At 41.3% G+C, this 72,089-nt stretch overlaps 1 protein-coding gene across 3 annotated transcripts; it reads right to left on the bottom strand.

Annotated features, from left to right (window-relative positions):
• Positions 1–3,607: 3,607 nt before the first annotated feature.
• On the bottom strand, positions 3,608–41,787 carry nedd9 (neural precursor cell expressed, developmentally down-regulated 9). 3 transcript variants are annotated; one of them, XM_060943209.1, is made up of 7 exons: positions 41,609–41,787; positions 23,490–23,876; positions 13,159–13,257; positions 12,917–13,048; positions 7,299–8,327; positions 6,485–6,574; positions 3,608–5,031 (listed from the first exon to the last, which is right to left on the bottom strand). In XM_060943209.1, the coding sequence occupies exons 1-7, from the start codon at positions 41,618–41,620 to the stop codon at positions 4,480–4,482; spliced, it is 2,301 nt and encodes a 766-aa protein (XP_060799192.1). In that variant the 5' UTR covers positions 41,621–41,787; the 3' UTR covers positions 3,608–4,479. The 3 variants fall into 3 exon arrangements, with proteins under 3 accessions (XP_060799192.1, XP_060799190.1, XP_060799191.1); XM_060943207.1 differs by having other exon boundaries at positions 23,490–23,879; XM_060943208.1 differs by lacking the exon at positions 41,609–41,787 and adding an exon at positions 24,010–24,853.
• Between the last annotated feature and the right edge of the window lie 30,302 nt (positions 41,788–72,089).

The following is a 72,089-nucleotide window of genomic DNA, read 5'->3' on the forward strand; positions in this document are numbered from 1 at the left end:
TCCAAAAAAGTTGGGACAAAGTACAAATTGTAAATAAAAATGGAATGCAATAATTTACAAATCTCAAAAACTGATATTGTATTCACAATAGAACATAGACAACATATCAAATGTCGAAAGTGAGACATTTTGAAATTTCATGCCAAATATTGGCTCATTTGAAATTTCATGACAGCAACACATCTCAAAGTTGGGACGGGGCAATAAGAGGCTGGAAAAGTTAAAGGTACAAAAAAGGAACAGCTGGAGGACCAAATTGCAACTCATTAGGTCAATTGGCAATAGGTCATTAACATGACTGGGTATAAAAAGAGCATCTTGGAGTGGCAGCAGCTCTCAGAAGTAAAGATGGGAAGAGGATCACCAATCCCCCTAATTCTGCGCCGACAAATAGTGGAGCAATATCAGAAAGGAGTTCGACAGTGTAAAATTGCAAAGAGTTTGAACATATCATCATCTACAGTGCATAATATAATCAAAAGATTCAGAGAATCTGGAAGAATCTCTGTGTGTAAGGGTCAAGGCCGGAAAACCATACTGGGTGCCCGTGATCTTCGGGCCCTTAGACGGCACTGCATCACATACAGTAGGGTGCATCAGTTGCCCCCTAAAAATGAAAAGTTCCTCCGATCATGATGCATTTTTGTTTTTATGTTCCTTTTGGTAAGAAAACACACTGGGTGAAATATTTTGACAAAATTCAAAAGTTTAATGGTGGCACCAGGAGCTCAAAGTTTTGGAAAAAGCTGCTATTTTATGACTTTTATGACAAAATTTTGATCACTTTTCATGAAACATTATGGCACCTTATAGAGTATACCAAATATCTTAGATGCACATTTTTAGTACATATTCTAAACACATTATCAAGCACAGTTTGAGTTTTAGCTGTTCATTGAATTTTAGCTGTTCAACTACTTTTAAACAATACAAATGTATTATGAATCACATTAATGCTTCTCAATCCCTTGCAAAGGTTCTTAACATGATCTCTGGGTCACAAGAAATCAATAAATGGAGTCCAACATTGTGATTCAAACCTTACGGGAAAACATAAAATAAGCGTTTTTTGGCAAAAAATGAACCTCATGGTGCCACCATTAGACTTTTGAATATGGTCAAAAAATTTTACAGGATGTCTTTATTGGTGAAAAGGAACACCCAAACAAAAATGCATCAGATTTTATAAAAGTGAGGGCAACTGATGCACCCTAACATACAGGCATGCTTCTGTATTGGAAATCACAAAATGGGCTCAGGAATATTTCCAGAGAACATTATCTGTGAACACAATTCACCATGCCATCTGCCGTTGCCAGCTAAAACTCTATAGTTCAAAGAAGAAGCCGTATCTAAACATGATCCAGAAGTGCAGACATCTTCTCTGGGCCAAGGCTCATTTAAAATGGACTGTGGCAAAGTGGAAAACTGTTCTGTGGTCAGACGAATCAAAATTTGAAGTTCTTTATGGAAATCAGGGATGCCATGTCATTCGGACTAAAGAGGAGAAGGACGACCCAAGTTGTTATCAGCGCTCAGTTCAGAAGCCTGCATCTCTGATGGTATGGGGTTGCATTAGTGCGTGTGGCATGGGCAGCTTACACATCTGGAAAGACACCATCAATGCTGAAAGGTATATCCAGGTTCTAGAGCAACATATGCTCCCATCCAGACGACGTCTCTTTCAGGGAAAACCTTGCATTTTCCAACATGACAATGCCAAACCACATACTGCATCAATTACAGCATCATGGCTGCGTAGAAGAAGGGTCCGGGTACTGAACTGGCCAGCCTGCAGTCCAGATCTTTCACCCACAGAAAACATTTGGCACATCATAAAATGGAAGATACGACAAAAAAGACCTAAGACAGTTGAGCAACTAGAATCCTACATTAGACAAGAATGGGTTAACATTCCTATCCCTAAACTTGAGCAACTTGTCTCCTCAGTCCCCAGACGTTTACAGACTGTTGTAAAGAGAAAAGGGGATGTCTCACAGTGGGAAACATGGCCTTGTCCCAACTTTTTTGAGATGTGGTGTTGTCATGAAATTTAAAATCACCTAATTTTTCTCTTTAAATGATACATTTTCTCAGTTTAAACATTTGATATGTCATCTATGTTCTATTCTGAATAAAATATGGAATTTTGAAACTTCCACATCATCGCATTCCGTTTTTATTTACAATTTGTACTTTGTCCCAACTTTTTTGGAATCAGGGTTGTACATGGTAAGTTATTGATTTTGTTTGGCATTAATTTAATAGTCTGAATTTTGTGCCTGATTCAATTTTGTTGTTCAAATAATTCATGAAATTGTCACTACTACATGCTGCTGGTGTACATGTTTCTGTAGTGATCTTATTCCTAGTTAATTTTGCTGTAGAAGTAAATAAAAACCTAGGATTATATTTGTTAGCTTCTGTTAAGGTTGAGATGTATGCTGATCTAACAGTGCTGAGAGTCTTTCTGTCACTCAAGAAGCTTGCCTTCCATTATATAAAGTTTAAACTGTAAAGGTGTCCACCCTTTCCCATTCCTTTGCAAGCCAAGGAAATTTTTGTGTGACACGTGATGCAGTCACCTAGAAAACAGGGCTGTTTGTTATCTGAGGAGATCCTAAGACAATGATGCTGTTATGCTTCTGTACCTTTACAGATTCCTATATCACATGTTGAGGTTAGATACAGCTGAAGACCATAATCACAGTCAAAACCATGTGTAGGCCATATTGAAACTGCTCAAGTTGTACTGTACAAAGAAGCGCATGCAAATGGTTGAAGTGCTTGGGTCAGCACTTTGTTTTTGAGTTTGTACGCTGTAAACAATTTCACACAGGAAGCTCACTTTTTGCAGTGCACTACTCTCTTTAAAGCAAATGCATGCAGATCTAAAGGTTGCATATGCAGGCCTATTTCTGTTGTTCCTTATTTGACTATAAACCCTTTCATTAGCACATCTACTAATGTGATACAACAAGCACAAACATCTTATAGAACGACTCTGTCAGGATTACATCTGACTGGTCTACAGGTCCTGTCTCTACGTGCTACGCGTTTCTCTTTTGCCTTAGAAACTTGCTTGTATTGAATATTTGCAGCCAGAGTGTGAAAAAAGTCATAGAATTAACCCATTTACAAGATAAAAATGTTGCTGCATATCAGCAATTGTGGCTGAGCTTCCCCCTCGAAAATGCCCAGTGTCTCCTGCTGGACTGGACTTCATCCAAGTATAAAACATCTAAATATGAACACTATTACACAGTAGTATACAGTATTACAGCTGTACAGTAGGTTAGGTTCATTGGTTGGTTCATTTAAGACATATACTGAGTTTGGTTGTTGTGTTGTTGTTCTCCGCTCAACACTAGAGGGTTTAATAATTCTCAATGCATTAAAAACTAGACAAATGCCAAAACTCATGCCTAGGTTTAGAACCAGCAACTGGTTTCTCTCGCTTCTTTTCTCATTCAGGTTGAGGCTCTCTCACTCATTACTTTGTAGGTATTTAGAAATAGTTTTAAACAACTATAAAACCCCTTTTTTGTTGTTAAATTTTACCAAAACTCTGTTTGGACAAGTTAATGACTGACAGGAAATAAAGCAATGGAAGGCACCAGTTTAATTAAACATGTGTGTGTGTGTGTGTGTGTGAGAGAGAGAGAGAAATGGAGGCACTAGCAAGTGTCAGTATTTTTCTGTTTACTTGTACAGCTTTTTAGTAAATTAAATTAACAATGAGCAGAAATATAAAAGTCTTTCATAAAGTTATGACACTATGTGGTCAAATCTAGACACAGACTGGGTTCAGCCAGCTTAACCCCTTAAAGGCTCATTGTAAAGCATACTGTTTAGTTACTATTGCAAATATTCAGTAACTCCAGTAACACTAATAGGAAATGTCATTATGAGAGTGAGGGGTGTCGTTCTGCACCTGCCTGTGGGTTGTAGGGGTTAAACCTGTTGAAAGTACTTGCTTTATTTGAAGTTGACCCACAATGCATGAATAACTGCCAATGTCTTTTTAGCTTTTGTAACCAAGAAACAATAAAATGAAGAGTCATTTGGTAAATGAGGTTTTTTTTTTTTTTACTTTCACACTCATGTCTACAAAACGCTGCAAATTTCAAGAAATGTAAAGAACTACTTTTCCAGTAGCAGGTGCAGCTTTAATCTACTGGTAATAAGAGCAAATTTGTGGGGTGCTCATGGGAACCCCCCGAATGTTACCATTACTGCTTTAGAAAGCAACTTTATATTTCATATTCATAGCATTCTTCTTATATAAAACAAATCTAAACAAAATAGAGCCAAATTATTTACACCGGATACTGGAACAATATTTACAAAGCCAGCATTTGTCAATGTGTGGTATATATAATATAATATAATATAATATAATATAATATAATATAATATAATATAATATAATATAATATAATATAAAGTCTTTCTTACAACACGCACACACTGAACAGATCACAATGCTGCCATTTGTAAGAGCTGCGTTTTAAACTGCTGTGCATGATGCGACAGGTCCGTGACTCGGTCCACCATCTCCTGTACCACCGGCGTGTTGGGATAATGCAGGGCTGCCATTTTGGTGGCACCCACCACTGTTTTGAGAAGCTCGCAAAGTACGTTGCTCGAGTCCATCACTCGATTGCCCACTTCAGGCACAGTAGCCTGCCTCGACAGAGTGTCTCCAATAAATACAAGCTTATGAGCACTGAGGATGACGAATTTAGCGTGAGCGACAAAGATCCGCGGAGGCTGGCCGGCTGCCACACAGCTAAAGAATGCATCCACGGCGTTTAGGAGAGTCACGAAGTGCTGCTCACACTGTTCTCCGTAGAAGGCCAGCAGCTGCCGGTCCCGTCCACATAACTGAGCTCCACTTCCAGCAGAGGATGTGGAGGAGGAATCTGACGGGGAGGAGGAGCCTGTGGAGTGCTGATGTGAGATCCACTGTGTGATGTCACTGTCAACAGGTTTGATCGCCTCCTGCTCCAGCTGCTTAAACTGATTCAGCTATGAGAGTGAGAAGAAGAGCAGAAAGTAAAGAGCTGGGCATGCTGTCCAGTCTTAAATAAGAATGAAGATAATGTAAAGCGAGTCGGAGTTGTTTTTATAGTTTACAAAAGCTTTAAAATGATAGTTTTTCCTTTGTATTTTTCACTGGACTTATTAAAGCACATCACAACACTTTAAAGTTATGAAATAATATTTAGTCATAAGGTGATGAAACAGCAGTTTACAAAGAACTTTAAGATTTAATTATAAATTTTAAAATACATATGTAAAAGTAACCATATACAGGGTGTTTCAAAAAATTATATCATTTCACAATCCAATAACTTTGCCAATTCTCGTTCAACTGACCTCAAATTTTAACAGCATGTGTGGTAACAGGTCAAAATTTCATGTTCAATGTTTTTTGTTTTCATCTTTTTTAGGTATAGAAATGCCATTCGGGGCGGCACGGTGGTGTAGTGGTTAGCGCTGTCGCCTCACAGCAAAAAGGTCCGGGTTCGAACCCCGTGGCCAGCGAGGGCCTTTCTGTGCGGAGTTTGCATGTTCTCCCCATGTCCGCGTGGGTTTCCTCCGGGTGCTCCGGTTTCCCCCACAGTCCAAAGACATGCAGGTTAGGTTAACTGGTGACTCTAAATTGACCGTAGGTGTGAATGTGAGTGTGAATGGTTGTCTGTGTCTATGTGTCAGCCCTGTGATGACCTGGCGACTTGTCCAGGGTGTACCCCGCCTTTCACCCGTAGTCAGCTGGGATAGGATCCAGCTTGCCTGCGACCCTGTAGAACAGGATAAAGCGACTAGAGATAATGAGATGAGATGAGAAATGCCATTCACTGGAAAAGAAACGGCATTTTGTGTTAGAGTACGCTCGAACACAGTCGAACAAGACTGTGCAGCGTGCATTTATGAGAGAATTCTCTAAAAATGCACCAACTGCAATGCAGATTTGGACACGGCACAAAAAGTTCAAAGAGGGAGGCTGTCTGTGTCTCAGGCAGCGTGCATATTGAAAATTTGTGAAATTGTTCATGGAATCCCCATACCTTTGAATTTCTCATTCAAATTTTGAGGAATAAATCTTATATTGCTCAACATTAAGCCTGTTCAGTTTCATTTGCCTAGACTATGTAGTTTCTGGGATATTTACATCTCAAATAATATCAAATTTTCTGAAATACCCTGTATTACACTGTTTTCCCAGATGATTCCAGATGTTTAACATCTGCAGCTGTGATGTTCTCACACTCATGCTCAATTTGTAATCTCAAAAATCCCAGCTTATATTAGCTGAACTTATGTACATCTCATATTCTATTATCAATGTTCTTAACCAAATTAGAGAAAAAGAGTCATATCAATATTTCCAAACAAAAAATATCACTTGCATGACCATGAGAATAGTCTAAGATCAGTGTAATACAACTTAGGGTTAACATTTCCACCCAAAATGTACCTGTTCCTGTCCCAGTTTGACCTTGCTCTGGTTCATGATATTCTCCTTTTCTAAGAGCTCCTTCTGCTGACGCTCAAATTCTTCTTTACCCTTAAAAAAAAAAAAAAAGGTGTCATGTTTAATTATACAACATACTGCCTGCAAGAAAACTATCAATGCAAACAGAGAGCGTTTATGCCTTCTGTAGTTTGGACAAAGTAAAGTGTATTTAAAGTACATTGGAGTTCGTAAGTTAGAAACCAGCAAGAGTTTATAAACCATTTTGTTTGACATGAGGAGGATGCATGCTTATAATTTTATGAGCTAATAAATGTATCAGTTTACATGTCTACATTGCATTTTATTTATTTAACCTTACTAAATTCCTGACTCATTAATATAACGCAAATTTAAAAGGAATGTCACCTGTGATCTATCCTCACATTTAGAAATCATACTTAAGTGTTTACTTTGTAGCCCAAAGTAACATCATTATGAAATGCTGATGCAAGTGCTGCTCTGCCTGATCACTGCCTTGCAAAGTGTCAAATAGTCACAGAACTTCACCATACCATATTGTAGCAGTCAGTGTACCGAAGGCTTTTATGATTTATATGCTTTAGTTACTAAATAGACAGGGATAGAGTCTGACTGGTGGCATGCAATTTAAGTACTAAACTATAAAATACCTGTTCAGCATTTTTTTTCCTGATTACATTATATTTTCATACATCAGATTTGTTCCCTTTCTTTTGCTGGTGGAGAGTGAGAAGGTGCTGCAATGGTAGCAAAGCTTACTATAAGTAAATCTGATTACATTTTCTGTTGTTCTCACCTGCAAATGGACGTAATCATAATCCTCCATCCAGCTTTTCACGCACTGTTCACTGTCCTGAACCACAGGGAATGGTTTGGTTTGGCCACTGTAGCTCTCCTCTTCTATTGGGTTGCAAGTAAAAGGGTGAACAACACCCTCTATAGGTGCCCTGCGGAACAGTAGCTCTGCACTGCCTCCTACTGTGGACACCAACTGCTTGGCATCATCAGTAAGAGTGTGTGCCACCATAACAAAGCGGTCCAGTTCGTCACATTTATTCTGTTGCTTGCCAGTTGCACGTGCCCAACTACTGTTTTCCAGGCTCTGCTGCAGGATCTGCTGTGAGTCCTCCAGCCTTTGCAACTGCTTTCTCAATTTAGAGTGCAGTACTGGGTCCGATAGTGTGGTTGCATTTGCTGCAGCGCCTTTACCGAAAGCAAGGAAATCAGCAAGAGTGCTACGAACACGTTCCATAGTACAGCGCGCTTCATTAGCATAGTACTCCATGAAGCCACAAGTTCTCCAGTTGGGCGAGGAGGTCAGGGTCTGGAGAGAAGAGAGGGAGGACTCCAGGCCCTGCTGCAGGTGGCTGAGCTTCTGTAAGGCACAATCTAAGTCCAGCAGGAGACGGCCCTCTGCTGGAGAGCTAGCTGAAGATGAAGAAGTGGACATGCTACTCCCTGTGCTGGAAAAAGATAAGCGGTTCATGCCTTCAGTCACATCAGCCAATGAACGAGATTCAGGGGGCAGGACATCATAGATACCCTTGTTGCGATCACGCTCCCTACACTGCGTTTGCTGCTGGATCCCACGTGGGACATCGTATAAATCGTGGGATGCTCCAGAATTAAGCTGGCTTGCTGGAATGTCATAGACGGCACTGCTGCAGTTACCTGGAGGGAAGTCATAGTTTGACTGGGTGGATTTAGACAGGGACATAGGTGGAACATCATATACACCCTCTGGCTTCTTTTTGTGAGGCTGGGGAAAGTCATAACTGCCCTCATCTTGAGTGGAGCTACTTTTACAAGGTGGTACAGAATAAACCTGCAGGAATGAGAAAAACATGAAGTTCACCATTACAAACCTACACAAACAACATGCAGAGAAAAACCATGGACACAATATCTCCTAAGCATCTAAAATTATTTCATGACTGTTGATTGTTATGTACATTCCTGTATTTTTGCTCTCTCACAAAAACAAATGTGGAAATTGTTTGGCTGTTAAAAGCCCTGTGTGGAGGCATGGGTGTGAAAGAGTGTGCTGACAGATGAATAGGGTACACCTGTGGATGATTAATGAAGGAGTGTTTTTCAGTGAGCACCTTGGGAAAGAAAGGGGAGAGACTGCATCAATATAGAGCTGATCTGCACAAGAGCAGAAAACATGTGTGTGTGTTTTCCCATACATGTTTAAGTTGATGAGAGAATTGCTGAAAAGTGCTTGGGCTAAATACTGTGGAGGTTGTGGACCTTGTGGTACTGAAGCAGTTTGTCATCCAATTGTCTGAAGGAACAATAGAGTGGGTCCGGTGTCAATGGCCAGTGAATTTAGAGGTGGTGTATTCAGGGGCATGCAGTGCTTCCCTCTCCCCCTATATATCTCTATCCCCACACAGGTTGGCTGCCCAGAGAGTGTAGCAGCAAGGCCTGGCCAGGTGTGCTGACATTAGGGGGAGTCCAGGCATTTCTATGACCAGTTAGCCTGGGCCCGCCCATCCTAAGTGTGACGCAACATGAGGGCCTGTTGCAAGCTTAGTCTGGCAAGGCAAGCTATCTCCAGCTCTTCCAAGCGCCCGAAAAATCGGGAGCCAATCAACTTTGAGCATCTCCAACGGCCCTGGGTAGAGGCATGTTCAAGGCAGTGATGTAGTAGAACTGCAACCGGAAGCCATAGATTGTTTACAGAATCTACGCCGGAAGCGCTTCATTCACTAGAAACATTACGAACATGGAGCAGTGGCAAGGCTTTGACACAGCGGTAGATGCTGTATTGAAAGCATTCAACGGGAAGTTCTCATTGAAAACGGAGCAAAGAGCAGCCCTGGAGGTATTTATCTTCTTCCTGTTACTCAAGCAGTTTCCGTCGCGTCACATACGTCAGAGGAAAGAGTGATGTGATTGGTTTAAGCTTCGTCACAGCCTTTTCTGGCTTCGACCAGTAGCAAACTGAGGCATTTCAGGGAGGCGGGTCAACCACGCGCTTTGGGAAACGGTTGGGCTTAATATCTTTGCCAGACCAAATGCTCGCAGAGCTTTGAAGTCGCGTTAGCCAGACTAATGACCAGTACCACGTGATGAAATTAGAAGATCCCGGACACAACTACAGGACATATACAAGACCTATTGAATATCTGTCCAAGGAGTACATATCATGGATTTGGGCTGCAATCAAATGTCAATCCACCAAAACCTGATCCAAGGCACACTGAACAGAGTTCAATGGGTGAAGGTGAGATGTGTACAATGAGAAATTCATAAATATCTACTAGTGCCAATCATGATAAATTTCTAGGGATAAAAGCATAGTGTGGAGGTGGCTGTTAGCCCTTGCCTCACTGAGCCATTAATTTTGGGGACAAATTTGCCAAATTTTCAGGTATTATTAAGGGGAATGCCTGTGGAGGAGTCCAGCATTAGCATAAAATGATGTGGACCAACCAGGACCATCAGCAGCTCCTTCATGACAGGAGGAACCGGGGAGTGGGGAGGACCCCACCACCCTGGGGATTCCCTCAGGGATTTCCCTTTGGAGCAATAATGAGAAGTCACTCTGAAACAAGCCTTCAACCAAGCAAGAGGAATTGATGGTCAGTTTGGTCAGCCAGGGGTCACACTAACCCACCCATATTTTGTCATTATCAACGATACACTTTACTGAATGATGTAGGACACTCAAACAAAGGAGGAAAATACCTGGTGCTAAAGAGAACTATCAGATTCCTATGCCTGGGTATTTAGGACAAGATGAGAGACCGAACTCTTTAAAGACCCATTTCTACTGGCCGGGTATTCATGCCAATGTACGCAGGTGGTACGTGGCATGACGTCTGCATCTAATATGTTGTCTGAGAAAACTGGGAGAAGAGGCCTTCACAAAGTAAAAATAAAATTCAGTATGGTCTTGACCTGAGAGTAAAACTTCATACATTGGGTGAACTAACAGAGGAGAATTAGCTACAGGCATGGGAATGTCAGTTTTGACTCTAACACTGTGCAGCTTAGCTTGAGATTTTAAGTGCCCATTTTACTACCCATGTGGAGTTCCAAATTACTTGCAAAGTGGCAACGTCCCTTTGAGATCACACAGTAAGTAGGGGAAGTCAACTAAGGGATCAGGTGAACAGACAGGGGTTCCTAAACCTCCTAAAACGAAGGAGAGATGTCTGTCCCTGTGTCAATCTGTCTTACATCCTACAGTACACCACATAGAGACTACCCCAGGAGTGAATGTATCCAGCCAGGGAGGAGCTCCAGGTCATGATTGATATTGGAGTAATCAAGAGGTCCCACAGTAACTGGTTCAGCATGTCATCCTGTTCCCCTAGGTGGACAGGTCAATCCATTTTTTGATGCACAAAAAAACAGCTTGATTTTATTCAACAGTAGATTAAACTAAGGGATAAGGGCATATTCTCTTGACATCCAATGAGAAAACAGCCTTTCCCACTCTGTTTCTTTTCCAATAATATCTCACCCTTCCTTTTGGTTTGTTTGGAGTCCTGGTCATGTTTCAGTGACTCTTGGGCAGAATCCTATGCTCACATGCCATCTATACTAGTCTGGTTAACACCAGACCATATCACAAGTGAAATATGGTCTGGAATCCGCCTATTGAATTTCTCGTAGGGGAGGTGTGGTTTACGATTGTCAACGGCCGTTTATTGGATGTTGCGAATGTCTATCATTTGGCGTATACGTAGCCCATGGCCAATCATGGCAGTTGTACCCGGTGACGTAGTTAGAGCGACGAAGAAGACGAAGAGGCGAAGAAGAGAAGGAAAGAGAAAGCAAAACAAAAATAGGAAAACAATGGCACCGAACGATTACTGCCGTTTGTGCAAGACAAATATGAGAGAAGCTGGTTTGGTTAGTTTGGTTCGTATTGCTCGCCGCCATGTTAAATGTGATCCGTAAACAGTCCCAAATAAACTACAAGCTTCCGTTTGTCGAGTAGTACGCGTCACCGTCTTTCCACCCCTCCCCACTCTCTGATTGGCTCCCTAACTCAGGCGAGCCTTTAGACCATAGTTTCCATGCTGTCTTTTCAGATCGGAACGATTGTGCAAAGCAGCATGGGATTTCCCAGGCTATATCTATACTGCTGCCGATCTAGATGACTATTATTTATAGTAATGACTGCTAGTGACACGTACAACATTTGAGGGATGTCCTCGAGAAGACAAGACTCACAGCAAACCCAAGGAAGTATGCAGTTGGATGGGTGGAAGTATGGTATCGAGGCTTCTACTTGGGTCATGGGCAGGTAAGTGCCCAAATTGATAAGACAACAGTAACTGTGGCCTGCCCAATAGGTATTGCCCAATAGGTAATGCAGGTGAGGCACTTTCTGGGGCTGGCTGTCTATTATCGCAGATGTGCAACCAACTATTTGGATGCCACCAGACCTCTGACTGACCTCGTTAAAAGGGACTGCTCGATCTGGTCAATGTACCAATGTGCTTTTACTCAGGTGGAAGATACACTTTGTAGCAGCCCACTGTTGCATTTTCCTGACTTCTCTCTCTCTCTCTCTCTCTCTCTCTCTCTTTTGTATTGCACACTGATGGACAAAGGGCCTGGGGCCATGTTGTGCCAGGTGGTGGATGGGGAGGAGCACCTAGTGCTGTACATCAGCCCCAAGCTCTCAGTGCATGAAAGCAGGTAGAGAACAATAGAGGAGGAGTGCCTGGCCTATCTATTAAGACAGGCCTTCACTCTCTGTTCAGACCACAGCCCAGTCCAATGGCTCCACCACATTAGGGGTGTCAACACATAGATCACCTGTTATCAGCCCTTCATTATCCCCTAGGATGTCACAGCCTGATCTGAGTGTGAAGCAGAGGGTTTTAATATGCATGTCCATACAATGAGGACACAGATTTAGAAATATCAAGAGCAAAAGCTCTAAGCCATTTCAGCCAGGCTTGAAATCTGCCTTGTAGAGCAAGTCATGCCTTCACAAACCCTTAATGAAATGGGTCTCAAATAGCAGGTTCCCAGCATATCTTAATTTATTGCAAACAAACTCACAGCACTAAGGCTGTGCTGTACTAAGAAGAGCACTGAATATAAGAAAGCAGTTATTTGAGTCTTTAACGTCTCTCACTATAGCACACATGGTCTGACTACATCACTACTGGCAGGCAAAGCTTTCATTTAACAACCAAGGGAAAATAATAAAAAGCACATTATTTATTTTTTCCTACTGTTGGCTCTGCAATTTAGGGAAAAGTGTCCTTCTCCTTACAGCAGTAGAAAACAAAGAAAACATACTGGTAAGATTACTGCGCCACAGTGAATTCATTGACTTTTTAAATACTTTTCTACCGAGTTGATTTTAAATGGAGAACATTTGAAAGCATTAAAACATTTCCCATTATTGAATAAAGGGTTCACTCGATTACAACATACCCCTTGTGTTGGCGGTGGTATGTCATACACTCCCTGATTCCTTGTGTCCTGTGTAGGAGGAATGTCATAAAGACCCTGAATTCGAGGACTTCCATGCATTCCTTTTTTTTTCCCAGCTGGAATGTCATAAACCTGTAAAGACAAGACAGAAGCACAATACTGATACAGACTTCGTTCATGATAATCAGTGTAGGGACTCATGCTATTCTGTACGGTATATCAGTGGGAGAGCTAAGACTTACCCCTTGAGTTCGCATGGGAGGCACATCATAAAGGTCTTGAGAGTTGCTGGGTGCAGGGTTATAGGTGTATGTCTGTCCAACTCGTGTCGGGGTCGTCACCTTCGCAACACATGGAGAAAAACAATATCTGTGTATTTCTATTACGATACAAGTCTGATGCCAACTAGACTGACATTCTGCAAGTCCTTAAATGAATGAATGAAGCTAATAGAAAAGGTATCCCCAATGCCCTTTCACTCCACCCCTCACTTCAGAAATAATTATTAAAAAACAAACAAACAAACAAAAAAAAAAACAAAACCACACACAACATGGTGGAAGGCTGTAAGCTCCCAGTGCAGCCAGATAATCCTTATGCTAGCAAAAAACATGTTGGATGACTCTTCATGCCATGTTGTGAGTTAAATCCAGAAAATGTGTTTCCATTTCAGTTTTGTGAAATATCAATTTGTCTGCAGCGCGGCATGGTGGTGTAGTGGTTAGCACTGTCGCCTCACAGCAAAAAAGTCCTGGGTTCGAGCCCAGTGGCTGACGAGGGCCTTTCTGTGTGAAGTTTGCATGTTCTCCCCGTGTCTGCGTGGGTTTCCTCCAGGTGCTCTGGTTTCCCCCACAGTCCAAAGACATGCAGGTTAGGCTAACTGGTGGCTCTAAATTGACCGTGAGTGTGAATGGTTGTTTGTCTCTATGCGTCAGCCCTGGAATGACCTGGCGACTTGTCCAGGGTGTACCCTGCCTCTCACCCATAGTCAGCTGGGATACGCTCCAGCTTGCCTGCGACCCTGTAGAACAGGATAAGCGGCTACAGATGATGGATGGATTCATCTGAAAAAAACCCTCATACAAGCGTATAAAACTTTTTGCAATATTTGAGAGTTTTTTTTCGAAATTCACAAGTTTCCATTATTCATTTTTATTTTGTAATTTCATAGAGCATATTAAACAGGTTAATGGAAACCAGCCTACTGGCTAACTCCAGCATTACAGTTTCATCCATCCAACAGACAGAAGTGAAAAGAAATTGATAAAGTGATAAAATGGCAAATCAAATGAGAATGATGCTCTGAAAAGTGTAAGGGTGTATGACAATAAACATATCACACGGTTTACAAAGGACAAACAACAAAAAGTGAAAAAAAAAAACAATGCTAAACTTTACTGTAAAGTTACCTGGTGTGCAAATTAAGTACAACCCCGATTCCAAAAAAGTTGGGACAAAGTACAAATTGTAAATAAAAACGGAATGCAATAATTTACAAATCTCAAAAACTGATATTGTATTCACAATAGAACATAGACAACATATCAAATGTCAAAAATGAGACATTTTGAAATTTCATGCCAAATATTGGCTCATTTGAAATTTCATGACAGCAACACATCTCAAAAAAGTTGGGACAGGGGCAATAAGAGGCTGGAAAAGTTAAAGGTACAAAAAAGGAACAGTTGGAGGACCAAATTGCAACTCATTAGGTCAATTGGCAATAGGTCATTAACATGACTGGGTATAAAAAGAGCATCTTGGAGTGGCAGCAGCTCTCAGAAGTAAAGATGGGAAGAGGATCACCAATCCCCCTAATTCTGCGCCGACAAATAGTGGAGCAATATCAGAAAGGAGTTCGACAGTGTAAAATTGCAAAGAGTTTGAACATATCATCATCTACAGTGCATAATATCATCAAAAGATTCAGAGAATCTGGAAAAATCTGTGTGTAAGGGTCAAGGCCGGAAAACCATACTGGGTGCCCGTGATCTTCGGGCCCTTAGACGGCACTGCATCACATACAGGCATGCTTCTGTATTGGAAATCACAAAATGGGCTCAGGAATATTTCCAGAGAACCTTTATCTGTGAACACAATTCACCGTGCCATCCGCCGTTGCCAGCTAAAACTCTATAGTTCAAAGAAGTAGCCGTATCTAAACATGATCCAGAAGTGCAGACATCTTCTCTGGGCCAAGGCTCATTTAAAATGGACTGTGGCAAAGTGGAAAACTGTTCTGTGGTCAGACGAATCAAAATTTGAAGTTCTTTATGGAAATCAGGGACGTTGTGTCATTCGGACTAAAGAAGAGAAGGACGACCCAAGTTGTTATCAGCGCTCAGTTCAGAAGCCTGCATCTCTGATGGTATGGGGTTGCATTAGTGCGTGTGGCATGGGCAGCTTACACATCTGGAAAGACACCATCAATGCTGAAAGGTATATCCAGGTTCTAGAGCAACATATGCTCCCATCCAGACGATGTCTCTTTCAGGGAAGACCTTGCATTTTCCAACATGACAATGCCAAACCACATATTGCATCAATTACAGCATCATGGCTGCATAGAAGAAGGGTCCGGGTACTGAACTGGCCAGCCTGCAGTCCAGATCTTTCACCCATAGAAAACATTTGGCGCATCATAAAACGGAAGATACGACAAAAAAAGACCTAAGACAGTTGAGCAACTAGAATCCTACATTAGACAAGAATGGGTTAACATTCCTATCCCTAAACTTGAGCAACTTGTCTCCTCAGTCCCCAGACGTTTACAGACTGTTGTAAAGAGAAAAGGGGATGTCTCACAGTGGTAAACATGGCCTTGTCCCAACTTTTTTGAGATGTGGTGTTGTCATGAAATTTAAAATCACCTAATTTTTCTCTTTAAATGATACATTTTCTCAGTTTAAACATTTGATATGCCATATATGTTCTATTCTGAATAAAATATGGAATTTTGAAACTTCCACATCATTGCATTCCGTTTTTATTTACAATTTGTACTTTGTCCCAACTTTTTTGGATTTGGGGTTGTACATTTATTTATTGCACATACAAAAAAATATTGTTTCTTCCTGATGAGAGTGGTGTAAATTCTTCATTTAGGGGATGACTCCACTGTGTTTGGTTCTGATTGGTTGACCAATCAGACAAACGGAGGAATGTTTGGAATTCCCTCACCCCATGTCTTTCCACTAACACACCACATACCAGGATTACCACACTGGAACGCTGAGTTCATTTAAAGGACTCAAAAATATGAACCACATGTATGACTTTCAGGGCTGAAAGAACAGGATGAATCATAGCACTATTATAAAGGGGGCTGAAAACAATCATGAAGCAATGACACACAGACAAGCATATTTTCACACACACATGCAGCAGCAGAGGAGACTGCATCCAGATGGTATTAATAACCATGATCGTTACACACTGGCTTTAACTGTGTGTGTTTAGGTGCACATCAATAGCATTCCTACATATAAACCATCACTGCGGAATGATGAGGTCGACAGAGACCACCAAAGCATCGGGCCTGTTCCTTCCATTCCTTTCTCTTAAATCACTTTTACCACGAGACAAAATAAAATCAGGAAACAAACTCCATGCATACCTACACCAAAGATGATTGGTTTTAGAGACAATGCATGAATGGAAATTGATTGATTGGATGCATTGCGTGGATGGATGGATGGATAAAATTATTGGACAGATTTTTCACTTTATCACAGGCAAATATAAAGAAATGCACACAAAAGACATTGGAGTTGAATGCCTGTGGTCTGAACATGCTACTTGTGAAAGCTGCACAAGTTTGTGCCGGATGTGCATTTAGTTGCTGCCATGAATATTTTAAAAGCATTGGCCCCCCCCAATTCTTTCCTTGCACTGAAGTTCCTCTGTTGACCCTCTCTTAGCACCTCTCTGCCTTTTCTCATCAGGGTGTGTAAGTATTGTGCAGGCTGACTGCTGCTCTGGGGTGATTACGGAGCCTTGAGCTCATGATGGATAGACAGGACAGAGTAAACGTTCCCTCCCCACTAAGGGGACTGTCCCCCAGCAGGAAGGACGTCAGAGGTGACGTGACTTTTTCTAGGGCAGAAACACTGAAATGCCCAAAACAATTCAGGATTATTACATTTCAGGGTCAGGTGTAAGCTTATCCAGGCTAATAATGTGGATCAGTGGTGATTTCATAATACCGTGACCTGTGAACAAACATAAATATAACTCTCAAGAGGTTTATTAATGGTGTTTCAGAGTAACGATAATGGAGCTTGTGCTCAGATTAGACACACACTCATATCCAGAGGGAGTACAGGATTACTACTACTGCATTACTCATGTTATATTGTGACTACGTCTTTGTGTGATTCTGGGGCAGGGAGCTGATTCAGGAAGTGGTTCTTTCACATTTACTCTGCTCTGGAGTTCAATAAAATACAATCTGACTCTCTGTCACTGAACTCAATATGGTTGATAACAGCAGCTCCATCATTATAAAATACTTCATTGCTGCTGTCAGGTCATTGATCTGCCTTTACCACCTCACTATGACCGCAATACGAGGCTGTATAAAATTAAATTATTACGACTTGGTTAATATAATTAAATACTCGAATAATCTGTAGAAATTAAGAATGACTTTTATGGCAAATGGAACAATGTTGATTTCTTGTTTAGACTCATTTGAAGGCATCTACTGGATTTCCCTCAACATAAATCTAGTAGCTCCATCATAAATCTTATTTAATGTTTTTATTCAAGGGCTTGTATCTTGTCAACACTCAACACCTATCCACAACTAAACCATAAATACCAACAGATAAGAAGAACGCTTTGCTATATCACATCATTATTTTATGTGATTACTGAATATAATTCTCCTCATTCTGCCTCTTTATCAGAACAGACATTATTGTTGTGCTGTGGTTGCCATCGGCATGATGTTTCAATCTGACCCCATCCTTGTACCTGCTCTATTTCAAGGACAGTTAGAACAGATCAGGTCTATTAATAGGCCAGTCCCATTAATTCAAGCAATTAAGTGCCAAATCTTCAGAGACCTCAGATGTCTCAGCCATAAAACCAAAACGTGTAAAGTCCTTATGCTAAATTAAGTTCGCGGAAGGAAACGTATAATTAAATGCCCTGCTCTATGAATAAAGCTCTTGTGGAACTGCTTCGTCAAGGTTCAGCTGCTTTTATTTTAAACAGGTTTGCAGGGATACGAGGTACATTTCCTGTTTCCATTTCCTGTTTCCTTTTCCTGTTGCTTCACTTCTTTCTTATTCTCTTTTAGATGACAGAGAAAAAAAAAGCCCCTCACTCTCTCGAGTGTGAACACTGAAACCGAAAGCGCCTTCAGGAAAGTAAGTTAAGTGTTAAGCCGAAAATATAATACATTAAACGCACTGGTGAAGACTATGACCCTGTAAAAAAGTGTGATGGTGCAAACACAGCCATGTTTTCAGTTATTTATTAGAGCAGAGACATTTGATTCATGCTGTACCACAACTATGGCCCAGCCACTGCAGCACCGAGTCGAGTCAAGTGTGTTTTTACTGATTGTCCTCTAAACAACTTGTACACATAGGAACGAGACGTGACGGTGAGCATTTTCCCCAGAAAGGTGTGGCTTTCTTACAACCTACAGTATACTTTATTACTCATAAAACTTTAAGACGTCTTTTAGATAACAAAGTCCATATATGAGACGCTGGCTTTTTTGCCCTTGCCTGGACAGTGCAGAGAAAACTGGGCGGAAGTGAGAACACATTCCAATGAAACATAATTCAAAACTGACTCAGTGAAAAATCTTGCTGAGAAACACACATTTTAAATCAGTAACTTTGAACTAGTTTGTTTGTAGTGTGCATATACAAATTTAATGACAGTGATATATGAGAGTAGGGAATAATAGTTTACTCTTTTGGCCATGACTGCTGGGTGCGACTGCCACTCAGCGACACAGGAAATGTGACGGGGCTGCGCTCGGCAGTGTGCAAGTGTCCAGTACAGCCAGTGGTCATGAACAAGGAAGCAGTTTTAACCTGCTCAGCCTGAATGAAGGACAGCCAACCTGATCCAGCCAAACCTCATCATTAAATTATGTTCACCAAGCAAAAAACAAAAGTTAATATTTAAAGATTTAGCTAACTAGGTTACCAATGAAATAAAGTAGTACCAGAGGACGGACTGATGAAAATCTTCCTATCAGTATACAACTCTGAATGCAATACTAAAACCATATCCAAGACATACAACTATTTCTCATGCAGGAAATCACTAGAGTCACTCTACATTAAGGAAAAATGGGACCGTGAGAGCAATGAGATTCTAGCTCAAGAGGACTGGTATGCTATTTGCCAAATACAATGGAAAACCACTAGTTCTCTGAGATAGAGGGAATTCTGTTGGAAGAATGTTGTGTTTCTTTATAACCCCCCAACAAAAGCAACACTACACCACCAACTCAGAATGCTGGCGACAATGTCAAGTCAATGCTGCTAATCATTAACATATATTTTGGTTCTGCCTAGTGTTAACTTCTTATTGGAAGAATGTCCATCAGACACTACAGGAGGTTTTTTGAACAACTATTCCTTTTAGATTTGATACTTTATATCTAGGCAATAAAAGGCCATAACCCGCAAATGGCTATAGCAACAGGCTCCTGTAGTTGACGACTGGGTTGACCTAATTTTTGAAATGTACAAAATGGAGAGATTTACATACCATCTTAAACTTCACCAAGATGATTTTACCAGTATATGGTTTAAGTGGACCGTTTATATACTGTAGCTCCCAGAAGAACAGACTTTATATGATGTATACATTATGTATCTAATATTCAAATATTACCATTCCTCCCAGTTCCATGATGTATATAGTTTTGTTTGTGGTACCAGGCAGACCCTCAAATGAAGATCAATATACAAGTCATCAAAAGATATAGTCAAGTGAATTCCCTGTTTTTATTTTTCCATTTTTCTTTACCCCAATGTGAAACTCACGACAAAATACAGTACAACAAGGAATGATTAGCAAGATAATTTTGTATGGGATAACTCTCCCTTGTTGTGTGTATGTGCATATATATGAGGGGGGTGGGCGGCACGGTGGTGTAGTGGTTCGGAGTTTGCATGTTCTCCCCGTGTCTGTGTGGGTTTCCTCCGGGTGCTCCGGTTTCCCCCACAGTCCAAAAGACAAGCAGGTTAGGTTAACTGGTGACTCTAAATTGACTGTAGGTGTGAATGTGAGTGTGAATGGTTGTTTGTCTCTGTGTCAGCCCTGTGGTGACCTGGTGACTTGTCCAGGGTGTACCCCACCTCTCGCCCATAGTCAGCTGGGATAGGCTCCAGCTTGCCTGCGACCCTGTAGAACAGGATAAAGCGGCTAGAGATAATGAGATGAGATATTTTACACACACACACACACACACACACACACACGTTTGTGAACCCTTCAGAATTTTCTATATTTCTGCATAAATATGCCCTAAAACAACATCAGATTTTCACACAAGTCCTAAAAGTAAAGAGAACCCAGTTAAACAAATGAGACAAAAATATTATACTTGGTCATTTATTTATTGAGGAAAATGATCCAATATTACATATCTGTGAGTGGCAAAAGTATGTGAACCTTTGATTTCAGTATCTGGTGTGACCCCTTGTACAGCAATAACTGCAACTAAACATTTCTGGTAACTGTTGATCAGTCCTGCACACCGGCTTGGAGGAATTTTAGCCCATTCCTCTGTACAGAACAGCTTCAACTCTGGGATGTTGGTGGGTTTCCTCACATGAACTGCTCGCTTCAGGTCCTTCCACAACAACATTTTGATTGGATTAAGTTCAAGACTTTGACTTGGCCATTCCAAAACATTAACTTTATTCTTCTTTAACCATTCTTTGGTAGAATGACTTGTGTGCTTAGGTTCATTGTCTTGCTGCATGACCCACCTTCTCTTGAGATTCAGTTCATGGACAGATGTCCTGACATTTTCCTTTAGAATTTGCTGGTATAATTCAGAATTCATTGTTCCATCAATGATGGCAAGCCATCCTGGCCCAGATGCAGCAAAACAGACCCAAGCCGTGATACTACCACCACCATGTTTCACAGATGAGATAAGGTTATTATGCTGGAATGCAGTGTTTTCCTTTCTCCAAACATAACGCTTCTCATTTAAATCAAAAAGTTCTATTTTGGTCTCATCTGTCCACAAAACATTTTTTCCAATAGCCTTCTGGCTTGTCCACGTGATCTTTAGCAAACTGCAGATGAGCAGCAAATGTTCTTTTTGGAGAACAGTGGCTTTCTCCTTGCAACCCTACCATGCACACCATTGTTGTTCAGTGTTCTCCTGATGGTGGACTCATGAACATTAACATTAGCCAATGTGAGAGAGGCCTTCAGTTGCTTAGAAGTTACCCTGGGGTCCTTTGTGACCTCGCTGACTATTACACGCCTTGCTCTTGGAGTGATCTTTGTTGGTCGACCACTCCTGGGGAGGGTAACATTGGTCTTGAATTTCCTCCATTTGTACACAATCTGTCTGACTGTGGATTGGTGGAGTCCAAACTCTTTAGAGATGGTTTTGTAACCTTTTCCAGCCTGATGACCATCAACAACTCTTTTTCTGAGGTCCTCAGAACTCTCCTTTGTTCGTGCCATGATACACTTCCACGAACGTGTGTTGTGAAGATCAGACTTTGATAGATCCCTGTTCTTTAAATAAAACAGGGTGCCCACTCACACCTGATTGTCATCCCATTGATAAACACCTGACTCTAATTTCACCTTCAAATTAACTGCTAATCCTAGAGGTTTGCATACTTTTGCCACTCACAGATATGTAATATTGGATCATTTTCTTCAATAAATAAATGACCAAGTATAATATTTTGTTTCATTTGTTTAACTGGGTTCTCTTTATCTACTTTTAGGGCTTGTGTGAAAATCTGATGATGATTTAGGTCATATTTATGCAGAAATATAGAAAATTCTTAAGGGTTCACAAACTTTCAAGCACCACTGTGTGTGTGTGTAATATTTATTTATTTATTTGTCTATTTATTATGTCTTATAGGATATGGTTGCAAAGTTTGACTGTCAAAAAAAAGACAGTCTTTCTCATTGTATATGCTCTTCTGTTAATGCTCTGGTTACCAATAAAAAAAAAAAAGAAATAAAAGTAACATCAGTTTAAAATCATAACCAGCTTAGGATCACAAAGCCTTGTCTAGATACACCATGGTTGAGCTTTGATGGAGACTTCTAGAGGTTCAGCTCAGCTCTGAGTCTTTCACTGAACGGAGTCTGAAGGTGAATGTACTGTAGTACAGATGCAGGGGTGTGTGCGCGCGTGTGTGGGAGATATATCTGAAATACGGTTTAAAGGCATTAGAATTATTATCGCACTGATGCAGGAACTCTGAGAGGGAGTAGACAGAATTTGCAGGGAATCCTCATTTCAGCTGCACCTTTCTCAAAGCCGCACTTACATAATACTTCTAGATTAACTTTGGACCTTCAGACGTTCTCACAAGAGTACACTTATAGCTGGTGACACACCCTCTTACCTCATGCATGCAATGGCTGGTAAACTGCAGCCTGAGTGGAAAACAGCAAATAAGAGCTCTCTCTCCTTTAGCGGCTGCCTGAACACCACATACAGCCAAAATAGCAATTTGTGCTTTTTAAAAAAACAACAACTCCAGAACTCTCACATTCAAACAGGCTCAACAACGTTTTAGTGAAAACTACAGAAACACTACAATTTAATTTACAAGCATAATGGCATGTTGTCCAAAATCCGCAAGAACAAAGGTGCTGGTTCTACCATAACACATAACTAGAGAGTACACCAAAAATTATAGCTGGGGCAGGGAACACTGCCTATTCCCGAGACCAATTATTCTCTTCACATCTGCAGCAGAGGCTGGGAACAACGAATAAGCACAGGGTTCAGACATGACGTTCGGAGCTGTGTGAGGACAGTTTGTGTATTCACTGGTCACCATGAATGCACACTTTTCAGTGGATATCAGAAGTTTGAAATAATAATTAGGAATAATGATTTCCCGGTTTGATTAAGGAGTAGATTTGAGTTCCAGCAAGGCAGGAAAACCAACATTTATCACAGAGCTTCTTCATGCTCTGAAACATTCTCCTTCAATTTGTTGGACTTTTTGTGGTTCAGACAGAGTGTGCTGAGATGAGAATAAGAGAGCTAAACATAACATGTGTAGGCCTGTGGCAGGGCAGGACACACCCTGGCTCTTTCTGCTATCTGAGACTTGGAGCAGCTTTGGCCAGATACAGAGTGTGTTTCAATCCCATTTCAATTAGGACTGACCGTATGGTGTAAATATAGAGCAGTGCCTGTAGGAAAACACCAGATGTATTGTTGCTTCAAATTCTGTTACTGCTTCAAAGTTTTTAATGTTAAACTGTTTGGGAACAACCAGTGAGATAGTGTCATGATCACTTCAACTTTATTATGGTCCCATTTATGTAGTGTCTATGCTCCAGTACTCACAGCCTAGAAGAGCTCTCTTACCTTGCACGACATTCCATCAGTTGCCAGCGTGCTCCTCTGTGGGACCTGGTACACATCCTGGCAGGGTGGCACCTGGTAGATGCCCTGTGCTTGAGAACCCTGGGTGGGCTGGTACATGCCCTGGGGGGTTCGGGGCCTCTGCTGTTGGTTGGCCAGATTTGGTGATGGTGAGGGTGTGGATGCTGCATTTCCCTCAAACATGGGCGTGATGAGGAGCTTAAGGCGGTTCCCTGGGGCAATGCCCTGGCGCCCGTGCAGTGAGCAGAGCCACCAGCCTTCCAGGCCGCCTGTGTTCTGCTCGATCACTGTCAGGATGTCACCTTTGCGGAACGCTAGCTCCTCTGGCGACTCAGGCACATTGTCATACAGTGCCTTCGCCATCTGGTTCTGCTGGGGAAGAATAAATGGAATGGAATTTATGTACAATCGGCATTTATGACGACAATAACTAAATAATAATATATGGTATGTATGTACATATTGGTGCAGTAATGTGTCTCCAGTCCTGTCATCTTCTCACCGCTTTAGGAGCCATATGCTTTAAATCCACACATGAGAGACATGGCCGAATCTAATTTAGCACAGTAGTCGAAGAACCTCCTCTTTAAAATGGGACACTTTGTTCAAAGTGCTTCAGTAACTTCTCCTTTTAAAAACTATATCATGCCAGCCTGGCTTGAACTGGATCACTGGAAGAAAACAATCATAATGTCTTCAGCCTGCCGTGGTGTAGGCAAAACACTCCTCCCGAGGCCGTCACAACAAAACCATTTTCTCTCCACTAATCCAACTGTTAAGCTACTTCCTTTATCCCCCTACCATTTGCACAACTTACAGATCTGATTCATAGCATTCATTAGGCAGAAAGAGCTAACGTCCATGAAAAAAAAAAATCTAATTCTCCAAAATATTCCCTTCTCCTGCTTAGACACTGTTTCTGAAGAAACAAATCTTGGTGCCTCTTTCTGAGTGAAGGCTTGTATTCAGACATGGACTAAAACGGTTCCCATGTGAACCTCTCTGCCTGGCCTTCATTATCTCGGATCAGATATGTGGCTATTGTGTCACGCCCGTTGCCTTGGTCACACAACCACTTCGCATAACAACCGCTTGCTCAGAAAGACATCTGTGAGCTTCAGCATGACCCGAAGAGTCAACACCAACCAATAGGAGTGGTCATGTTAGTATGGTTCACACAGTATCTGAATAAACCTGTCTTCACACCCAATTCATTATCTGGCTTCTCTATTAGAACAGGTCGTAATTCCTCCTTTCACCTGACGGTGGCAGCAAAATACGTTCACACCATTAGCTAAAATGCAAGAGGTTTTTTTTTCCTCTGCCTACATCTGCTAATTAATTTACTGAACGAACTTAACAGTGAGAAGGAGCGATTTCTAAAGAGCTGGAAACAAGAGTCAAGGCAAGTGCGAGCATCTGGTATGTTAAGACACCGTCACAGTATTTAGGGATTTTAATATTGAACATTCAAGTTTTTAATGAAAACTCCATATCGATTTCATCTTAAAGGAGTGAACACTGAAATCAGTTTTGGACTGAAAATCATCTTAAATAATTTTACTGTAATAAACCTCATTGTATAACAACACTGTTAACATGCAACATTTCTGCATAATTATGATGATTAGATGATGACAAATAGAGATGTATACTAATAAAATGCAGGCGGCACGGTGGTGTAGTGGTTAGCACTGTTGCATCACAACAAGAAGGTCCTGGGTTTGAGCCGACAGGGGCCTTTCTGTGTGGAGTTTGCATGTTCTCCCCATGTCTGCGTGGGTTTCCCCCACAATCCAAAGACATGCAGGTTAGGCTAATTGGTGGCTCTAAATTGACCGTAGGTGTGGATTGTTGTTTGTCTCTATGTGTCGGCCCTGTGATGACCTGGCGACTTGCCCAGGGTGTACCCCACCTCTCACCCATAGTCAGCTGGGATAGGCTCTAGCTTGCCGGTGACCCTGCACAGGATAACTGGTTATAGATAATGGATGGATAAATAAAATGCTGATGTATCATTTCCAGTGGAATTTACAAACGCTTGCTGAGAGATTAAGACAGTAAAGTAACTGCATAGAAAACCATATGGACCCGTTTGCTTTTCTACTGTTGTTTGTTGCTAACAGGGTCAGTAATTGGTGCAGGAGTGTCACAGCACAGGAAGTGGAGCGTACACCAATCACAACGAGGCCACGAGTGTGTTTATCGGTGTGTTCATGCAGCGAGCAGTAAACACACGTGTTAGTTATTAGCAGGGCCTGGAAAACCCTGCTGTCATTTACACACAACTTCCTGAAAGTGATCTTTTAACAAGTTGTTAAGTCTGGCTGATGGGGACGTTCCATAGTCTCGAACAAAATGTCTCCAGACTTTCAGTATTTCTTTCATGATAAAATCCAGGCGTGTGCGTAAAAATGCTTTCTTGCTGTTAGGAAATTCATGACTCATGTGGTTCTAAATAAAGAAGCCCTTTTATTTGCAAGTTTCTGAGCTTCTTGCATACGTGGAGAAATCCATGCTGAACTTCATATAAACACAGCTGACTGCTGCACTTCTCAATAACTGGCTGGTTTTAGCTCAGGCCTCACTGAACACATGAGGATTAATTAAGGAGTCACTGGGAATATGAGTTCACTAAACATGCTAAAAAAAGGACCAAGCCGATGCCCCAGATCTGTTCCATCAGACACCTGCTCTAGAGTGGAGCTCGCTGAATAACACACACTTCAGGAGGGGCGGGAGGGTGAGCCAGCACAGTCACTCGGCCTCATTTCACTGAGTAAATATAGAAAATAATTACGGTAATGACGCTGATAAAGACCTCGAGGCTTGATGTAGTCTGAATATGAGGACGTGAGATTTCTGAGTCAACTGCTTTAAACCCATAACCTTTAAAAAGTGTGTGTTTAATTTCTTCAGAAATGTCATAATGACTGCAAACAATGACAACCTAACAACATAAAAATGTAAACTAAAAGCATCATCCCATCTAAGAATATAGTTAGGATTAGGATTAGTGGAGAAGTGGCAGCTCCTGAATGAACAGCTGTACAGAAACCTGGTTACTGTTTTTACGGTGTGTTTGATGACTCCGCCCATTTCCTGTGCTGTGTGAATCAAGGACTGCCCCCACACTTATCATCAACATCCTGATGGTGTGCAAAATCCCCTCCACATAAGATCACACACATGACTGTGTGTGTGTGGCCTCCACAGACCACAGAGAAGCTGTGAGGCCTGAGCCCTGCTGGCTCTGATGCCTTGACCACAAAGTTTCAAAATGATTAGGTCTATCTTATGACCAACAGGATGGTAAGCAAATGGAGAGATCTCATCTCCTAAACACTATAAACAGAGTGAGTTCAAATATCTGGGGTCAACTGCACAAAGTAATGGTGTGTGCCAAAGAGAAGTGAAGAAGAGAGTCCAAGCAGGGTGGAATGGATGGAGAAGAGTGTCAGGACTGATTTGTGACAGAAGGGTACCAGCAAGAGTGAAAGGGAAAGTGGACAAGACAGTAATAAGACCAGCGATGCTGTATGGTTTGGAGACAAAAAGACAGGAAGCTGAACTGGAGGTAGCAGAGTTGAAGATGTTGAGATTTTCACTGGGAGTGACAAAGTTGGACAGGATGTGAAATGAGAATATTAGAAGGACAGGACATGTAGGACGGCTTGGAGATAAAGTGAGAGAGGCAAGATTGAGATGGTTTGGACACGTACAGAGGAGAGATCCAGGGTATATTGGGAAAAGAATGCTGGAGATGGAGTTGCTAGGTAGAAGGAAAAGAGGAAGACCAAAGATGAGATTTATGGATGTGGTGAAGGAGGACATGAGGACAGTTGGTGCAACAGAAAAAGATACGGAAGACAGGAGGAGATGGAGGGACATTATCCGCTGTGATGATCCCGAATGGGAACAGCTGAAAGAAGAAGAGAAGGAAAGTTCAGTATTTCAACATGGTCAGGATATTGAAATAACTAATTATCATAACAGACAATAATAATAAAAATAATGTACACAAAAGTTGGGACAAGGGCAACAAAAGGCTGAAAAAGTTGGGTAATGCTAAAAAAAAAAAAAAAACTAATAATTCGGTTAATTGGCAAGAGGTCAGTAACATGACTGGGTATAAAAAGAGCATCCCAGAGAGGCGGAGTCTCTCAGAAGTAAAGATGGGGAGGGGTTCACCACTCTGTGAAAGACTGCGTGGGCAAACAGTGCAACAATTTAAGAATAATGTTCCTCAAGGTAAAACTGCAAAGAATTTGGGGATCACATCATCTATGATACATAATATCATGAAAAGATTCAGAGAATCTGGAAAAATCTCTGTATGCAAGGAACAAGGCTGAAAACTGACATTGGATGCCTGTGATCTTCAGGCCTTCAGGAGACACTGCATTAAAAGCAGACATGTGTCTGTAGTGGAAGTCACTGTATGAGCTCAGGAACACTTCAGAAAATCATCGTTTGTGAACACAGTTCATTACTGCATCCACAAATGCAAGTTAAAACCAGATATAAACAATATCCAGAAACACTGCCACCTCCTCTGGGCCCGAACTCTTTTATGATGGACTGAGGTAAAGCGGAAAATTTTCCCGAGGTCTGACGAATCAAAAGTAGAAATTCTTTTTAGAAATCATGGATACCACGTCCTCCAGGCTAAAGAGGAGAGGAGACCATTCGGCTTGTTATCAGTACACAGTTCAAAAGCCAGCATCTGTGATGGTATGAGGGTGCATTAGTGCACATCACATGGGTAGCATCATTAATGCTGGACATCTAGGAAGGCATCATTAATTCTGAATGGTATATACATGTTTCAGAGCGATATGCTGCCATCCAGACAAAATCTTTTTCAGGGAAGGCCTTCCTTCTTTCAGCAAAACAATACCAAACCACTTTCTGCACATATTAAAACTGTATGGCTCCATAGTAAAAGAGTCCGGGTGCTAAACTGGCCTGCCTGCAGTCCAGACCTGTCTCCCATTTAAAACATTTAGCGCATCATGAAGCGCAAAATATGACAAAGGAGACCCTGAACTGTTGAGCAACTGTGAAACTGTACATCAGGCAAGAATAGGACAACATTTCTCTTTCAAAACTACAGCAATTGGTCTCCTCAGTTCCCAAACGTTTACAGAGTGTTGTTAAAAGTAGAGGTGATGTAACACAGAGGTAAACATGTCCCCATCCCAACTTTTTTGAAACGTGTCGCTGACATCAAATTCAAAATGAGCATACATTTTTCAAAAAACAACAAAATTTCTCACTTTCAACATTTGGTATGTTGTCTTTGGACTATTTTCAATGAAATATAGGGTTTCCATGATTTGCAAATTATCACATTCTGTTTTTATTTATGTTTTACACAGTGTCCCAACTTTTTTAGAATTGGGGTTGTAGATTCCTCACACTATCCTTCATTTTTTTCTGACTAAACCCATTTGATCGCACACATCATAATCATGGCCTCATACACACAAACCTCTGAGGAGGTCTTTACACTATTGTGTGTTCATACTGCCTTCAGGATCTTCTCATGCATACTAGGGCTTTTAATACAGGGACCAGCGCGTCAGATCACTGGTCAAAACCTGCTCTGTGAATAGCTATTGTTCTCACCATGGAGAATGTGGGATGCCTGGAGAGAAGTGCTCTTTATGCCCGGTGACAGACAGACAGACACACAAAATGAGGTAAGACTCTTCTTTTATTGTCAAGACCCCCACAAAAAACTGCACAAATAAAAGCATGTGGAAATCATGAAACCTCCAGTCACTTAGTCTATCTCCAAACGAATAAACTACAGCAGCTCATGAAGTTCAACATTTCATCTCATAACCACCCCCCTACACACACACACACAGTTTGCCCACTCCCTTCCTCCTAGTTTCCATTTATTCTTTTTCTTTCCATAACCCCCCACCCGCTGTACCCCTGAAGCCTTTGCTTTCAGAACAATATTTGCCTTCCTCTGCCTCTCTAAGCTTAGAGCAATGCATGCAATCTGAGTCCATACAGGGAGGTAGGGAGAGAGGGACAAAAGGAGAATAGGAAAAAAAGACTCCCAGAACTCTGGTTCACCTAATCACTCTTGGTTGTGGTCAGGAAGCTATTTCTGCCACGGTTATGCAAGCCTGAAAAGAGGTGGTATGAGTGGCTGGGAATGAGTAGGAGTGATTCTGTGTGTTCTGTGTGTGTGTGTATAAAGTCAGGGGCCTCCTTCCCCCTTCTGGTGAAGGGAAAACTTGTGTCAGAACATTCTAAAAGTGCATAAGATGTCACACTGCAACATACAGTAAACCTTAAATACAGACTATAAAGTCTCTCATGGCTGTTAAAGAGTTAAAGGGGCCTTTCTGCACAATGCCTCTGGGGACTTAGTGTGTTGGCATGAAGCACCTCACAGCATACCTGTGCACCTGTTGGAAAACATAACAGATGTGAGCAGAGTTTGAACTGCAGCTGACCTCTGTAAGGTTCACTGCAAGTTCCATGTCAAACTCTTATACGTGTTTTCTCTGAGGTGGGTCAGAGGTTTATTGAACAAAATCACCTAAGAAGCCAGATAGACACACTACACCACGCTACGCCACACTATACTACACCACACCATGTTATACAGCACTACAATACACCACACTACACTACGCCACACTACAGTACACCACACTATACTAGACTACACCACGCTACACAACACTACAGTACACCACGCTATACTACACTACGCCACACTTCACTATAGTACACCACACTATAGCACACAACACTACAGTACACCACACTATACTAGACTACACCACGCTACACAACACTACAGTACACCACACTATACTACACTACGCCACACAACACTACAGTACACCACGCTATACTACACTACGCCACACTTCACTATAGCACACAACACTACAGTACACCACACTATACTACACTACGCCACACTTCACTATAGCACACAACACTACAGTACACCACGCTATACTACATTACGCCACACTTCACTATAGCACACAACACTACAGTACACCACACTATACTACACTACGCCACACAACACTACAGTACACCACGCTATACTACACTACGCCACACTTCACTATAGCACACAACACTACAGTACACCACGCTATACTACACTACGCCACACTTCACTATAGCACACAACACTACAGTACACCACGCTATACTACACTACGCCACACTTCACTATAGCACACAACACTACAGTACACCACACTATACTACACTACGCCACACAACACTACAGTACACCACGCTATACTACACTACGCCACACTTCAGTACACCACACTATACTACACTACGCCACACAACACTACAGTACACCACGCTATACTACACTACGCCACACTTCACTATAGCACACAACACTACAGTACACCACGCTATACTACACTACGCCACACTTCACTATAGCACACCACACTATAGCACACAACACTACAGTACACCACACTATACTAGACTACACCACGCTACACAACACTACAGTACACCACGCTATACGACACTACGCCACACTTCACTATAGTACACCACACTAAAGCACACAACACTACAGTACACCACACTATACTAGACTACACCACGCTACACAACACTACAGTACACCACACTATACTACACTACGCCACACTTCACTATAGCACACCACACTATAGCACACAACACTACAGTACACCACACTATACTAGACTACACCACATTACACCACACTATACCATGCTATACAACACTACAGTACACCACACTATACTACATTACATGGCATTATACTATACTACACCACATTACATCACACTATACTACACCATGCTACACAACACTACACCACAGAACATCACACTATACTACACTACACAACAGTACACCACACTATACATCACACCACACTATAGTGTAGAAGAAGAAGAGGCCAAGAAGTCTTTATTTGTCACACGTACACTCAAGCACAGACTTAAGCACCCAGTGAAATTTAACCTCTGCATTTAACCCATCTGAAGCAGTGAACACCCACATGCGCACACACGTGAGCAATGAGCACACACACATACACACAGCAGTGGGTAGCTATGCTACAGCACCCAGGGAACAGTTGGGGTTAGGTGCCTTTGCTCAAGGGCACTTCAGCCCAACCTCAGGCTATGGTTGCCCCATGTTAACCTAATCACACGTCTTTGGACTGTGGGGGAAACCAAAGCACCTGGAGGAAACCCACATAGACACGGGAAGAACATGCAAACGCGACATAGAAAGGCCCCCGTCAGCCGCTGGGCTCGAACCCAGAACTCCACCACACTATACTGTACTACACTATACCACACTACACAACACTATACAACACTACACCACATTACATCACACTATACTATAGAACACGACACCGCACTATAGTATATGACAGTATACTACATTATACAACACTACAGTATACCACACTATACTATACAACACTACAGCACACTACACTATACAATACTACACTAAACTATACTATACTACACTATACCATACCATATTATATCCCTCATCAAAAAAATTTCCTGTGCAGGGATTGGCCAAGGATGGCTCACGTGACATAAAATAGTTCCACCACTGATTAAGAAATGTATCTCATGACGTTAAAAATTTAAAAGAAAAAAGGATATGGTGTGAGTCAGTCATGTTATATCCTGGATATACCATGAACTGATGTCACAATTTCAAGCTATATGGCCAACTTGAGTCATAGTTGTGGCTTTGCGAGCATTTCTCTGTGTGTCGATCTACATATCATGATCATGCCTAGTGAAGCAGGCGACAGCATGGTACACTGCACATGCGCGGGTCGATGGTTGCGCCGGCGTAAACAACAAAAACTGCCTCCAGTGAGTTTATGCCAAGATTCAATCTTAACACTTTTAGTTTGGAATTTTTTGATGAGGGATATAAATCAAATATACCATGCACTGAGAGGCACCGGTAATTATGGATTCTCTTCAAAGACTGGCATAGTACATTATATTAAGTTAATGGCATTTAGCAGACACTTTTATCCAGAGCAACATACTGGGGAGCATTTGGGGGTTAGGTGCCTTGCTCAAGGGCACTTCAGCCATTCCTGCTGGTCTAGGGAATCAAACCGGTGACCTTTTGGTCCCAAAGCTGCTTCTTTAACCATTAGGCCATGGCTTCCCATGGCTGCAGCCCTCAGAAAAGAGTACTATGCCAGTCACCCAAGAGAATCCACAATTTTAACCACTGCCTCCTGGTTCATTGTACATTTGATTACTATACCACACAATAGTACACCACACCATACTATAGTACAGCCTTTCTCAACCGGGGTGCTGCAGCACCCTGGGGTGCCGTCTGGCTTTGTTAGGGGTGCCGTCAAAAAATTATATATTCTCACATTGAAATAAATAAAATGAATTAAAATTCCAAAAAACGATAGTTACACTAATGCAGATCATCGCCGCCTCATGCATCATCAAAATTTGCCTCACAGCCCCCTTTCCCATGTCACAACGTCACTGCTGGGGTCAGCGTATGGTTAGCGTGACTGTGTATATTTTATACGGGGGTGCCTTGAGAATTTGCATACTTCTGAAGGGTGCCGTGACTGAAAAAAGGTTGAGAAATGCTGCTATAGTACACTACAGTACACCACACTATACTATAGTACACCATCATACCAGACTATACTATAGTACACTACACCACACTATATGATGCTACACTATACAATGCTCGACTATATTACACTGCATTACAGTGCACTACACTATACTAGACTGTAGTACACTTCACTACACTACAAATCAATATACTGCACTATACAACATTACATTACACTGCACAATAGTACACCACACTAAACTGCACAACAGTATACCACCCTGTACTACAGTACACTACACTATAGTACACTACATTATCATACTACACTATGGTATACCACATTATACTGTAGTACACCATACAACACTACACTACAGTATACTACAGTTCTATCAGTTTTACACTCAAGTCTCCATCAATGAACAGTTGATAACTTCAACAAAATAGACTTCATGTTAAAACTATTTTAAATTTCCTGGTGACACAGTTATACTTTGTGACTCTATAGGACACAGTTATAGAAGTGAGTTATTTATCATCACGCTATCTGTTATTACCCAGATGAGGATGGGTTCCCTTTTGAGTCTGGTTCCTCTCAAGGTTTCTTTGTCATCTGAAGGAGTTGTATCTCGCCACTGTCAACTCAGGGTTACTCATTAGGGATAAATTTATTAGTTCATATGTTTAAAAGATATTTTTCTGTCAAGCTGCTTTGCAACAATGTCCATTGTTAAAAGCGCTATACAAAAACAAACAAACAAAAACAAAACCCTGACTACTCTACAGTACACTAAACCATATTGTTTTAGATTATTTAGTTTACTCAAATGTTACATATACTGAATTTTTATACTCTTAATTACATTTTAAAAACAAAAACATACATTTTACTCCTTACATTTTTATTCAGACTTCCAAAGTACTCATTACAAATCCTGAAGGTATCTTCTCTCATTCACTGTACATTATACGTCTTTCAAATGGGCTCCTGAGTATTTTAATCACATCTCAGTTTAGTATCTAATTAAGTTCATCAGTGTAGAAGAAAACAATCATGAATGGTGCCAACTCGTCACCAGTCATGACATTTTTATGTTACACAGTGTAGTTAGCGCTGTAGCTATCCGTGTGCATGTGAAGATGGATAATCCACCACACTGCAGTGCGAGAGTTGAGGATGAGTGCCCCAGACCCTACCTCAGTAAAAATTTTTTACTTTTTAATACTTGAATACATCTAAAGGTTTACGGAGTCCATTTAAAAATAACTGACTTTTCCCCATTATTCTCCCCAATTTGGTCACCTGCCAGTTCCTACCTACCACCCAGCTTTCGCTAGCATATAGCATTAGCTGGTAAGGGTGAAGCAGGCTTGTAGTACTCGAGTCCAGGACTCGAGTCTGACTCGTGCCCTAATTTTAAGGACTCGTGACTCGACTTGGACTTGAGCACTGATGACTCGGACTCGTGCATTAACTGCATTCGGACTCGTGAATTGGAGATGAGGACTCGGATTTTTTCTTCTTTTTTTTTGTAACATGCCATAATAATTTGGCATAAGATCTATCTATCTACAACCCCGATTCCAAAAAAGTTGGGACAAAGTACAAATTGTAAATAAAAACGGAATGCAATGATGTGGAAGTTTCAAAATTCCATATTTTATTCAGAATAGAACATAGATGACATATCAAATGTTTAAACTGAGAAAATGTATCATTTAAAGAGAAAAATTAGGTGATTTTAAATTTCATGACAACAACACATCTCAAAAAAGTTGGGACAAGGCCATGTTTACCACTGTGAGACATCCCCTTTTCTCTTTACAACAGTCTGTAAACGTCTGGGGACTGAGGAGACAAGTTGCTCAAGTTTAGGGATAGGAATGTTAACCCATTCTTGTCTAATGTAGGATTCGAGTTGCTCAACTGTCTTAGGTCTTTTTTGTCGTATCTTCCATTTTATGATGCGCCAAATGTTTTCTATGGGTGAAAGATCTGGACTGCAGGCTGGCCAGTTCAGTACCCGGACCCTTCTTCTACGCAGCCATGATGCTGTAATTGATGCAGTATGTGGTTTGGCATTGTCATGTTGGAAAATGCAAGGTCTTCCCTGAAAGAGACGTCGTCTGGATGGGAGCATATGTTGCTCTAGAACCTGGATATACCTTTCAGCATTGATGGTGTCTTTCCAGATGTGCAAGCTGCCCATACCACACGCACTAATGCAACCCCATACCATCAGAGATGCAGGCTTCTGAACTGAGCGCTGATAACAACTTGGGTCGTCCTTCTCCTCTTTAGTCCGAATGACACGGCGTCCCTGATTTCCATAAAGAACTTCACATTTTGATTCGTCTGACCACAGAACAGTTTTCCACTTTGCCACAGTCCATTTTAAATGAGCCTTGGCCCAGAGAAGACGTCTGCGCTTCTGGATCATGTTTAGATACGACTTCTTCTTTGAACTATAGAGTTTTAGCTGGCAATGGCGGATGGCACGGTGAATTGTGTTCACAGATAATGTTCTCTGGAAATATTCCTGAGCCCATTTTGTGATTTCCAATACAGAAGCATGCCTGTATGTGATGCAGTGCCATCTAAGGGCCCGAAGATTTTCGGCCTTGACCCTTACACACAGAGATTCTTCCAGATTCTCTGAATCTTTTGATGATATTATGCACTGTAGATGATGACATGTTCAAACTCTTTGCAATTTTACACTGTCGAACTCCTTTCTGATATTGCTCCACTATTTGTCGGCGCAGAATTAGGGGGATTGGTGATCCTCTTCCCATCTTTACTTCTGAGAGCCGCTGCCACTCCAAGATGCTCTTTTTATACTCAGTCATGTTAATGACCTATTGCCAATTGACCTAATGAGTTGCAATTTGGTCCTCCAGCTGTTCCTTTTTTGTACCTTTAACTTTTCCAGCCTCTTATTGCCCCGTCCCAACTTTTTTGAGATGTGTTGCTGTCATGAAATTTCAAATGAGCCAATATTTGGCATGAAATTTCAAAATGTCTCAGTTTCGACATTTGATATGTTGTCTATGCTCTATTGTGAATACAATATCAGTTTTTAAGATTTGTAAATTATGGCATTCCGTTTTTATTTACAATTTGTACTTTGTCCCAACTTTTTTGGAATCGGGGTTGTATCTATTAATTTTGTACAAATTTCACTCAAGAGTGTCACACCTGCATGCCTTGGCGTGTGCATCAGATAGACTCTCGGGCATGTTCCGGACAGCCAAGCGGACTCTCTTGTGCGCACCGTAAACAACTCGCACCTGCATAGGATTAAGGCACAATCAGTGCACCTATTTAAAAACTGAAAACACACTTACTTTGCGAAGTATTGAGTTGCGATGCTGACACATTACCAAGCCTTATTTCCTTGTTTGGTTTCCTGACCTCTGATTTCCTGTTTCTCGTCTCTGATTCTGCCAAGCCTATGATAGCCTGTTTGTGCCTTGCTCAACCTATTGCCTGTTTCACCGTTTTATGATTTTGCCTGCCGTTCTGGATTGTTTACCTGTCCTAACTTGTATTAATAAACACACCTTCTGCACTTACGTCCGTCTCCCAACCATCTCTGACAGAATACTTCGCACTCCCCAACAGTCAACGCACATTCACCTGTTCATACATCATGTTCAGGAACAAACTAATGTTAATGGCACTGAAACAGCCACCGTCAAATGGTGCGGTTGGAGTATTGGACTCCACTCGGATCAATAGTGTACTCGACTTGAAATTTTTTGTAATTACTTGGACTTGACTCGGACTTGAACACTGGGGGCTCGAGACTGGACTCGGATTCGAGGTTTAGTGACTCAACTACAACAATGGGGTGAAGGCCAACATGTACTTCCTCTGAGGCACATGAAAGCAACCTTTTCTAACTGCTGCTCACACAGCATCACAAAAAAGCACTATCTACCCTCTTCCACATACATAAGTTCACAGATGCCACTGATTGTTTAGTGTGTGACTGACAGAAAAGACAGAGTATGCCCCTCCCACCCAAAGAGCATGGCCATTTTTGCTTTTGTCAGTTTTTCTGGCCATAAGCTTCAGAACCTTTAACGCTACTATCTGATTGGTTCTCCACATTTCGTGTACATGCACTTCCATACACTGGTTTAAGAATTGATGAGAAAGATGTAGTCTGAAAGAAGCACACACTAGAGCTCTGGCTTGTAAGACTACATTTTCCTGAACCCTTGGTAATAAGTAATGACACCGAGTCACATGCCACTGCACAAACACTCACATTCCACTATTCAAATCCAATAAACAGTCCAAGCAGAAAATATTTCATTATGGATCCGGGAAAGTCAACCACGTGTCACCTTTTAGGCACTTCAGCACCTCATTCCTCCTCACAGCTGGTCATGAAAACAGAGTGACGGGGTTCAAACCCAGAAGATTGAGATATGTGGATGTGAGTCTGAGAATACAGTGATGTGTAATGCAACTAAAAATATTAGTCATTAAAGAATTTCTGTCCGTCTTTGAGACTTGATGATATCCCTGACCAGCCCTGATCTACACATTTGAATTACGTTAAGCACAAAGCACAAAAGGAGTTAACAGTGTGTTATTTTGCACAGAGTCGGAAAGAACTATTATTTGAGGTATGTAAGCGTTTGCTTTCCTAATATGGTCCGATGACACAGAATCCAATCCGAAGCACATGCATCTAATAACGAATCTCAAAGACAGGCAGAGAAAGAGCCAGAGAGAAGAGAAATGCTGCAGTACAGTAGAAAAAAAACAAATGAGCAGATCTGAGCGAAACTCTTCATCTCCTGCCAACTGGCCCACATTCTCCAGATAGTGTGAAGCAGACAAAAGCATTCCATTCATCAATGGCTCGGGCCTAGGACCATAGTAGGAAGTGAAGCTTCCCATCCGCTCGAAAGAAAAAATGTAAATGGAGAGAACACTACACTTGGAGGCCAAGTTCTGAATGAAAGGAGCCTCCTCCCTACTAACATGAAGATCCAGACCCGCATTGCCTGGAAACATGGTGTGCTTCCAGGCAACAGTGTGTCCAGGCTTTTCTGGAAGTTACATTACAATACTGGTTTCATCAGCATCTCCTAGCTGTAGTTTATTACTTCTACATTAATTAGAGATGAAAAATCAGAGATCACAGCTGACAGGTCACGCCCCCAAGTCGTTTTAATTCTCTATAATATTGTACATTTACATTATAAAGTGTCAGGTTTGGAAATAATTAGCAGTCGCACTTTGGGACTGAAAGTGAAGATATTTTCCTGACTATACGGTTCTCATCTACAGGAATTTACACTACATTGGACAGGTTCATGGTGAATTAATGAACAGATCATGAATAAATCATGAACATCATCAGCATGTTGAATCTGAGGAGGAATTACTGGGATTTAATATCCATAAACATTGTGGTGTTGCTCATCATTCACACATCCAGTCCAGGATGGAAGGGAAGGAAGGCTAAGTGGACCGGTGTGGTGCAAAGTGGACCGGTGTGGTGCAAAGCGGACCGGTGTGGTGCAAAGCGGACCGGTGTGGTGCAAAGTGGACCGGTGGGGTGTAAAGTGGACTGGTGTAGTGTAAAGCAAACCTGTGTGGTGTAAAGTGGGAAGGTGCGGTGCAAACGGACCTGTGTGGTGTAAAGTGGACCGGTGCGGTGTAAAGTGGACCAGTGTGGTGCAAACAGACCTGTGTGGTGTAAACTGGACCTGTGCGGTGCAAACGGACCTGTGCGGTGCAAAGTGGACCTGTGCGGTGCAAAGTGGACCGGTGCGGTGTAAACGGACCTGTGTGGTACAAAGTGGACCGGTGTGTTGTAAAGTGGAATGGTATGGTGTAAAGTATATCTGTGTGGTGCAGAGTGGACCGCTGTGGTGTAAACGGACCTGTGTGGTGCAGAGTGGACCGGTGTGGTGTAAACGGACCTGTGTGGTGCAGAGTGGACCGGTGTGGTGTAAACGGACCTGTGTGGTGCAGAGTGGACCGGTGTGGTGTAAAGTAGACCTGTGTGGTGTAAACGCACCTGTGTGGTGCAAAGTAGACCTGTGTGGTGTAAACGGACCTGTGTGGTGCAAAGTGGACCAGTGTGGTGTAAAGAGGACCAGTGTGGTGTAAACGGACCTGTGTGGTGCAAAGTGGACCGGTGTGGTGCAAAGAAGATCGGTGTGGTGTAAAGTAGACCTGTGTGGTGCAAACGCACCTATGTGGTGCAAAGTAGACCTGTGTGGTGCAAAGTGGACCGGTGTGGTGCAAAGAAGATCGGTGTGGTGTAAAGTAGACCTGTGTGGTGCAAACGCACCTATGTGGTGCAAAGTAGACCTGTGTGGTGTAAAGTGGACCGGTGTGGTGTAAACGGACCTGTGTGGTGCAAAGTAGACCGGTGTGGTGTAAACGGACCTGTGTGGTGCAACGTAGACCGGTGTGGTGTAAACGGACCTGTGTGGTGCAACGTAGACCGGTGTGGTGTAAACGGACCTGTGTGGTGCAACGTAGACCGGTGTGGTGTAAACGGACCTGTGTGGTGCAACGTAGACCGGTGTGGTGTAAACGGACCTGTGTGGTGCAACGTAGACCGGTGTGGTGTAAACGGACCTGTGTGGTGCAACGTAGACCGGTGTGGTGTAAACGGACCTGTGTGGTGCAACGTAGACCGGTGTGGTGTAAACGGACCTGTGTGGTGCAACGTAGACCGGTGTGGTGTAAACGGACCTGTGTGGTGCAACGTAGACCGGTGTGGTGTAAACGGACCTGTGTGGTGCAACGTAGACCGGTGTGGTGTAAACGGACCTGTGTGGTGCAACGTAGACCGGTGTGGTGTAAACGGACCTGTGTGGTGCAACGTAGACCGGTGTGGTACAAAGTAGACCGGTGTGGTGTAAACGGACCTGTGTGGTGCAACGTAGACCGGTGTGGTGTAAACGGACCTGTGTGGTACAAAGTAGACCGGTGTGGTACAAAGTAGACCGGTGTGGTGTAAACGGACCTGTGTGGTACAAAGTAGACCGGTGTGGTGTAAACGGACCTGTGCGGTGCAAAGTGGACCGGTGTGGTGTAAATGGACCTGTGCGGTGCAAAGTGGACCGGTGTGGTGTAAACGGACCTGTGCGGTGCAAAGTGGACCGGTGTGGTGTAAACGGACCTGTGCGGTGCAAAGTGGACCGGTGTGGTGTAAACGGACTTGTGCGGTGCAAAGTAGACCGGTGTGGTGTAAATGGACCTGTGTGGTGCAGAGTGGACCGGTGTGGTGTAAACGGACCTGTGTGGTGCAGAGTGGACCAGTGCGGTGTAAAGTGGACCGGTGTGGTGTAAACGGACCTGTGTGGTACAAAGTGGACCGGTGTGGTGGAAATGGACCTGTGTGGTGCAAAGTGGACCGGTGCGGTGTAAACGGACCTGTGTGGTGCAGAGTGGACCGGTGCGGTGTAAACGGACCTGTGTGGTGCAGAGTGGACCGGTGCGGTGTAAACAGACCTGTGTGGTGCAAAGTGGACCGGTGCGGTGTAAACAGACCTGTGTAGTGCAAAGTGGACCGGTGTGGTGTAAACGGACCTGTGCGGTGCAAAGTGGACCGGTGTGGTGTAAACGGACTTGTGCGGTGCAAAGTAGACCGGTGTGGTGTAAATGGACCTGTGTGGTGCAAAGTGGACCGGTGTGGTGTAAATGGACCTGTGTGATGCAGAGTGGACCGGTGTGGTGTAAACGGACCTGTGTGGTGCAAAGTAGACCAGTGTGGTGTAAAGTGGACCGGTGTGGTGTAAACGGACCTGTGTGGTACAAAGTGGACCGGTGTGGTGGAAATGGACCTGTGTGGTGCAAAGTGGACCGGTGCGGTGTAAACGGACCTGTGTGGTGCAGAGTGGACCGGTGCGGTGTAAACGGACCTGTGTGGTGCAGAGTGGACCGGTGCGGTGTAAACAGACCTGTGTAGTGCAGAGTGGACCGGTGCGGTGTAAACGGACCTGTGTGGTGCAGAGTGGACCGGTGCGGTGTAAAGTAGATCTGTGTGGTGTAAAGTGGACTGGTGTGGTGTAAAGTAGATCTGTGTGGTGTAAAGTGGACCGGTGTGGTGTAAAGTGGACCGGTGTGGTGTAAAGTGGACCGGTGTGGTGTAAAGTGGTGATGAAGTGAAATCTGGAGCTCATTTCCAGAGCTGGGTTTATTTATTGCATTTTTATGTCATCAACGTTAGAGAGAGATACCAAATTATTATTATTATTATTATTCATGTTGTAGAAGAGAAGAGCAGCTGTGTGGGCTTCACAGACACTGGAACCACTTTCTCTACTAACTAACGTGTATTTTTAGTAAAGTACAGTACAGGTCACTTCTGTTAACATGATCATCATCACTGTGAACACTCTGCTCCAGTACTGAACCACTGAATCAGTTCTGCTGCTATACAAATAACGGTGTTGACGGTATTAAAGAGAACACTTACTTTATACTTCATAGTGTTTCCACTTGTCCTGACCTCCAGACTCCGAGTGTGAAAATATCCGGGATATAAACCCAAACACCGCGGAATAACGCTTAAACACTATACAGTCATTCTTCCGCTACTTCATAACTTTATTCTAACTGGCGTTGGTGTGTGTGTGCGTGTCCTGTTCCGCCCTGAACACTGACACTACTGACGGGAAGGAAGGGCATAACGCACATTCTATTGGTCGACTCCCAGGACTCATTTGCATATCGACCACTCCATTGGTCGAGAAAAAAAGCCCACACGCTCCGGCTAACTCGAGGGCGATGACGTGGTGAATGAATGGGCGTGTCAACTAATTTCCATGACGATAAGATGCAACAGTTGTGCTGCTTAAAAAGGAAACTTGAAGAATTTTCGGAAATGACGACGCCAGATTTTTACACACAGCCTTGTTTTAACTCAACACACACACAGTGCACTAATACACACCGCACTGAGTCTGACTTTACAGGACAGGAGTCTGGATTTAGGCTCCTCCAGTACAACAAGACTGACTGTGTGACATATCCATCACATCTCTGCTGTCATCTTCTTCATGCACTCATCTAATATTCACTTCATTCACTCATCCTGGGAACACTGGGCACACAATGATGCTTGAAAGTTTGTGAACCCTTTAGAATTTTCTATATTTCTGCATAAATATGACCTAAAACATCATCAGATTTTCACACAAGTCCTAAAAGTAGATAAAGAGAACCCAGTTAAACAAATGAGACAAAAAAATTATACTTGGTCATTTATTTATTGAGGGCGGCACGGTGGTGTAGTGGTTAGCGCTGTTGCCTCACAACAAGAAGGTCCTGGGTTCGAGCCCCGGGGCCGGCGAGGGCCTTTCTGTGTGGAGTTTGCATGTTCTCCCCGTGTCCGCGTGGGTTTCCTCCGGGTGCTCCGGTTTCCCCCACAGTCCAAAGACATGCAGGTTAGGTTAACTGGTGACTCTAAATTGACCGTAGGTGTGAATGTGAGTGTGAATGGTTGTCTGTGTCTATGTGTCAGCCCTGTGATGACCTGGCGACTTGTCCAGGGTGTACCCCGCCTTTCGCCCGTAGTCAGCTGGGATAGGCTCCAGCTTGCCTGCGACCCTGTAGAAGGATAAAGTGGCTAGAGATGATGAGATGAGATTTATTTATTGAGCAAAATGATCCAATATTACATATCTGTGAGTGGCAAAAGTATGTGAACCTTTGCTTTCAGTATCTGGTGTGACCCCCTTGTGCAGCAATAACTGCAACTAAATGTTTCCGGTAACTGTTGATCAGTCCTGCACACCGGCTTGGAGGAATTTTAGCCCATTCTGCCATACAGAAAGAACAGCTTCGACTCTGGGATGTTGGTGGGTTTCCTCACTTGAACTGCTCGCTTCAGGTCCTTCCACAACATTTCGAGTGGATTAAGTTCAGGACTTTGGCTTGGCCTTTCCAAAACATTAATTTTATTCTTCTTTAACCATTCTTTGGTAGAACGACTTGTGTGCTTAGGGTCGTTGTCTTGCTGTATGACCCACCTTCTCTTGAGATTCAGTTCATGGACAGATGTCCTGACATTTTCCTTTAGAATTCGCTGGTATAATTCAGAATTCATTCTTCCATCAATGATGGCAAGCCATCCTGGCCCAGATGCAGCAAAATAGGCCCAAACCATGATACTACCACCACCATGTTTCACAGATGAGATAAGGTTCTTATGCTGGAATACAGTATTTTCCTTTCTCCAAACATAACGCTTCTCATTTAAACCAAAAAGTTCTATTTTGGTCTCATCTGTCCACAAAACATTTTTCCAATAGCCTTCTGGCTTGTCCACATGATTTTTAGCAAACTTCAGACGAGCAGCAATGTTCTTTTTGGAGAGCAGTGGCTTTCTCCTTGCAACCCTGCCATGCACACATTGTTGTTCAGTGTTCTCCTGATGGTGGACTCATGAACATTAACATTAGCCAATGTGAGAGAGGCCTTCAGTTGCTTAGAAGTTATCCTGGGGTCTTTTGTGACCTCACCGACTATTGCACGCCTTGCTCTTGGAGTGATCTTCGTTGGTCGACTACTCCTGGGGAGGGTAACAATGGTCTTGAATTTCCTCCATTTGTACACAATCTGTCTGACTGTTGATTGGTGGAGTCTATACTTTTTAGAGATGGTTTTGTCACCTTTTCCAGCCTGATGAGCATCAACAACACTTTTTCTGAGGTCCTCAAAAATTTCCTTTGTTCGTGCCATGATACACTTCCACAAACATGTGCTGTGAGGATCAGACTTTGATAGATCCCTGTTCTTTAAATAAAACAGGGTGCCCACTCACACCTGATTGTCATCCCATTGATTGAAAACACCTGACTCTAATTTCACCTTCAAATTAACTGCTAAACCTAGAGGTTCACATACTTTTGCCACTCACATATCTGTAATATTGGATCATTTTCCCCAATAAATAAATGACCAAGTATAATATTTTTGTCTCATTTGTTTAACTGGGTTCTCTTTATCTACTTTTAGGACTTGTGTGAAAATCTGATGATGTTTAATGTCATATTTATGCAAAAATATAGAAAATTCTAAAGGGTTCACAAACTTTCAAGCACCACTGTATATGTCATGGGCAGGTCACCATGGAGACACACATTCACATTCACTCCTGTACGCCCAGGGCATTTGTAGTCACTTGTAGCCCACCTTCAGGCTTGTTTTTGGGTGAAACTGGAGAACCTGGAGGAAACATCCTGGAGGACAGAACATTCAAAACTCTGCACAGATGATAACCCAAACTCAGGACTGAACTGATATCATAATATCAGCATTTACACAGAGCTAAAGATCAAGCGTTTTTATAAGGCTGAACCATCATCATATGTCCAGAGATGCACCATCCATTATATGAATTAAATGAATTACCTTTTGTTTCTCTTCTGTGTCTTGTTACAGCAGTAGGCTGTAGGTTTCACTGACCTCAGTGTTTTATTGCTGTCTGATAATGAAACCAGCTTTTTTTTTAGACGAACCACCACGACATCTGCCTCACGCAGGATGCAGATTGGGAAGATCTGGCAGGGACTGATGTTAGTCACAACTTAATGTTTCACGTCTTTCCGTCAGCGTAACAGTACTGAGGATTGAATGTGAACTTAAGTCAAGCAATTATTATGTATGTCTTATACAATATAGAATATTAATATATAAGTAAAACCATAATTATTATTTATTATAAAATAAAACTTACCATTGAAATGCTTTGGATGAATACGCTCACAAACCGATGGTTAGTAGTTTGGTAGATCTTCAGTAATGTCCTGGTAATAATGTATAACTGATCTATAGAGGTACTGCACATTAAAATGACTGAATGTATGCCTGAACCAGCAGGCTGTGAGGAAACACCCAAGCATGTGAGAAACAGGAAGGCAGTATATCACACAAGACCAAGGCATGACTGTGTTTGTGTATTTGTGTAATAATTCTAATTATTGTCTACAAGCTCTCTATATAACTAATAGAATTTATCACATAATAATTTCCCGAATATACACAAGAATATATCTATATACAGATTTAAATATCCATCCACCCTTATACACTTTGTATTTAACTCCAAAATGTACCTTTATTGATATTATAACTTTTTTTATATACAGAAGGTGATTTTTTTTTTAATGCCAACTAGGCACTATATTTCCCACTGTTGTTTTCAAATCATCTCAGTAAGGAGCCTTGTAATTCTGAAATTACAGAAAAATCTTGGTCTCGCACATATTTTAAGCCTGTTAATTACTGTGGTTCAAAAGAGTTCATCGAATTTTGCTCAGTCACTTTTGAAGGAGTGTTGAATTCCTGTGCACTGTGTTTAAATCAGACTCAGTCATTTCACCTCCACAGTCCTTGGGTGTGTTTGTGTTGCGTTTCCATGGTGCTTAAGAAGAGAAACAGAGCCCATCCCTTGAACATCATCACAAGATACAGCACTCTAAGGCCAAAAGTATGTGCACCCTGACCATCACACCCATATGTGCTCATCTCATCTCATTATCTCTAGCCGCTTTATCCTTCTACAGGGTCGCAGGCAAGCTGGAGCCTATCCCAGCTGACTACGGGCGAAAGGCGGGGTACACCCTGGACAAGTCGCCAGGTCATCACAGGGCTGACACATAGACACAGACAACCATTCACACTCACATTCACACCTATGGTCAATTTAGAGTCACCAGTTAACCTAACCTGCATATCTTTGGACTGTGGGGGAAACCGGAGCACCCGGAGGAAACCCACGCGAACACGGGGAGAACATGCAAACTCCACACAGAAAGGCCCTCGCCGGCCACGGGGCTCGAACCCAGAACCTTCTTGCTGTGAGGCGACAGCGCTAACCACTACACCACCGTGCCGCCACCCATATGTGCTTCTTACTACAAAGTTTTAATCACAGAATTATATCAAATGTCTTTGTATTATACAATAACATTACAGTTTGCCTTCACTGGAACTAAGAGGCCCAAACCTGTTGCAGCATGATGATGGTGCTCTACACAAAGCGAGCTCCATGAAGATGTGGTGTGTGAAGGTTGGAGTGAAGAACTCGAGTGTCCTGCACAGAGCCCTGATTGAACTCAACCCCACTGAACACCTTTGGGATGAACTGGAACTGGAGCCTCAACATCCCAACTGATTTCACTAATGCTCTTATAGCTGAATGAACACACATCCCGACAGCCATGCCCCAAAATCTAGTGGAAAACCTTCCCAGAAGAGTGGAGCTCATTACAACAGTAAATCTTGAATGAGATGTTCAACAAGGACATATAGGAGAGATGTGATGGTCAGGGGTGCACATACTTTTAAATGCAGTACTAAGTCATATTGTTTCTGGAAAGTGCAGGTCTTTTAGGTATACATGTTCAACCATCTGAGGTCTCTTCCTTAGTTCTCACCTGGAGACTACAGATTTGTACCATCGAAGAGCTTCTGCTGTAATCCTAAAGACTGTCCTGGGACTCCTAGTCACAATGTGTTCATACTGAACATCATTTCAACATAAAATCAATGTACTGACATGATACTATCCAGTTGAAGAAGAAAATTATTTATAACCAATCTGGGGTCTGGGTTGACTCTGGTTCCTGTCAAGGTTTCTTCATCATGTCGTCTCTTGTCATCTCTGGCTTTCTCATTAGGGATCGAACTCTGCATTCAGTAAAGCTGTGCTGCGACAATTTCTCCTGTTAAGATCATTATACAAATAAATGTTTAATATAATATTGAAAGAGACTTGTTTCACTGTTGCTCATATTCAGATACTGGAGATCCTGCTCCAGAAGTGTTTTACAGAGCAGCACTACAAATGATAAAAGCTCACAGTCAAATCATTAATTTCCCTTTTTCTTTCTCAATGATTTTCTCAACATGGTTTCATTTTCGCAGCATCACACAGCAGCACAAAAAAAGAACAGGAATGACATACACACCTTCTCATCTCTGCCTGTCTCTTACACAGAGTGATTTCACAGGGATTCTGATTGTCTTTGTTTCAGGAAAACACTGATGCCTTTTGACTCAAGACAGAAAACAAAACAAGTTTTCATCAAGCTCCGCTCCAGGCTCGGCTGGGACACATTCACTCCATGAGTTACAAAGGGTCCAATCAAACGCATTTAATTCATTTTTTGTCCTGTTGTCATTGTTCTAGCTCTTACTCCAAAACCTCCTAGATGTTATGACTATTGGTAGCAAAATAATATATGTGTTTAATTAATAAACTCATTCATTCATCTAAAGTAATCACTTTATCCTAGTCAGGATCACGGCATATCCGGAGAGATAAGATGATATTCATGGCCAGTCTGGAGGAAACCCATACAAACACACAGAAGATCCAGAATTGCACACAGACAGGAACCCGAGCTCAGGATCACCAGTGAGGTTACATACTGATCTTATTGTGTGATTAAAAAACCCAATCTTCTCTTCAGCTCCTTTGTAGGATTGTGCAGAAATGGAGTTTAATCATGTAGTAACAAGTAAAAAAAAAAAAATTGTAGTTAAGGTTCAGTGCAAAATGTCTTCCCACTGCTTCCATTAAAAAAACGTTTATTTGCTAGAAACTATGTGGTTGTGTGGTTGCATTGCAATGCAGTTTCCAGTTTCAGAAGAACAAAAATGGCTGCTGCTGATAAAAACTCTAAACATGGATGACCTTCAGCTTAATCAGATATTCATCTGCTTTTTTGGGAGATGCTGTATATACCACATAGTGGTGCTTGAAAGTTTGTGAACCCTTCAGAATTTTCTATATTTCTGCATACATATGACCTAAAACATCACCAGATTTTCACACAAGTCCTAAAAGTAGATTGAGAGAACCCAGTTAAACAAATGAGACAAACATATTATACTTTGTAATTTATTTATTGAGGAAAATGATCCAATATTACATATCTCTGAGTGGCAAAAGTATGTGAACCTCTAGGATTCTCAGTTAATTTGAAGGTGAAATTAGAGTCAAGTCTTTCAATCAATGGGATGACAATCAGGTGTGAGTGGGCACCCTGTTTTATTTAAACAACAGGGATCTATCAAAGTCTGATCTTCACAACACATGTTTGTGGAACTGTATCATGGCACAAACAAAGGAGATTTCTGAGGACCTCAGAAAAAGCATTGTTGATGCTCATCAGGCTGGAAAAGGTTATAAAACCATCTCTAAAGAGTTTGGACTCCACCAAGCCACAGTCAGACAGATTGTGTACAAATGGAGGAAATTCAAGACCATTGTTACCCTCCCCAGGAGTGGTCGATCAACAAAGATCACTCCAAGAGCAAGGCATGTAATAGTCGGTGAGGTCACAAAGGACCCCAGGATAACTTCTAAGCAACTGAAGGCCTCTCTCACATTGGCTAATGTTAATGTTCATGAGTCCACCATCAGGAGAACACTGAACAACAATGGTGTGCATGGCAGGGTTGCAAGGAGAAAGCCACTGTTCTCCAAAAAGAACATTGCTGCTCATCTGCAGTTTGCTAAAGATCATGTGGACAAGCCAGAAGGCTATTGGAAAAATGTTTTGTGGATGGATGAGACCAAAATAGAACTTTTTGGTTTAAATGAGAAGCATTATGTTTGGAGAAAGGAAAACACTGCATTCCAGCATAAGAACCTTATCCCATCTGTGAAACATGGTGGAGGTAGTATCATGGTTTGGGTCTATTTTGCTGCATCTGGGCCAGGACGGCTTGCCATCATTGATGGAAGAATGAATTCTGAATTATACCAGCGAATTCTAAAGGAAAATGTCAGGACATCTGTCCATGAACTGAATCTCAAGAGAAGGTGGGTCATGCAGCAAGACAACGACCCTAATCACACAAGTTGTTCTACCAAAGAATGGTTAAAGAAGAATAAAGTTAATGTTTTGGAATGGCCAAGCCAAAGTCCTGACCTTAATCCAATAGAAATGTTGTGGAAGGACCTGAAGCGAGCAGTTCATGTGAGGAAACCCACCAACATCCCAGAGTTGAAGCTGTTCTGTACGGAGGAATGGGCTAAAATTCCTCCAAGCCGGTGTGCAGGACTGATCAACAGTTACCGGAAACATTTAGTTGCAGTTATTGCTGTACAAGGGGGTCACACCACATACTGAAATCAAAGGTTCACATACTTTTGCCACTCACAGATATGTACATGTAATATTGGATCATTTTCCTCAATAAATAAATAAATGACCAAGTATAATGTTTGTTTAACTGGGTTCTCTTTATCTACTTTTAGGATATATATATATATATATATATATATATATATATATATATATATATATATATATATATATATATATATATATATATATATATATATATATACACGTGTGTGTGTGTGTGTGTGTGTGTGTGTGTATTTGTCTGGAGCCAGTGATCAGTGGCCTGTGGCAGACTCTGGGCCCCGTGAAAGAGTCTAAACTATCAGCTAAACTATCAGCAGACAGATTTAAGGGACCTCAATTAAATACCCCACTTCTCTCTCTCTCTCTCTCTCTCTCTCTCTCTCTCACACACACACACACACACACACACACACACACACACACACACACACACCCTGCAGTTGCTGTGTGACCAGGCAGCCTTGTGTAGCAATGCCATGTATCTGAAGGCCAGCACTAAATAATGAGTTCCTGCATATTTACAAGACCTTCACTTCATGTGATTTATGAAATCACTGCCATCTCGCCGGTGTGTCGCCAGCAGTTGTCTGGCCACATCTCATTCGTAATGGGTTTGCTTTACACTGGGATTGCTAGGCATTGGTATAATTTATTTACCAATTAATAATTGGGTTTATAATACTCTACTAATAATAAAGAAGTTAAGGGTGTACTGATTTTCAGAGGAGGACTTTCTAATGCCATGAAAAACACAGTTGAACATCAGTGCTACCTCTAAATCCAAATTACAAGTTTATATCAGTGTGCTTGTTCAATATGTTTTCATTTCTGTTGTAACAACTCATTTACAAGGACCTGTACAGCGGACACTCCACATAATCTAATCAAACACCAATTCATTGATAATAAACAAATTAAAATGTGTTGTTATTGAAGTTTTGTGTAAAGACATGTTTATTCAACATTTATGGAAGGAGTGTCCAGTGTCAGTGCTTTGTAACAGTCAGTACGTTTCTCTCTATGGGAAAAAGTCTTCAGGACAGAGGAGTTTTTGCCTTATTCATTTCAAGAAGGACAGAAAGAGAGACTTTTGAGGGAACAGTTTATCAAGTCAAATTCCCTGTCACACCAGAATCTGGTCTTCCCACGCAGTCTCCTGTCCCAGTACTAACCAACTCTTTAAAGGAGAACTGAAGGCAAATTTTTTTATTATCAAAATTCTATTTATCTCATTTTATTAAATACAGGAATGCATTTTTGATAGCTATTTTGTCACTGCTATAGCAAGTTATGAGTGTTTGAAATATGCTCTGTAATATATCAGTCCATATGTCAAAGCAGTGGCCATAAATGAGATTTCTTGAGACCTGTATGAGACATCGTAGGACGGAAGTAAAATGTACAGCAGAAATCAAAGTGACCAACATCTGCCAACGTTGTCAAAAGACGCACGCGCCATCCTTCAAATGCTGATGTAATCAAGCTGAAAGTTTTGTTTGTTTTGATAGCAATCAGGAAAGTTTGAAAAAAGTAGGCAGTAATCGTGATTTAAACTTGTTTTTGTGCAATATTTCGTTTGGAAAACAGTTTTCAAAATGGTGGCACTGACACCTGGCTGATGCTTTACGTTTCGAAGTCTTGCACAAGTCTCGTGAAGATCGCACGGATAAGTGATGCCTGCCGTGGACCAGACAAACTAAATTCAACGTGGCTAAAAACCGAATAGGCCGATAAGTATAATATTTAATTGCAATTAGCTGCCAATATGAGTCACGATATAAGGTTACTAAAACCAAAAAATGTAATTGAATAACATGTTAATTAAGAAATAAAGCAAGTTTAAAAATGACTTGAGTTCTCCTTTAAGGTGTATGGGTGTGGCGCCGATCTCTGTTTCGATAGCCCTCGGCCTCTCACCTATACAGCTAGGGTTACAGTGGGGGGGCTAGTCCTCTGGTAACTGCGAGAGTTTGACTTCCCCACTTGCATCTGTATTGCAGCGTGCCTTGCCAGATGGTAGTAGGTACCATTTTTATGATGGTCTTTGGTAGAACTTGCAATCTCCCAGTCGAGAGGCAGACACGCTAACCACTAGGCCAACTCGCAGTATGAAACAATTTATAGAATAGCATAATGTAAGTATAACATAATGTAAATGAGAGTAGGAGCTCATTTGTGTCATGTATGTTCTACCACAATAAATTTAACTAAAAAAGGTTCAAAAGCATGCCATATCACTGGCAAATTACTGTGGTATAAGAGGAATAAACCACTCTGTAACAGTTATTGGAAAATAACTGCTTTGTGATAGACTGCATGACATACTGTACTAGTTTGCCCCATTGTGTGTTAATCCTTCCATAAAACTTTTTATCATCAACCTTGTTTATTAGTGGCTGATAGTTGCATTTCACTGGTACATCATGAAGGGCTTTGAAGTGATAGATTTGTGGTTATGCATGTAAGGCAATCCAGAAGTCTTTCAACATCACAAGTACATTTGAAGACTCTTTGCAAAGACTTGACTAACCATTCAAGAGTTTCACATTTAAATACTGACATTCAGAACATCATCAAGAAATAAACCTTTCATACAGTATAATGAGAGTTAAACATCAATAACATTATCCCATAAGGTCAAGGCGTAAATTATTTTACATCGATGTTGCACTGAAGGACATGGATCTTTATCTGGGGAAATTAAGATTAACTACAACAAACACAGTGATCCGAGTACAGGTACTGATGGGTCGAGCCTAGAAACACAACACTGCCATTTACACATCAGTTCCTATATTTTTTTTTATTGTATATATTTGTAGAACTGTTTCATGGATGAAGCACACACTCTGAACTGATCACTGATAGACATGGATCTCTATCTGGGGAAATTAAGATTAACTACAACAAACACAATGATCTGAGTACAGGTACTGATGGGTCAAGCCTAGAAACACAACACTGCCATTTACAAATCAGTTCCTACATTTTTTTTTATTGTATATATTTGTAGAACTGTTTCATGGATGAAGCACACACTCTGAACTGATCACTGGCTTAATACATGCTCTTTATGAAGGTTTTATTGTTTGTTCCAAATACTCATGAAGGATCCATCATGAGTTCTGAAGAAAGACAAGTGATGTAGTTCTGACCTGAACTCTCCTACTGGTTATTTATGGAGGAAATCAATGTAGGCTCTGCACACACACACACACACACACACACACACACACACACACACACACACACACACACACACACACGCCCAAACCACAGACTGGCACTCTAACTCTCTCTTTTTAGAGTTTCCACATGATGGAAGTCCATGGTACAACTGGATGTGTCATGGTGGGTTTACTGCCCTTTTTTGGCCCCTTACACAGTACATGCAATAGAGAAACCTACCGGGTTTGAGTTACTGGAATCCAAGCCATACAACTTCATGTGTACATGATATGGTTCTGATTTACAGACACATAACATGGTCTCTGTAATATGTAGAATACAGAGTACAGGTTACGAAAATGTAAAATCTTGTTTAAAACTTGTTGAGATTTGAAATGCTGAGACGTAAAGGAATAATTTAACAGTTTACCACAATCTTGGATGGTATTTGAGGCCTTGTTGCTGTGAGCTATAAAGAATAAATATCAGCAGCTACCCTGTCCATGACTTAATGGACTTAATGTCCATGACTACCCTGTCCTGTCCAGGACCTTTCTGATCCATCCTGATGCCCTACGTTTGGCTGAAGTCTCATCATATCGCTTCTGTGGAGGACAGCCCCATATGGAAAGTCAAAATTAGCACTTAAAAGATGGCTCTGGACACTTATAGTTTTGCTGTGATGGTTTAGGAGTACAATCACCATGATAACTTTAGGACTGCAGTTGTCATAAACAGTTTTACACTCAAGTCTCCATCAATGAACAGTTGATAACGTCAACAAAACAGACTTCATGTTAAAACAATATTGAATTTCCTGGTTACACAACTGTACTTTGTGACTATATAGGACACAGTTATAGAAACAAGTTATTTATCATCCTACTATCTGTTATCACCCAGATGAGGATGAGTTCCCTTTTGAGTCTGGTTCCTCTCAGGATTTCTTCCTCATGTTGTCTGAGGGAGTTTTTCCTTGTCATCGTCGCCACAGGCTTGCTCATCAGGGATAAATAAATGTATTAGGGATAAAATTAGCTCTTATGTTTAAAGTCTTTAATTTTCTGTAAAGCTGCTTTGCAACAATGTCTGTCATTAAAAGCACTATACAAATAAACTGACTTGACTTACAAGAAAATGGTGGTGAACAGGGGCTTCACTCATCTCAAAGACGATAACAACAATATTCACACTGGAGTAGAATCATGAAGATTTTGTTTCGGCTTTGGATTGTCATGCCATGCTGCTAGCTCTTGTTGTGTGTGTGTTTACGGTTGCAGTTGACTGATCTCTGCTTGACGTGAGTGCAGAATGTCCAGGCACACACACTCTTTTAAAACAAAGAGGTGATCCAGCTCCCAAGAAAAAGTGTCTGCCGTATCATTTGGAGATGGCGAGTTTGAATCCAGAAGCCAGGAGCCCAAGAGTGCAAATATTGTCCAATCATGGGCATCTGTGAGCTCATGTATACAGACGTAGGTGGACAGTCCTTTCCTCTGAGTGCCATTCCTGGCACTTCCTGTGCGAGCAGTTTGAAGAGATGCTTCACAATGTGATGCTTTGTGATACTTCCCTGGTTGGTAGCTGTCATGTAATAGTGCAGAGCTCTTGGAAAGATCTTCAGTGTAAACATCAGGGTCGTTGTTGATTTCAGTAGAGTTTTAGAGTCTATAATATCCAGGTGAAGTTATTCAGTGCATAATGAATGAGACTTGAGCAGAGTTTCTATTGAGTGAGAACATCCACAGTCATCTTTAAGGTGTCCGTGGGGTTCCATCCTCAGCAAGCTCACAGTGATCTTTAGGGTCCATGCAGGAAATCTGCAGCAGCAGCAGCAGCAGCGAGTAACTGGTGAAGGAGGCTCCAAGCCGAAGGAGAGCATCAGGACGGATATCAGGCAGGTCTGGAAGGTAAACATCTCATCAGGCAGCAGGAGGAACGTGTGTACAATGCATTCTCCTTCTGTTCTATCACTGGATGTCTGTTTAACACTAGACAGGAAAAATAGTCTTTGATTTGTGCCAATATTTTACTGTGAACTTCCAATCATAATGACTGAAAAACTGCAAATCTACTTTGTCTTCATTTCCTTTTCAAAAGACAGATTTTTTTTCCCCCAGGAAAGTATGTAGAATCTGCTCTCCTGACGAAAGCTCAGTAATCCAAATACCAGCTCTCACAAAAAGCACTAAATGAAAATATTGGTTATGTTTGCTAGTGGAAGGTTGGGACTTCTGTTCATTTACTCAACATGAAGTGGCCTAAAAAGGTTAAAGAGGGGAAGACATTGGCAAGGAAAGATAGACTGTCTACATAATTGAACATTATTATTGTCCTTATGTGCCTTTCTTAAGCTATTACGGTAGTTTAACTGATATTATTTAATTGTGTTAGTAGCATTTATTAGGATATATAATAATAAATACTCTGTGGTTGACATTAACTGTTAGATGAAATGTTAAATCTTGCAGTGATCTGTAATTTATATTCCATTCTTATGCTCTGCAGATGCAAAAATCATTATGGAGTCGTGAAAGTGAAACATGTGCTTGCATGGGCCAGGTTTTTAAACTGGAATGCATTTGTGCATGAGCGAAAAGCAGTCATATTGCTATGATTTTGGTTTGGCATGGGGATTATTGCTTGGTGCATATTCTCCACATCATGAGCCACACAGCTTTGTGGCATTTATATGACTGTAGTGAAAGGCTGACAATCCCAGGGGCATATCAACGATATGTGACTATGCAGACATGTGCATGTGCAGCTCAATCATTTTCTCTAATAAGATCATTAAAGTGATGGAGCTAACAGTGGTGAAAGCTGGCATTTCCAATCAGCATGGTATCTAAAACTTATCACATGTAGTATTTTTGGTCCATTTGGAAGCAAGAATCAGTAGCATGCATGTGCAGAGTCTTTGTCTCCTCAGGGGTCAAAAATCTAAACAGGAAATGCAATCAGAGAATAATCCATAAACAGGGTCAAAAACACAGGAAATACCAGATGCAACTCAGGAAACACATTAAAATAACAAAAATGGAAGAAAAAAAACACACACGCACAAAAACGACAGCTTTCCTAAAAGGTTCTCCTTCTCTTTAATTCCTGTCCTGGCCCTAGCTTGGCTTCATCCCATGATTATTATTTTTCATCTGTTTCTGTGTCTATTTTTGTTGAAATGTATAAATTATATTGTTCCTCTGGTTTCTTTGTTGTAGTGGTTATCACTGTCACCTCACAGCAAGAAGGTTCTGGGTTCGAGCCCAGTGGCCGATGGGAGCCTTTCTATGTGGAGTCTGCATGTCCTCCCCATGTCTGCGTGGGTTTCCTCCGGGTGCTCCGGTTTCCCCCACAGTCCAAACACATGTAGGTTAGGTTAATTGGTGGCTCTAAATTGACCGTAGGTGTGAATATGAGTGTGAATGGTTGTTTCTCTCTGTGTATCAGCCCTGTGATGACCTGGCGACTTGTCCGAGGTGTACCCCGCCTCTCACCCATAGTCAGCTGGGATAGTCTCCAGCTTGCCCGCGACCCTGCACAGGATAAACGGTTACAGATAATGGATGGATGGTTTCTTTGTTTGTCTGGCTGAGCTTTGACTTGAATAGACAGACAGACAGACAGACAGACAGAAATTTAATTGATCCTGTGGTCACAGTAGCTTCATTTATATACACACATTATGACTTTTCCAAATTACTAGAAAATTTATCTTGGGACAAATTTTTTTAAAATAATAATTCCATTGTAATTAAAAAAAATTGAAAATAGTTTAACACAAACATTTGTCTTGCAAAAACAAACAAGAAAGATCTTGGCACAATTGTCCAGTACTTCTACAGTAGAAACAGCATGTGACGTTGTACTAACCATATGCATAAGGTTGAAGGTGCGGAACACAATCCACTCATGTGTTTACTTTTGATTAGTTTATGAAAAGGTTAAAACAATTTCAATGGGTTTGGCCCTTCTTATTCTGATTGAGGTGTTGATATGAAGCATTTTTATTCAGTTTGGGATTTAAAATCAAATCAAGTTTATTTGTATAGCGCTTTTAACAATAAACATTGTTGCAAAGCAGCTTTACAGAATTTGAACGACTTAAAACATGAGCTAATTTTATCCCTAATCTATCCCCAGGGCGGCACAGTGGTGTAGTGGTTAGCGCTGTCGCCTCACAGCAAGAAGGTCCTGGGTTCGAGCCCCGGGGCCGGCGAGGGCCTTTCTGTGCGGAGTTTGCATGTTCTCCCCGTGTCCGCGTGGGTTTCCTCCGGGTGCTCCGGTTTCCCCCACAGTCCAAAGACATGCAGGTTAGGTTAACTGGTGACTCTAAATTGACCGTAGGTGTGAGTGTGAATGGTTGTCTGTGTCTATGTGTCAGCCCTGTGATGACCTGGCGACTTGTCCAGGGTGTACCCCGCCTTTCGCCCGTAGTCAGCTGGGATAGGCTCCAGCTTGCCTGCGACCCTGTAGAAGGATTAAGCGGCTAGAGATAATGAGATGAGATGAGATCTATCCCCAATGAGCAAGCCTGTGGCGACAGTGGCAAGGAAAAACTCCCTCAGACGACATGAGGAAGAAACCTCGAGAGGAACCAGACTCAAAAGGGAACCCATCCTCATTTGGGCAACAACAGACAGCCTGACTATAATATTAACAGTTTTAACAGGTATAACCCTCAACTGTCCTCATGGGGCCGTCCTTCACAGGAGCGGTGCGATAAAACTCCGACCAGACACAGGGCACCAGGATGGATCAAGCAGGTCCGAGGGGCAGAAGAGGCCAGCATCTCAATCCCAGGATCAACATGTAACTCAGAGGGACAGATTGGGGGGGGGAGAAAGAAAACATGTTGTTAGGTATGCCCTAAAATTATAATTGGAATATTAGGGTCCATATAAACCCAGCCACTGTGTATGAAATTGATGTTGCAGCTCATGACATAAACTGTGCCTGGAACACACCTACTAAATCCCCTACTGCTAAAAAACTACAAAATAAACTACTGTTAAATGATGGAAAAAGTCAAGCCCAGAGGTAAAATGTTGGCCTCAGTGACCTTCTATCATTAATTTCTTGCAGCAATAAGTTGAAGATTTTCAGTATTTTCCAAATACAAAAGTACCAAAGTAACCCATTATAAAGTATTTCTTGCAGTCAAGGCACAAAACATTATGTAAGAAAAATCAGCATCAGCCTGTAAAATGATATAAACACAGCAAAATCTCTGCGAACTCAGCAGTCTTTCACGGTCTAATTCCATGACTTCTTCAGATGCTTCATAAAACACAAGATATTTAATGAAGACAAAATCCACCAATGCATTATTTAACCAGAGTTACAGGGTGTTTCATGCATTCATTCATTTATCCGTTTGTCACAAATGATTCTATGTCTGATCCAGGAACCACCTCAATTCCACATCCAGATCCAGTATTCTGTTGCTTGAACATACCTGACTTCCAGTGTTGTAGTCAAGTCATTAAACCTCAAGTCCAAGTCCAGTCTTGACTCCCCAGTGTTCAAGTCTGAGTCAAGTCCAAGTCATTAAAGAAAATTTTGAGTCGAGTCCGAGTCGGGTCCACTGTTGATCTGAATCGAGTCTGACACAAATGACACAGCTGTCACACATGCACACTCTCTAAAACACACTGATAGCTTTGAGTAGTGTGAAGATGTATGTCCCTTACCATAGCCTACAATAAATTCACAAAAAAAGATGTCTTCTGTCAGGAATATTTAGGAAAAGGCTGGTGGCACTAATGTTTCGCATCCATGTCAAAAACATAACACTCTCACAAACATAACACACTAATGTGCTTTATTGTAACAAATGCACTTGCGTACATTTAAAAAATATACCCATGTTACACAAACATGATGGATCTCAAAAACAAAAGCTTTGATTCTGACACCATGGAACTGCATGGCAGGGAACTTGGATTTGGTTTGTTGTGCTGTTGGCACTTCGGTGCATTTAAAAATGTTTCACAAATTTTTTCATCTAAAAAACAAACACACAAACAAAAACATCTCTGATTCTGACACCGTGGAACATGAATATTGTTCCTGAACATGACGTATGAACAGGTGAATGTGCATTCTTTTGCACAAAATTAGTCTAAAAATTAATGTAGATATAAATATGCCAAATTATTATGGCATGTTACAAAAATTAAAGAAAAAATCAGAGTCCTTGATTCCAATTTACAAGTCCGAATGCAGTTAATGCACGAGTCTGAGTCCGAGTCCAAGTCCAAGTCATCAGTGCTCAAGTCCAAGTCTAGTCATGAGTCCTTAAAATTAGGGCACGAGTGGGACTCGAGTCCGAGTCCTGGACTTGAGTACTACAAGCCTGCTGACTTCTAACACCTGTTTCCTGTTTATCTCATCCAGCGTATTAAAACTGTTTCATCAGTTTGAAGATTTGTGAGCTTTCTCCATTTCCATGTCTGGATCTTCAAGTGTTATTTTCTCTGTTTGTGTTTTCTTTTTACCTTTTTCTTTGTCTTCTGGTTTACAAGTTTTTTGTCCTATATTGCTATGAAATACAGAACAACTGCTAACATACAACCCCTGACATACAGAGTGGAGCCACAATTAATGACAGCTGGTGTATTTATTGTCAAACAATCCATTTACCAAAGGAAGAAAAAACAAATAATTAAAAAAATTATATATATATATATATATATATATATATATATATATATATATATATATATATATATATATATATATATGAGTGATTCCACGCTTATGGGTACTGAAATGGGGACATGAACTTATTTTTAAAAATTCACCTAAAACCATTTCTTTTGTTTACCATCAGGTCACAAAACATGTAATCTTTAATGAATGATATGTTAAAAGATAACTTTAATTTTCTGAGATGTAATAAAAACATATTTATATGCCAAAGTCAGAACGTAACAGAAGTGTTGTGGACATATAGATTCTCAATTTTAACAATGTAGAATTATTTTATAATTGTATTTTATTATGTATAGATAAAGTAATGATATATTAGAATATAACAGTGAGGGTTTTTTTTAATGTAGCAATCTACATCAGCTTTTTTTAATAATGTTTGACACCAATAGAATGACATTGTCTGATACAAAAATGTAAAAAGACTGGTTGGCTTTTTGAAACATAGGAAGGTGATGTTTTAGCAAATATAATTAATAAACATGTGTAGTAGAATAAACATACACATTCTTTCAATAAGATTAACATGGTATATAGCTAGATTGTAATTAATTTGTAACAGACGCAAGATGGACAATCGTAACAGAAGTAATGTAACAGACATCATTTTGGAACTCATAGGCTTATCAAATTATAATTCCTTCCTTGTTTTGATTACAGTTAAACAGAACATCTTTCACAGTTTCTAAACTAGGCCTCCCAGACTTACATATCCAAAATATTAGGGTTTTTAATGGGTAAAAGATGGCAAATATGGGCTTCTTGGATGTTCAAATTTTATCAAAATATAGGTTTAAGAGGTTCACAATTAGTCGAAATATGAGTTTATATGTATATATCTAGGATTCAGTTATATAATGTAGGAAAACTGACCAAAGTCATTTGTATAGAATCATGAGCTTATATCATATTAACATATCAGTTTCCTCTGTTTCTACACTTTTCTACAGAGATACCCGCATTAACGTGCGATCGTCGCTGTCAAATTATACGTCTGTTCAGATTGAACATGTCCAACATCACGTCTGTTTACATGTCAAATCGTGAAAACCGAGATTAACTATTTTTGAGGTATATCTTATCGTACTTAACCTACATGTTACTTAAAATAAGTGATTAGAAATAGACTGAAACTAAGCAGGTGCCGAGGAGTTGACTATACTTTGAATTGATAGACACATTACGTCCAGACTTGGTTAATGTAACGGAGCGTGATGGTAAACATATCGTTGACGGGAAACATACCTCTTGTTAGCTTCAGCCATCTTGCTTGTGTACACATGATTTGATGACGTCAAATAAAAGACCGCACAAAAATATATACTCTCTAAACAGCAATATCTTAAATAGCCGGGCAATTTTTTTTTATCGGTAATTGAACAGAACGTAATGTTTGACGGATTTACGAACACTCGCATTGAAAGCGAATACAATTGATACAAAAATAACGCAGACGTTCTCTGTTCATTATATAAGAAAACTAATAGTGTTTTCTACCATTTTTCAAAAATATCCATTATCCAAACTTTGTATGGTAAAATTAATTATCTACCCATTTCGTGTGTATTTTTGACGGGACGGAAACGTCCCGTTCAACGTATTTTCAAATGTTTCTAAATCGATATATATACACTTAAATATATATAACAATATATAAAATTCAAAGGTACGTCCCCTTATTGAATTTATAAATGCAAAACTCAATGATAGTAGGCATTAGAGCCAAGTGAGAGCCATGTGAAATAATGCATCTGAGAATGTCCCCAACAGCTCTTGCGAATCTGACAATTTTTTCAAAATGATTATTTAATAACTTTTGATTTAATATGGATTGAGCATTAATTTTATCTTAATTATCTCTCAAAGTTACAATTAATAACTAGCAATAAATCATTCATCACTACTGTGAGTAAAATTTAATTGTTAACACGTTGTATATACCCATGTCTGCATATCGCCATATTACCCATAAGCGTGGAATCACTCATATATATATATATATATATATATATATATACACATTTGTTATGTTACTTTCAACTCTGCTGTGGAGCAAGTGGTTTGCTTCAGGGCAAGTGATTTTTTTTACAGAGATCATTAAGCTTGATGCTACATGTTCCTACTCCCACTTGTCTGTGTGGGAAGACTACACTATCTGAACAACATCCCCAGCCTGGATCCTTAGGGGAACACACACTGCACCAAAATAGCCAAATAGCTTCCCAAATCAATTCCCTCTGTACCTCGTCTGCAACAACAACAAAACAGACAGACTACTTGGAGGGGGATTATAGATTTTCTCAAAGCCAAAGTGCATGGTGTGCACAGACAGGAGTGTGTAGTGGGGAGATGTGTGCTCAGATCTGTGTAAAATCCATATAGTTTTATGCTTTATATAAACATTTTAGTCTTGTTTAATGATGATATTTTGTGATTGGTTTCTTGAGGACGCTGTGCTGCTGTAAAAAGGAGATTGAATGGGAGTCAATGGTTAATTAAAAAAAAAACTATTTGTAGGACTGTGAGCGTGTGTGTGGAAGAAATCCTGTCCTCCAGAGCCCACGAAAGTTCCTAACATTGAGAAAACATGTGGGTCAAGTTGCCTAGCTCCTGTTCTGGAGTCAAGGAAAAACAAGACAAGCAGCCATGTGTGAGGAGGAGTAAGAAAAGCAGGTCAAAGCCCCTGTGCTGCTTTCGCCCCTCACTGCTAGGTCGATCAAACTGGCAGCTTCCTTGAAATATGTGCCTGCTCTGTCAGTCTGTTTTGTTTGGCAAACCTTTCCTGTTCTGTGGACCATGCTCTTTGAAACAAATCCCTTTCCTTTCCATGGAAGTAGGGAGATTAGTTGAAGCTTGCCCACCACCTATGTGCACTTCGGAAGTGGCCCCTTCCTGGATGTCTTTCCCAAGTTCTGAATTTATAAACGTTTTTGTGCCACAGTATGGATAATCAATTCAGCTCGGTCGGATGCTTTCTCTGCAAAACCCCAGTGTGCAAAGAATATCATATTTTACTCGATCCATACAAGTAATCCAGCTACCACTCCAACCTTCATTTGCAAGCAAATGTACCACATATTTTCAAATATAACACATACACTTAAAAAGACCACATTGAATAAGGAGAATTCAAACTAGTCTCAGTGCAGAATGAAGCTAGGTGTAGATGTATGTCTTGATTTATACATATTTATGGCTTCTAAGTACATACAATTCATTGGTTTATAAGGAATCTTAGAGCTGTCCTATTTTTAAAAGATTATACTAATACATTTTCTGTCATGTTTAAAGTTATTTAAGTCTCTAGCTGTAGAGTCAAGCTTGCTCGTCAGGAGATCGTGGAGAAAGTCTTGGACAGATTTTAGCAGGAATCGTGCTGAAGGTTCAGTTCGAAACAATTTTATTAATATAGCAATTTTAACATTCAATACAAATCAGGTTTACAGAAATTTGAATATAACATTTTAATACAATTTTTACGTTTATAACTTTATCCGTAATTAGTAAATCAAAGAAAACAACGGTAAGGAAAAACTCCCTGAGATGACATGAGAAAGAATGCATCCACATCTGGGTGACACTGGATAGTGGTGTGCTAATAATGCTAAAACAACTAGATTTTCTCTGGTGTTGGTTTCCATGACAATGTAGGTTTTATGAGGTGGGGAGTCAGCCCTATGCTCAACCCTCTTGGGACTGGCAAGAACCCTTTCAGGAGTCTTAGGTGGAGTCATAAAATATTGGATGCCTCATGCTCTATGGGTGACAAGGACTAATGATAATAGTGCTCTAAAGAATTTTAGTGTGAGTATTGTTCAAGTTATAATTTAAAATCTTATATCAAACTGAATTAACTGTTCACTTATGGAGACTTGTGTGTACTGTTCTTAGCAACTGCAGTCCAAGAAAGAACATCCACAGCCATCTTTATGGTTTCTGTGTGGTACCATCTACAGTAATCTTATGGTGATCTTGGGACCATCCTCAGCAACAATGAGTGATTTTCAGGTCATGAGAACTCCTGTAATGGTTTAAGACGATGACATTGTGTGCTGAGTGAAAGCAGGGACTCCAGCAGGGCTAACTATGGCCCTGTTTACATTATTTCGAATCAGCGGATCATCAGATTAACGTTTTTAAAACGATTCGCGTACACACAGCAATGCCAATACACGATTCGCGTGCACACAGCAACGCCAATACACGGATACGCTAATCACATGACTAATTAGACGGCATGTCACATGATCCCAGTGCATATAGGGCATGCGCAAGTCACTCACCACTTGCAAGTGGAAGGATGGCAAGCGAACACCTTCTCCAGCAAATAAACACACCTGGCTGTGATGTTCATGTTCTCACTGAGTTTAAGCGCCTGAAGGAGGTTGAAATGTGTAAATAAACCTCAGTGCGGCTCAGCGCTTCCTCCTGCGCTCCAAATCACTCCGCCCTGAACAGCGAGTGCCCTCTGGAGGGTGCGCACTCCGGCCCTGCGTAGCTCACAGAGCGCGCGAGTGAAGCGCACGAGCAGTGATTCGGGACTGAGCCGCTGTGTGTGAGATCCCAACGCCAGCGAATCAGGAAGGTGGATGTCACAGTGACGTTGTCCAATGACGACGTCAGCTAGAGCTCAGCACAGCGTATCCGCGTATTCTCAATGTTTACACAGCACCGGACCAGACACAAACTGGATTGAATACGTGGGCCCTGGCGGATTCCCGTTTCCCGGCGTTTCCCGGCGTTTTAATGTGAACGGACAGTGCATCCGCGAAGAAAACGAGACAGATACGGTCTAATGTAAACTTGGCCTATGACAGCATACATCAAGCTCAACCTCTTCAAAGTGATTATACTTCCAATACTGCTTTATGGCTCAGAGACATGGACAGTCAAAGCATCTGAGATTAAAAGGGTTGATGGATGCTACACCAACCTCCTAAGGAGAGTGCAAAATGTCTTGTGGAAGCAACCCTACACCCTTGCCCAAATATATGGAGATCTTCCACGCCTTTCGGTACATCTTGCTCAATGTAGAGCCCTGCACAGGCTCTACATGTACAGGCCATGCAGGGTGAAATAATCTCAAACATCCTTTTATGGAAGTCTTCCAAAGGAAGAAAGCTGATGTTTCCTGACACCACTGCAAGGGACACCAGGATAAAGGTGGAAGACTTGCCCACCACCATGGCCCACCACAACATGTGGAAACAGATTGTGTGGGAAATCTCAGCTGAGGCCACAAGAGGATGATGATGATGATGGGCAGCGTAACTAAAAGGGAGAGCTGGAAGGTAACACAGACATGAGGACACCTTGGGACACAAACCAGCCAGGGTCATGAAAAAAAAAAAAACACTGTAAAGGTCTAGCCACAGACTCAGTTAAGTTAGCATGACCAGAGATCAAGGAGATGTGTCCAAATCTTCAGCAGAGGTCACATTGAAATCTGAAGTTCTCACTGCCTGAGATTGACGTGGGATCAGCCAGAGTTAGAGCTGAAACATGATTCTGAATCTGATGAATTTGTTGATCCAGGTGGATGGAAATCTAATGTCTAAGTCACAGATGAATGTAAGCTTTTTTAATTTATATTGATGAACAGTGAGGAGGTTCAGTGCTCCTTCACCCACCCCTGAAATAATGCAAAGGCTATCATAGCCATATGAAATTGTTATTTATTTATCCTGATTAATTTACTGATCAGCGCTGCCAAATGCATGGTGGTGTAGTGGTTAGCACTGTCGCCTCACAGCAAGAAGGTTCTGGGTTTGAGCCCAGTGGCCGACGAGGGCCTTTCTGTGTGGAGTTTGCATGTTCTCCCCATGTCTGCATGGGTTTCCTCCGGGTATGCCAGTTTCCCCCACAGTCCAAAGACATACAGGTTAGGCTAATTAGTGGCTGACCTGCACTGACCTGGTGACTTGTTCAGGGTGTACCCTGCCTCTCGCCCATAGTCAACTGGGATAGGCTCCAGCTTCCCTGCGACCCTACACAGGATAAATGGCTACAGATAATGGATGGATGGATGCTGCCAAATGTTCAGCTAACATTTCTCCAATGATGCTGCATAAACTAACCCTTGGATACCAAAGGCATCTCATCTCATCATCTCTAGCTGCTTTATCCTGTTCTACAGGGTCGCAGGCAAGCTGGAGCCTATCCCAGCTGACTACGGGAGAAAGGCGGGGTACATCCTGGACAAGTCGCCAGGTCATCACAGACCTGACACATAGACACAGACAACCATTCACACTCACATTCACACCTATGGTCAATTTAGAGTCACCAGTTAACCTAACCTGCATGTCTTTGGACTGTGGGGGAAACCGGAGCACCCGGAGGAAACCCACGCGGACACGGGGAGAACATGCAAACTCCGCACAGAAAGGCCCTCACTGGCCACGGGGCTCGAACTCGGACCTTCTTGCTGTGAGGCGACAGTGCTAACCACTACACCACCGTGCCGCCTACCAAAGGCATGTGAAGGAATATTCTACCGGATCATGACCAGGTAAATACATTTTGCATTATGTAAGAAAAACAGGTGACACCACATGCAACTTTTCCCCATGACCTGATGTTTTTTTTTTTCCAACTGTAATTTAAAGCAATAAACACCACTTCCCCCTGGATTAAGTGACTCTGTGAAGTGCATAATTAGGCCTAGTCTCTTATTCACTGCTGGGATTTAGGGCACAACAAAATAAATGACCATTCAATATGTGTTCAGCCTCTTTTGTTACCTCCCAGAATCACCCCAGTGGAATTTGGAGCCTAAGCTGAATTAACAAGCTCTTTTCCCACGCATCCTTCTTTCTTACAAGAGCAGGTAGAAGGACCACAAAAAGAATTTGGCTCGGCATTCCAGATAATTTACTATCTGAGTCATCACCGTAATGAGAGCCTTTTTTCTGTTAACTAAATAAAAGATCAGGGGGAAACTGTTCATTGTAAAACCACAATAAAGAAACAGTCTGTCATTTTAGGCAAAATGTATAAAAGTTGAAAAAACAAACACATATCTGGTGATGATGTCCTTACTGACATCTAGCCTTATTATTAAAGTTTTTCAAATATATGACACGTATTTACACAGAGGTGCTGGATCACCTCACATGCAACAGTCATGTTTTGTGTTTTTATAGAAAAATAGTGTGATTTCCAGTGAAGTGATAGTGATATGAAGAAATGAAGACAAACATACACAAAGATACAGACACGGCTAATGATATGTTAATGAAACACAGACATTACTGGACATGACAAAAACAATAATTACAGAGTTTAAGTTCTTTTATGTGTAAATAACCACAATCCGTATAATGCTGCAGATAAGTGTTTTTCTGCTCTATATACTATATAAACTTTCATTACAATTGAAATACATTTTTAAAAGCAGGAATTTGTGCCAAACAAACAAACAAACAAACAAACAAACAAACAAACAAACTACAACCCTGATTCCAAAAAAGTTGGGACAAAGTACAAATTGTAAATAAAAACGGAATGCAATGATGTGGAAGTTTCAAAATCCCATATTTTATTCAGAATAGAACATAGATGACATATCAAATGTTTAAACTGAGAAAATTTATCATTCAAAGAGAAAAATTAGGTGATTTTTAAATTTCATGACAACAACACATCTCAAAAAAGTTAGAACAAGGCCATGTTTACCACTGTGAGACATCCCCTTTTCTCTTTACAACAGTCTGTAAACGTCTGGGGACTGAGGAGACAAGTTGCTCAAGTTTAGGGATAGGAACGTTAACCCATTCTTGTCTAATGTAGGATTCTAGTTGCTCAACTGTCTGAGGTCTTTTTTGTCGTATCTTCCGTTTTATGATGCGCCAAATGTTTTCTATGGGTGAAAGATCTGGACTGCAGGCTGGCCAGTTCAGTACCCGGACCCTTCTTCTACGCAGCCATGATGCTGTAATTGATGCAGTATGTGGTTTGGCATTGTCATGTTGGAAAATGCAAGGTCTTCCCTGAAAGAGACGTCATCTGGATGGGAGCATATGTTGCTCTAGAACCTGGATATACCTTTCAGCATTGATGGTGTCTTTCCAGATGTGTAAGCTGCCCATGCCACACGCACTAATGCAATCCCATACCATCAGAGATGCAGGCTTCTGAATTGAGCGCTGATAACAACTTGGGCCGTCCCTCTCCTCTTTAGTCCGAATGACATGGCGTCCCTGATTTCCATAAAGAACTTCAAATTTTGATTTGTCTGACCACAGAACAGTTTTCCACTTTGCCACAGTCCATTTTAAATGAGCCTTGGCCCAGAGAAGATGTCTGCGCTTCTGGATCATGTTTAGATATGGCTTCTTCTTTGCAATATAGAGTTTTAGCTGGCAATGGCAGACGGCACGGTGAATTGTGTTCACAGATAATGTTCTCTGGAAATATTCCTGAGCCCATTTTGTGATTTCCAATACAGAAGCATGCCTGTATGTGATGCAGTGCCGTCTAAGGGCCCGAAGATCATGGGCACCCAGTATGGTTTTCCGGCCTTGACCCTTACGCACAGAGATTCTTCCAGATTCTCTGAATCTTTTGATGATATTATGCACTATGATGATATGTTCAAACTCTTTGCAATTTTACACTGTCGAACTCCTTTCTGATATTGCTCCACTATTTGTCGGCGCAGAATTAGGGGGATTGGTGATCCTCTTCCCATCTTTACTTCTGAGAGCCGCTGCCACTCCAAGATGCTCTTTTTATACCCAGTCATGTTAATGACCTATTGCCAATTGACCTAATGAGTTGCAATTTGGTCCTCCAGCTGTTCCTTTTTTGTACCTTTAACTTTTCCAGCCTCTTATTGCCCCTGTCCCAACTTTTTTGAGATGTGTTGCTGTCATGAAATTTCAAATGAGCCAATATTTGGCATGAAATTTCAAAATGTCTCACTTTCGACATTTGATATGTTGTCTATGTTCTAATGTGAATACAATATCAGTTTTTGAGATTTGTAAATTATTGCATTCCGTTTTTATTTACAATTTGTACTTTGTCCCAACTTTTTTGGAATCGGGGTTGTATAAAGCTATTGTATATAAATCTATTCCAACAGTGTTTTTGAGCCTGCACATTGATTATCTGTGAAGAGTTTAAATGTATACAATATCATTTCACCACAAAAGAAGTGAGCTGTTTAGGAAATTACCTCTACCGCATTCATCCTTCTTCACTAAGCACTTTATCCTGGTCAGGTTTTCAGGAGGTGCCTATCCCAAGAACACTGGGTTTGAGTCAGGGATATAAAGCCCTGAATGATACACTGATCACAGGATTATTAGTGAGATTGGTCGGGGTGAGTTTCACCAATTTGAATGAATATCAACAATTTGATCTCTTTTTAATCTTGTGTATGTTCTGTATCCTCCATGAATGTTTAATGACCACATAACACTGAAGGTTATTCAGGTCAGTTCACGTCCCACATCGATGTTCTACTTTAGTTTAATTGAGATTCAGTTGCATTATGAATGGAATATTAAACTGCATGTAAATGAGGCCACTGATGTTGGGTTAGAAGGCCTTTAACCCTGTGAAGTGACATGCTGAAACAGAAAAGAGTCTTCCCAAACTGCACAATAAAGTCAGAAGCACATGTCACTATGTCATAAATGTAAAGAAACATCCACACTGTTGCTTATATAGCATAACTCACTGGCTGCTCTATCAGGTAAGGCTATAGTCACAATACAGCTTGCAATGCTTTCCTGTATTGCTTGAGAGGCATTTGGTGGCTATGCTTCTCCAAGCTTCGGGAAGTTTTCCCAAACCTATCTGCAAGTATTCCTGCTTAGTTTGCTGACCAAAACATCACCACCAATTTTCAGTGCATGCATTGAAATTTTTTGCAAAGTTTTTGGTCACTCATGAGGTGGAGACGCACCAATTCACAACCTTGGAGAACATTCGCCGTGTGTTGCACAATTGGTGGCGATGCTACAATTTTTCATCACCAAGTGTTCACAAACCCATTGCAAGCAGTAGTGTGACTGTAGCCTAAGCCTACATCTGTCCATTAACATAAATCACCATGGGGGTATACATTTGCAAAATCCTTTGAACCCTTTGTAATCCCTTGGATTTCTGCATTATTTAATCATAAAATGTAGGAACTCAAATTTCCAATGAAGTCAGAATAATACACATGTTCTGTCTAAAGTAACAGCATATAAATATCATGTCAATCACAACCCTGGCTGAGAATATGATCTGAGCCCTTTAGTAGTAGAACTAGCAGCAGCTCGTTTCGCAGTAATAACCTCCACTGGTGGTTTCCTGTAGCTGGTGTTAGGACTTGCACAGGGAAGAGGAACTTTAGACCTACAGCATTAGTGTGAGCTGCATGAACAGTGCTTTTTCAAGTCAGCATTGAAAACAGGTTAAGACTGGACTCTGACCTGGTCGTTACATTTTCTTCTTTTTAAACCATTCTGTTCTTCATCTACTTGAGTGTTTTTGGTTGTTGTCTTGTTACATCACCCAACATTCATGAAGGTGATGGAGCGCAACCCTTATGTTCTCCTGGAAAAACTCTTGAATTCATCATTCCCTAACTTACCCCATTTATACTTGCACTGAAAACCATATATTTTGCACTATCATGCTGCAATGGTGTTGTGTGTGAATGGGAGCAAAACAGTGAATTTGAAATGTTAATCTATCCCCTGGTGACCTCGGAACATTTACGGAAATCTTTTGTCACGGCTCCAGTGGGAATCAAAACAATGAGGTTTACATGTTGTGACAGTTCTGACATTCCTGGTGGTGACATAAATGATAATGTCGTGATATTGTGACTGCATTGTTCATACTGCCTCACTGTAAAGCAACTGGCGATGACTAAAAACCAACAAGCAAAGAAAACATCAACAGATATAAGCAAATATGTTATAAACACCCTTTGCTTGAACAAAACAAATGTTCAGACACAGGAAGAGAACTCTCTCAACAGAGATGTGGTGCAGCTCGACTGGTGCCCTGTTGTTAACTAGCTAATCTTGGCTTGTGATTTTCACAGTAATATGGACTTGCCACCTTGTAAATTATATGTCATATCGCATGTTTTACATGTCTCATGGAGGTTCGCACTCTGTAGCATTCCATTAAATACAGTCAGGTGGGAATACATGATATCTATTACTTTTCCATTATGGATGACTGAGTGGGAATGAAAATTCGTTATCTATTCTGTGCTGTTTTTATCTTGTACAGTATCAAGTTTCATATGTGAAAGGGACTAGTGACTGCAAGCTCTCCAGGTCCTGAGGCAGCAAAGCGGCCACAAACCATGATGCTCCCTCCACCATGTGACTGTGAAATGTGTTTGATCAGGACATGGTTCACGGAATAAGGTTCATATGAACACATTTGCTATGGTCAAAAAATATGGACACCTGACCATCACACCCATATGTGGGTCCATTTAGCCTTTGGACAAGTTGTTAATCCAGAGGTTTATATACATTTTAGACTATGCATGTTTAAATAGTGTACACATATACTTTAACATCCTTAACATCACCGGAGAAAAGATTCCAGCTTTTTGACAGTGATTTATGGTCAATAGTTGAAGAAGAATCTCCCCCATGTTGTATCATTTGCTTTGGTCTGTCACACAATCTCAGAGATACAACGTGATGCTCAAAGGTCTTGACTGGACATTTGGCTTTTGGCGAGAAGATGACTGTTGTCATATGAGTCATAGTTATTCATGTAACAAGACACTCTAAAAGATCACTGTACTGAAAGTGCTTAAAGCATCCTCAAAAAAAAAAAACACCCTGATGGAAATCAGGTTGATCTATAAGCTGGAGCCACACATATATGAGTGGCAGGGCGTGTTCTTTCTGGGTTTGTAAATAGAGACAATTCATGTCCTTCAGAGCCATAACCTCCACCCAAGGGTGTCTGCTTGGCTTTTTCTTTACTCAGAGGAGACACATAGATATCCTTATCGTGTGAAATTCACACTTCAATGCAGAATGTTGTTACACACACACACACACACACACACACACACACACACACACACACTAGTAAATTATTGTGTGAAGATTAAACATTCAAGCACATAAAATATCAGTTTATAATTTTCCTAAAGTGTATTATTCTGTAAGTACTATGAATAATTCAGTACATTCAATGAAAATAACAGTTATGTAGTTAAGAAAGTGAGAAATGTTGGGTCTTGTGAGTTTTAAGGAGTAAACAAGCCTGTAAATAATATTATAGTAGTCTCCTTAATTGTCACTGCATGGAATTTGGAAACTGACAAATGTATTTAAATGTGAAATATTCAAATATTATATATATTTCAGCTGGATAGTACAGTGGTAATGCTCACTGACTACGACGCGGGAGATTGGGGTTCGAATCCCGGTCGGGGCAAAACATCATCCAGTAAGGGTCCTTAGGCAAGACCCCTCATGATATATCAGCCTACCTCAGGAATGAGTGAAGACATAACTGATACAGCTCAGACATCGCCCGGGTCAACAAGGTCTGCGTCAGTTGCTAGGGAACCAGGGAAACTGATGAGAAATGGGCATTGATGGACGAGGACAGAAAATACGGATTTGCTGGAATGCTACTATACAAGCAATCCCAGAGAGAGGGGATACATGCAGCGAATGTGGGACCATTGGATACTTCGAAACCCACAATCAAGGCTAACAAAGAAACAGCTATTAGCCCAGTGTTCCAACATCCGTAATCGAAATCTACTATCACAACTAGAGATTAATGAAATGCAACAACGATGCTACAGCAAGGGGGAGCCAGGAAGACAGGTCAGAGATGTCATCATCATCCCCAACAAGCCCCAACAGCTAACAGCCTCAACACAAGAGCTGCTGACCTGAGAAGGAAGATCGT

Source organism: Neoarius graeffei, chromosome 16 (assembly GCF_027579695.1).
Source record: "Neoarius graeffei isolate fNeoGra1 chromosome 16, fNeoGra1.pri, whole genome shotgun sequence".
In the NCBI taxonomy this organism is placed as follows: domain Eukaryota; kingdom Metazoa; phylum Chordata; class Actinopteri; order Siluriformes; family Ariidae; genus Neoarius; species Neoarius graeffei.

Coding starts and splice junctions, on each gene's coding strand:
- nedd9 (XM_060943207.1), bottom strand. Junction 13,258..23,489: donor CTGATGGAATGTCGTGCAAG/GTAAGAGAGCTC, acceptor TGTGTTGCGAAG/GTGACGACCCCGACACGAGT. Junction 8,328..12,916: donor TACCACCGCCAACACAAGGG/GTATGTTGTAAT, acceptor TCATTCCTGCAG/GTTTATTCTGTACCACCTTG.